At 47.9% G+C, this 72,089-nt stretch overlaps 1 protein-coding gene and 1 pseudogene across 1 annotated transcript; both read left to right on the forward strand.

Annotated features, from left to right (window-relative positions):
- Positions 1–25,455: 25,455 nt before the first annotated feature.
- LOC119395850 (lamina-associated polypeptide 2) lies at positions 25,456–46,366 on the forward strand. The gene is made up of 5 exons (XM_037662856.2): positions 25,456–25,803; positions 27,968–28,079; positions 38,190–38,382; positions 40,040–40,177; positions 45,987–46,366. The coding sequence occupies exons 1-5, from the start codon at positions 25,627–25,629 to the stop codon at positions 46,195–46,197; spliced, it is 831 nt and encodes a 276-aa protein (XP_037518784.1). The 5' UTR covers positions 25,456–25,626; the 3' UTR covers positions 46,198–46,366.
- A 7,931-nt stretch (positions 46,367–54,297) lies between these two features.
- The window catches only part of LOC119395851 (eukaryotic translation initiation factor 3 subunit M-like), an 84,328-nt pseudogene continuing 66,536 nt past the window's right edge, over positions 54,298–72,089 (forward strand).

Genomic DNA, 72,089 nt, shown 5'->3' on the forward strand with positions numbered 1-72,089 from the left:
TCGACACGGTCATACACAGCTTGCCGTTCGTGTTTGCCTACGTCAACGACTTACTGGTGGCAAGCACATCCCACGAGGAACACCTGCAACATCTCCGTCAACTTTCCGAGCACCTGTCAGCAAACAGAATCGTTGTGAACACTGCCAAAAGTGAGTTCAGGGTTCCATCTCTTCATTTTCTGGGCCATCACTTGGACAGCACTGGAATTAGCCCTCTTCCTGACAAAGTGGAAGCCATCATCGAGTTCCCAAAGCCTACATCAATACTCAAGCTGCGCCAGTTTCTAGGGCTCATAAACTTCTACCACCGATTTATTAGGGAATGTGCTACGTTGTTGCAACCCCTCGACCATTTGCTTTGTGGCAAACACTCTGAAAACTGCACTGCCACGGAACACCGCGGCGGGCAAAGCTTTCAACTCCATCAAGCACGCTTTGGTTGAAGCCACACTGCTGTCGCACCCCAACCCCAGTTACCCCTTGGCACTCATGACTGATGCATCCTGTTCTGCGTTTGGGGCCGTACTCCAGCAAAAGGTGAACGATAAGTGGAAGCCCCTTGCATTTTCTCCAAGCGCTTGACCTCCGCCCAAACAAACTAGTGTTTTCGGCCACGAGTTGCTCGCCATCTTTCTCGCCGTGCGGCATTTTCAACACCTACTTGAAGGCCGCTTTTTTACAATTTTGACTGATCACAAACCTTTCACCTATTCAATCAACCGTTCTAACTCACTGTACACACCACGCGAGGTGCGCTAGCTGGCCTTCATCTCGGAGTTCTCAACCGACGTACGCCACATCAGCGGTGTTGACAACGCTCCAGCTGATCACCTCAGTCGCGTGGACGCCATCACGCATAGTCGCTCGAAAAGCTCTACCTCAACATCATTTCCGTTCAACATTCAAGATCTGGCTGCAGCCCAATCAAACGACACCGAGCTTTGACACCTACGCAAAGCGTTCACATCACTTCAGCTCGAAGCAGTGACATTCGAAGATGTGCCAATAATTTGCGACACCTCCAAAGGCACACACACCCAGACCATTCCCAAGCCACCCTTTCCGGAAGAAAATATTCAATGCCTATCACAGCCTTTCTCACTCAGGAATTCGTGCTTCCCAAAAGCTTATTTTGTCATGCTTTGTCTGGCCAGGCACGAACGCCAACATCAGGGTTTGGGTCCATGAGTGTGCATCTTCTCAGCGGGCCAAAACCCAACAGTACCCCGTTCCCCCGTCAAAGCCTTTCTTGCAACGCCATGAACATTTCGCCGTTGTGCATATTGACATCATTGGACCGCTACCTCCGTGTCAAGGCTATCGCTATCTTCTCACTTGTGTCGATCGTTTCACCCGCTGGCCCAAAGCGACTCCTATGCCCGACATGTCTGCAGCTTCAGTTGCAGCAGTTTTTGTTTCCAGCTGGATATCCAGTCTTGGCTGTTCAACAATGACCGTATCTGACCGGGGTCGCCAGTTCGAATCTTCCCTCTTTCCGGAGCTTCTGAAACTTCTTGAGATATCACGGGCCTCCGAGTACAGATACCTGGGTGTCCAGTTTGCTGCACATGGAGGATATTTGGCAGCACATGAAAAATACTTCAGGCAGGCCTCAACACCTACGAACAGCGTCATACCATACGCAAACAAACGGCCTCGTCGAGAGATTCCATCGTCATCTCAAGGTAGCACTTACGGCGCACACTTGCCCTGACAAGTGGGTTGACCGCCTCCCGCTACTCGGAATTCGATCATCTTTCAAAGAGGACCTTTCAATGATAAAATAAAGTAATCGAAACAATAAACCAAACGGCAACGCACACAGTCCGACAAAACAAACGATGCACATCTCAAAGCGCATTAAACAATGGAGTGTCTTGGCTTTCACACCGACCGCGAGGTGACTTTGCCCATTGTTGCGAGACCAGCCCTAACTTATGCTAAATATTGTCAAAGCACTTTAAGCAATATGCTTGCGGAATGCAGATGCAAATAGAAAGAAGTTATTTAACAGAAAATACATTTAATTGCCAGTGTACTTATAAAAAGTAGATGAGTCTATATTTTTAGCCGCTAACTGAGGTTAGCGTGCCTGTGTAACTGTGGTATAACAAGGGGTATGACGGCAAGCTCTCTGCATGAAAGCAGGCTGTGGTTGAACAAACCAAATTGGTTGGCAGTCACACTGGATGTATGGCCTGTAATGAAAGAGGACACTGCTTGCTTTAAATCTCTAATCTATGTAGAAAAGCAGAAGCATGCCATTGGACTGTTGAAAGATGCATCCAAAGTGTTGTCTGTCATGAGTGAGACGGCGACACGAACATTCGCGGCTGGCCTTGTAGCCAGAAGCACTGCTAAACTCACCGTCAACGCAATACGACAATACGAGAGTAACGAAACGCTCATTGAAGAAGAAAACGCGCAAATCTACATATCCTGGTTCCCAGCGCACATGGGCCGGATACCTGGGCTCGACCACTGCAACCCCAATGAGGAGGTCAACCGCCTGGCGCGTGAACTCGCACGCCGCGCCGCGGACAACGACCCCTCCAGGGGCGTGTGCTATGAGCATCTCAGAAGCAAAGATCAAACACTTACATACCACGAAATCACTTCACATTACCGGGGACAAAGACGCACCTTCCCAGTGCCGCATCCAAAACTTAACAAAGCAGAAGCACTAACACTCAGAAGACTGCAAACACGCACATACATAACACCATCCACATTACACAGAGTCGACCCCGATGCACCTCCCACATGCTCGCTTTGCGAGCATCCCAATAGTATCTTTGAACACATGCTCTGGCTGTGCCCTACCCACAGTGCAGCACAACTCAGCACCCAAGAGGCTTGGCAGGAAGTCCTCACGAGCAACGACTATAAACAACAACTGCGGGCGGTCCAGAGGGCCCGGGACATTGCTACAAGCCTTCGGCTGCCAGCGTCATCCTGGGCGGAGCCTCCAGGCTGACTTAGGGGCCTAACGGCTCCGGGGTCGGCCACCTCAGGATATTCTGAATAAAGCCATTCTCTCTCTCTCTCTGTCATGAGTGTGCAGATTCAAATAGACTTCGTTGAATAATCAAATCCCAAGTGAATTTGCACCAAGAGAAGACATAGCCAGACAGTGCGAATTCGAAGCCGCCCATGAGCGGGCCCCCCGATTCTTACAGCAGAACATGAAGTTGCCCACTGCGCAGGCACCACAGTCCCGGCACTGGGCAACGTCCAGTGTAAATACCATATGCACCGGCACGGTAGGAAGAAAGGCTCCTCTCCTACAATTGACCCCGAAGCAAGATTTCGAAGAAGACGGCCTAGAGCTCGGGCCAGTCGAACCTTGGCTCGAGTGAAAGGAGGACGCACAGCGACTCCGTCTGGACGGAACCCACATTGGCTACGCTCCAGTCCTTGGTTTGAAGTTGTAGCCCCGGCTACGCCCCGATAATAATAATAATAATAATATCTGGGGTTTAACATCCCAAAACCACGATATGATTATGAGAGACGCCGTAGTGGAGGGCTCCGGAAATTTCGACCACCTGGGGTTCTTTAACGTGCACCTAAATCTAAGTACACGGGCCTCAAACATTTTCGCCTCCATCGAAAATGCAGCCGCCGCGGCCGGGATTCGATCCCGCGACCTTCGGGTCAGCAGTCGAGCGCCATAACCACTAGACCACCGTGGCGGGACGCCGGCTACGCCCCGAGTGCTCCAGCAAGTGTCAAGTGCAAGCCCGGACGCCAACTGCCACCAACGGAAGTAAATTTGGACTTTATTGTTTTTGTTAAATGCAGCGAAATTTGGGTGTGAATTGGACTTTAAATTAGCGACGTTGGATTGGCCATTAGAGATGTAATATTGATGAATGTACCTTTTGTGCGTATTCCTTTTTTATGTTTCTTCAAAAAGTAAATAGCAGAAGCGAAATGTGTACATGCGCATCCCTCTGGTTTCCTTCACATTACTGACGGTGACAACGTCTGCTGCCGGCAGACCAGTACGACAGCTATGCACGACCATTGAGAATAAGTGCATGAAAATGAGGTTTACAAACAACTGTCGGGCAACAAACACATATGAACCAAGGCACATCTCACCGCAATTAAATGGCGCAAAGCTGGAAATTATTTGAATCGACAGTTCCAACAAATTGGCTTCATGCAAGAGATTGCTGCCCTTAATCGAGAGAAAAGCTTACCTCCGAACAGCAAAGCCACTATGTTCCAGCATTTTCTCGACACAGAAGGGCTGCTGCTTGTCAAAGGTGGCCAGCAGTTCTCCTCAAAGCCTCATGACACAAGGCAGCTCTGTGCTCCAACCAAAACAACACGCTGTCACCATGCTTCTTGTACACGATGCTCACATTAGGACACTGCATGAGGTGTGCGAGCAACCATAACAGAATTGAGAGAATCTTGCAGGTGCTTGATATGCCAGAGGAGTGGCGCAACCTACTGCAGCGCCTTTATGCAGACGCCGAGGCAGTGGTTCAGAGGGGCAACTTGATCACTCCCCGGATTCAGGTGTCTAGGGGACTCAGGCAGGGCTGTCCGATGTCACCACTGCTCTTTACGCTGTACGTGGCCGGAATGGAGAGGAAGCTTTCAGAGTCTGGACTGGGGTTCAATTTGAACTACCTAGAGGAGGGTTTTCAGAGGGTACGAAGGCTGCCTGCCCTCTTCTACGCAGATGACATTGTCCTGCTGGCGGACAATGCTGCCGAGATGCAGGCTCTGCTTGACATCTGTGCGGGGGAGGGTACGGATCTTGGGCTGATCTTCAGAGCAAGGAAGTCTGCGGCCACGCAGTTCACACCACAGGAGGCAGTACGGGACCCGCCCCTCCTGCTGCAGGGCAAGGAAATTGAGTGGGTGGACAGTTACAAGTACCTTGGTGTAAAGGTGACGGCAATGACGAACTATATATGTGGGTATGAGAAGGAGTTGCGTGCCAAGGCTTTAAAGCGCCGGGCCTTCCTGGGCTCACGAGCTCTGTGGGTCTTCAGCAGAGGTCACCAAGGAATTGTGGAAGGGTGTTGCAGTCCCTGCTCTGACTTTCGGTAATGCTGTGGTGTGCCTCTCGTCCGCGACTAGGCAGGCGCTTGAGGTTCGCCAAAGGGAAGCTGGTCGCACAGCCTTGGGGGTGCACGCCTTCACTCCTAATGAGGCAGTACAGGGCGACCTTGGGTGGTCGTCTTTCGAGGCGAGGGAGGCAGTCGCCAAACTCTCTTACGAGAGGCGCCTCAGCGGCCTGCCAGATGGCCGTTGGGCCCGGGAGGTGTACAAGTACGTACACCTCCGGTCGGTGCGGACGAAATGGGTCGCCCGAACCCGCTCGCTATCGGAGCAATACAGGGTGGAGGCTATCCGGCTGACGGCCCCCCTCCAGCGCAACACAAGAAAAAAGGTGCGGGAATCAGTTAGCACGGTGGAGACTTAGAGATGGAGGGAGTCGGGACGAGCGAAGAGGGCCCTGGCCTTGTATCGGGAGGCAAAGACAGATATTGCCAAGGAGGCTTTGTATGACAACTCCAGGGGCAGCGGGCTACTGTGCGAGGCGCGAAGTGGTGTACTTAGGACACGCTCGCTGCGCGCCAGGTGCACTGCCGAACTTGACACGATGTGCCCCTTGTGCCAGGGCGCAGAAGAGACAATCCGGCACATTGTGCTGGAGTGTACTGGCCTGCGCCCTGCGACACATGATGCTCAGGACTCTGGCACCTCGGGACAAAGCGCGACGGGCGCGACAAACGACAACAGCGCTTTGGCAAGGGCTCTCGGTTTTCGCGGGTCCAGCGAGCCGCCAAGCTGGGAAGCGGTGGAGGCTACGAAGCGGCGGCTCGAATGCTGGTGGAGAAAACAGGTCGAGCAAACGCGCGCGCCGCGGCGGTAGCGGCGGCTATGATGTGCCGAGGGCGCATTGGATTTTACCAACCTTTTCTTTTTATTTTCTTCCCTTTCTCCTCCCACCTTTTAAAATTTTCTTCTTAACTTGACCTTCGCTTTTTCTTTTTCTTCCTTGCCCGATCTGGCATAGCCCGTTGATCTCCCGCTCCAAAAGGAAGAGGCAACAGACATCATCATCATCATCATGTTTTTGGATACAATGCTGCTGCCAGCTGGTCAAAAAGGTCATCTCAAGTTGCCGGATATGCCAATTTAAGCCGGCTACTGCACAAGAAAGAGTGAACTGCAATCAGGCCTTTGAAGCAGTCGGCATTGATTTTGCTGTCTCCCTGTACACAAAGATGAAAAACAACAGTGCAGAGAGCTATATTGCTCTCTGCACTTGTACCACCATGAGAGCACTTCACTTAGAATGGGTTTCAAGTTTATCTTCTGGCAGCTGTAGTGTTGTTGCACTCTGACACTAACACTAATAACCCACTAGCAGAGGGTGCCACTAAGTGGTTCATCATCATAGGTGCTGCATTGTTGCCGGTTTGCGACATGATTCGAGCATGTGCGTTGTGTGTGTTTTTGACACAACTTCAATCGTGTGTGAGATTTCACCGACGATTTGTGCAAAGTGCTGTGCTGTGTGTTAGGCTGTGTGCGAGGTGCGTCTCGTGACGTTCTCTCTGCTGTCCCCGTCGTTTAGTGTGCAGCATACCATGCCAGCAAGGAGGTAGGCTTAACCAACTGGCCCGGGGGTAACAGGCTACTTCCCAAAGCAGATGAGAGGTGGCGCTGGCTGCGTGACTCGGATTGTAGCAGTGTGTGGAAGCGGGATATTTGAATGCCAAAGTGACCAAAAACTGCAGCTAGCATGAGCAGAACGCCAGCCAAAACGAAGCTTGTCCACTGAAGCCAGAAACAAGAGAGACAGCTGGGTGGCGTGCAGAAGCTGCGATGGGTAAATCGACACTGAGGTCACGCCTTTTGGATCTGTAGAGGAGGCAAGCGCGGCAGCACATTATGACTGCAAGCGGTGCATCTGGCTGAACGTCCTGCGAGAGGAGTTCACGCAGTATCTGCAGCAGCATGAAGAGGAGTGTGTGTTGCAGCTAAAGAATACAGACAAGGCTGAACGACACTCTTTCTCAGCTGGGCCGGGAGACGCGCATGCACGAAGAACTCCAGGAGTGGGTTTCTCAGCTGCAGACACAGCTTGATGACCTGAAGAGTGAGACAGAAGGGCCCCAGACCGAAAAGCTAGAAGTGTCACATCATTCTGCAACGGACAATGGGACATCACATTAGCCCCAGAAGGAATGCAAAGAACCTCACGCACATGACAAAGGGCATAACCAGGCAAGTTAGGGGAGTTGCTCAAGGTCACTCGAACCAAGAAGGGAAGAGTGCAGCGAACAGGATGGAGAATGTGCTTAAGAGGTCCACGGATGGAAACCCGTTTTGAGAAAAAGAACGTAAGCAGCTAGGCATGAGCTCGAAAGAAACAGGATCCTTCAACAAGGAAGGCCCAACCAACAGGAACGCTTTAGAGAGCGGCTGAAAAAAAAAAAAGTCGGTATGCTTTCATATACGGAGACAGGAATGTCTTCAGAATGAGGCACACCCCTCCACACACCATGAAGTGGAACAGACTTGTTCAGTACCACACGTGGAAGAATGCCACCCTCCGGAAGGTGATGGCTGAAATGGATCATGCGGTGGAAATGTGGAGCGCACGAGGCAACTGTGGTTGTACATGCCGGCCTCAGCGACATCAAGGATAATGATGCTTCCCGGGTAATCCGGTACGGGAGCTCAAGGCAAGGATGCAGACGTGGTAGGAGAGAGCCAAGTTGTGGAACGAAAGGCTGAGGAAAGCCTGCGAGGAACTCGGCCAATATGTGGAGTTCGTAAGGCCTGCACACGCGCTGACAGGTGGGGTACACAACTTGCTCTAGTCCAGGGGGACGTGGGCTGGTCTAGTTTTGAAGCTCGGGAGGCCTCCAGCAAGCTAACGTACCGGGGCCGCCTACAATTCATGTGTAGAGACCGGTGGGCAAGGCGCGCATCTGAATACCTTTCGGCAACGTGCATCCGTACAACTTGGGTGAACCAGGTGTATCACTGGTACAGAAGTACGTAACCTTTACGGAACCTGTACAGGCTGAAACTGCAAGGCGTTATACCAAGGAAGTGCAAGAGCGGGTGCGTGAGAAGGAGGAGGAAATGTGGCAGTACACAATGAGTGGCAAAACCACTCCCAAACTATACCGCACCTACAAAGGCACCATCGACACAGTTCGTCTGTACGACAACGGCACTGGGAGCTCACTTTTGTTCAAGGCTCACACAGGTGCGCTCCAAACCCTCACATGCAGAAGAACGTTTTGACAACGCGGTGGTTTTGGAGTTGTGTAGCGCGTGTGGCAGTGCGGAAGAAACAATTGCGCATATTGTGCTCGAGTGCGGTCAAATAGGCCTCCCGGGTGTGGAGCCATTGCACAGAGCGCTGGACTTTACGGGCGAGGATAGTGTGGTTGATACACGAGCAGTGAAGGTGAAGATGCGGTGCCTCGAACGCTGGAGGGCAGTGGTTGTCTCGCAACGGAAAAAAGCACAAGGTGGCGCAGTGCCTTGACATAGTGCAACAGTGTTAATGAGCTCGAGCCGAGCATGACTGTGTACTTTTTCTTTTATGCCTTCCTTTCCTTTTGCTGAGCCTCGCCAGTGTGGTGTGTTTTTTTGGTCTCCTCTTTATATGCTAGGGTGCCATTACACCCTCCTGTTAAAAAGGGAACAGCATCAAATCATCATCATCATCATCACAGGGTCTGTGCTGCCGAGAACAGGGCACACGCCTGGGACACAGCTTTGAGGTTTTTTTAGGACTCCTGTCTACTGCACCTGTAACAAGATGGTCGCAGGCAAGCAAGTACTCACACCCCCTGGCACCGCTTATGACAGCTCTTGGTCAGGTGATGCTATAGATGGCAGGGAAACAGGACCAGATGAAGTGCAGGCCTGCCCATCCTTCCAGTCAGACAATGCGAAACAAGCTGGGCAAGTGAACGCCGAGCATGTAGACAAAGGCAAAGAGAGGCGGCTTACCTTTCTGGACACACACTGTGTTGACAGCCCCCCAGTATATGCACTCCCAACAGATTATGCCAACGCAGAGACAGGGGGACCTGTGTGTATCCAAACTGGTGTGACAAGCTGTAATGGTGCACGAGTGGCAACTGCTCGAGAACCGTTGTTGCGGAGATGTCAACCGACGATCTCCACAAAAAAGGGCAGCCAATGTAGTATTAATTGGGTTCCCAAATATGCACGTCACCAGGAAGCTCGCCAAGTGGAAGGAGCTCTACAGGGCGATGCATGAGGAGGGCATGGTGCCATATGGGCTGGCAGAGACACACATGCGCGACCTGGTGGAACCTCGTGCCAATTCTGAGTGGAGTTGGGCCAAGGAAAGTGAGTCCAGAAAGGGTGGTGGTGTGGGCGTCTTATAGCACAAAGGCCATTCGTGGACACAGCTAAGAGACTTAGCTGTGTCCACGAATATCGCCTGTTTAAATCGGAAATAAGAAAGAACATAAGTAACCTCGGGAAATTAGCGGAACTAAGGAACGAATCAGTGGGCTACCCAACAAGACATGGCTAACAATGGATTGTGCCGACACCTCGACTTAACCTTGGAAAAGAACGCCTGCATAAATTTTGCTGCTGGACTATTGGCCCCTCGCATTTACAGTGTACAAGTGTCATGTACAGGGTTGTTGCACAAGTCATGAAGACATGGATAGGCGGTGGACGGAGGTTAACAGGCACCTCACCAAACTCCACAACAGGTTCTGCCAAGGACGCCGACTGGAGGACAATCTTTTTGTGATTAGACAGTGCATTGAGATTGCACGCAAAGAACACCATGGGTTGGTGTGCTGCTTACTAGATGTGGCAAAGGCGTACGAAAGTGTACCCCACAGGCCACTGTTGCAGTGCCTAGAGGCAATAGGACTGTCCCCTACATTGGATGACGTTCTTCACCGCCTGTTGTGGCCAGCACATGTGGCATGAGCTCGAGCAATGCCACGGCGCAGAGGGGGCTCCGACAAGGCTGTCTACCATCCCCACTTCTGTACATGCTCTACATCACACAGGTGGAGCATCAATTTGTGCAGTCACAGCTGGAATTCGAACTGAGCTACTATAGTGAAGGCGTGAAAGGACACTGGATCCTGCCTGGCCTAGAGTATGCCGATGATATTGTTCTATTAGCGGGCACTGCTTCAGAGTTAAAAGGCTCATTACAGTGCGCACCAACAGCATGGCACCACTTCAGCTATGATTCAATGCGAATAAGTCGGATGTGATGTGCTTCTCCGATGAAGCTGATTCAACGCTGCAGCTACGCCTGCCCGACGGGGAAGAGATAGCACAGGCCTCCGATTACAGATACCTGGATGTCCAATTTGCTGCACATGGGGAATATTTGGTGGCACATGAAGAATACCTCAGGCAAGCCTCAAGACACGCTGGCAATGTATGGTGTAAAAGGTGTCTGTGGAGGTGCAGCCACTCTCTGATAGAGAACTGTGAAAGGCAGTGAACGTCCTGGTATTGACGTTCGGCAATGCCATCCTCTGCCTGACTTCGCCGACTGCCGCTTGGATGCCACGGTCGGGTTGCCAACGAGGCTGTTCATGGGCGACCTTAGGTGGTCCAGTTTTGAGGCACATGAGGCACGCAGCAAGGTCACATACGAGGGCAGACTCCGGCACACGTAGCAGCACAGATGGGCATGCAAGATATTTAACTACCTGAGCCAAAACTGCATGCACACGCAATGGGTGAGGCGCCTTCACAGCATGTGGGGCTTCCTTGCTAACCCAGTGCATGCAGAGAATGCAAAGGAATGGATTGAAATAGTGAGCGCACTTGTAAAGCAGCACGAGAGAGACGTTTCATACGCCGAGATGAGCAGGAAACCAACGCTCCAACTTTGCGTGAGTGCCAAAGCCGAAATACAGTTGGAACGACTCTATGAGAATGGTGTTCGCAGCAGCCTGCTTTTCGAGGCACGTGCGGGAGCCCTTCGAACACTCGAATACTGCAGCCGCTTCAACACTGCTGGACTGAAGTGCGACAAGTGTAGAAGAGGTACTGAAGTGCCTCTGCTCTTTCTCGTTCTTTCTCTTCATTTTTGTCGTACCTTTTTTTCTCTATGGCTTTTTTTTTCTCACTATCTTTAGCCTGGAGTCAATTGACATTAGCCCTTTGCAAAGGGCTCATGCCAATTAGGGCTAATGTCAAATGATGATGCCACAGCATCATCAGGTGTGTGTGTGTGTGTGTGTGTGTGTGTGTGTGTGTGTGTGTGTGTGTGTGTGTGTGTGTGTGTGTTGGATCAATAAACAGTGCCGGGCACTTCGTCACTGGCCTAGCCGAACGTCGCATCGTCCTTCCGTTACTCTCGACATGGTGTCAGAAGTGGGGCCTGCATCAAAGCAAAAATGCCTCTGGGCGAGAAGAACACCAAAGACAGAGAGCTACTTGCAGCAGCCGGCGGGAAAGCCATGGTAGACACTGGGCCCAACTTGCAACCGCCACTCCAGTTCGACTTCGAGAATCCAGAGGCTTGGAAAAGGTGGCATCAACTGTTCGACGACTACAGTTTTGCAAAGGGTCTTCATGCTGCGAGTGACAAAATTCGCATCAGAGCGCTGCTGGACTGCATGAGAACCAGGTCACAGGACATTCTGTGTTCACTGCAAGTACAGGACGAAGACGATGCAAAGTACAGTGTTATCGTTGGTAAGCTCGACGGATACTTCATACACCCCACCAATGTGCTGTACGAGAGCACAAGGTTCCACCGACGTGTTCGAGAGGCAGGCGAGACGGCTGGCACGTTCTTCACAACACTAGGAATGATGGTGCAACGCTGCAATCGCTGTGTGCGGGAAACAGCGGAGCGACTGGTTTGGGACTGTTTTATTGTTGGCCTTCGTGATACGAAGTTATCAGATAAGCTCTGCTGCAATCCAAAGCTTTTGTTAGGTGGAGTGCTTGTTGGCGTCCGTCAGGTGGAAGACGCCCCTCAGAAAAGGAAAGAGCAAATCTTTCAGCACGTGCGCCAATAGCGCTGGCGTATCCCGAAGCGATAAACGTGGATGTGGCAAAAGTCATGCAGAACCGCCTACGATCACTCCAGGCAAAATCGGCAGACACCCCAGCGGACACTACGTAGAGCATCGGATGGAGAGGAAATGGAAAGTGAAGAATGTATCCCATCACTGGAGGAATGAATGCAGTCCTCAGAGCAGCAGGGTGATCTGGGAAAGGTGTCAGATGACTAAGACGGCCCGTAAACCCTGCTTGTGAATGACTAAAAAGCAGGCTTCAACTGACCTAAGGATGGCACCAACAGCAAGGCTGTTGCAAGGCAAACCTCAGTTTCCTTAAACTGAGGTTTGCTGCTACGATTCTAAAAGAAAAAGAAATATCTAAGAGCGTCTGATTCTCCATTGTAGACACTTGCAGCGCGTTGCTCAAGCACAAAGACGTAACAACTGTGACAGTTGTTAGTTCACGCTTGCCCTGTGCATGCCTGTGCATTCTTTCCGGGCGTCCTTCTTTGTGCTTCAGCGGCGCGCTGCAAGTATCGAGCTGCTTCTCGCTCTGCGTGTGACATTTCAATTTCTTGCTTTCGCATTCATTGCTTCGCCCTTGCGGCAAAACTGTGACATTTTTTTTCTTAAGGAGGCACGCTCTTGACATTACATGAGTGCTTGGCAGGCTGGTGTAACGCATAAATTTCGCCAGGAGAATGTGCTTGCTGCATCACAACCTAACTGATATTGCTGCACACTCATCGTTTCATTCTCTCCCACACGCGGGGCCCAGATTCAAAACATGCGCTCTCATGTCACCAAAACTGGGACGCACATGATCTTATGGTGCTTCACTGCGGTGTGGCACTAGTTCTTACGATATCTTAAGAGCTATACAGCGCTCCTAATGCTAAAGCGTTCTCTCTATGCAGTTGCAGAAACGTACCTCCGCAATCTGGAGCCCCCCCCCCTGTGCATCCTTGGTGGCATTGGGCAGGCAAAAATCGAAATGGAGATTACCGTAAGGAAGGTGGCATTGCACTATTTTGGCATCGGGATATGTGGATCATCTGTGGGCTCTACGAGATGTCCTACGAAGGTCTACCGCTGTCTATGTAGTGTATATGGCAGTGGATAGCAAGCAACACGCTGCAAATACTCTGTTAGCGGAATGCATCTACAGGGATGCAGAAAAAGCTGGCGTCGGAGAGACAGATTATAACTGTGGGAGACTTTAATGGACACGTAGACGAACTTGATGGTTTCACAGATTGGAACAAGCAGCTCATGCTACAAATGAGGGATGAGATGGAGCTCGTTGCTGCAAATCTGGAATCAATGTAGTGGCCAGGTAACCTAGCACTGGTTCAAGGAAAGATTGCTAAACATAATGTCCGCTTAATGTCCTCTCTGAAAGAAGAAGGCTAATCTGCATCACAGAAGTTCTGGTGATATGTACAGTAAAGAGAGACACCCTGTTCAGCTACAAAATGCTGGGACTGAAGAATAAGTTTTGGAGCTCAAAAAGCATCTCACCTGTCACCTCCATTTATATGGACAGACAGAGGGAAACGAGGACGAGGTTCGAGGAGAGGGTGCTTGTACACGAGCCCATGCCCCTTCCGGGGGAGGTGCCAGACGAAATTGCAACCCACCAGTGCACAATCACGACGATGACGAGGAGGAAGAACACACACCACTAATCTCATCCTCGTCGTGATTGTGCGCTGGTGGGTTGCAATGTTACACCAACAAGCCCAAGTTTTCAATATTTTGTCACACAAAGCTTGCTGTGACAAGTCGGCAGAGGTGAAACTGACCGTGCAGTGAAGAATATCAGTGCCCGCACAGCATCTGGTCTTCACGGCCTGCCAGCCGGAATACTCAAAGGCTTTGGCAAGGAGAGGAAGGAACAGCTTGCTAGGCTGTTCACCGAGATCACTGAAGGTGCACCAATCCCAAGGGAGTGGTGCCTTGGCTAAGAAAGGAGACCAAGCTGACCTCATCAAAGATTACCTGTATCGGCTTTTTGCAGGAATTTTAAAGCAGTGGACGAGTGGGTGGGCAGAGGCATAACATTTGCTTACAGAGATGCACAATGGCTTCCGTCCAGGTCGAAGAAGGCTGGAAGACAATTAGCTCGCACCGAGTGTGTGTCGATTGCCAAATTAGAGCAGTGGCCTCTCCAGCGCAGCTTTTTAGATGTGGAAAAGGCATATGACAATGTTCCACATCCTGCACGTTTTAAAAGCCTGTCTATCGAATTTCCAGCTCCTCTGCTATCTATGGTGCAGTGCCTGTATGAAAACAACACTGCCACTGCTCACTTTGGGGGTGTGCAATCCTCACCTATCAAGGTTACGAGGGGGCGACGACAGGGATGCCCCACTATCCCCACTGCTGTACATTCTGTATGTGGCCAACCTGCGGCGGAAGCTTTCGAGTTGTGGTCTTGGTTTTCACCTGAAGTACAGTACAGTGGGAGTTGACGAGAGGTGCACACTAGAGCACTACACGGGCCTGGGCCAGGTAAGAATTGTCAGATCGGGCCCGGGCTGGGCTCGGGCTCAGGCCCGAGTCGAAGCCGTATTAGGCCCGGGCCTCATACATGTTGCTAACGGCATGTGTATGCTAATGTTTGGCTTTGTTGGTTTATGGGGTTTAACATCCTGAAGCGACTCGGGCTATGCGAGACGCCATAGCGGAGAGTTTTCCGAGTAATTTAGACCACCTTGGGTTTATGCGCGTGCACTGAAATCGCACAGTACGAGACGTCTAGTATTCTGCCTCAATCGGTATGCTACATGTAACTTTAAGAAACAGCCTAATATAAGTTCCTAGCATCAAACTGAGTGAAAGACGCTCATGGTACCTTGTCACAAAAAAGAGGGTAGTCAGGCAAGAGCACAGCAGCGGTACACTGCCCAGATTAATGTATATAAGATGTGCCCGTTTGTATCTTGGGAAACATTTTGAGTATGCAGCTACGCTTGCATGCCCGCCTTGCTGACTCTGTAGACTGGTCAACACATCTTGCGAGTCATTAATACCTCAGGAGCTGCTTTTCGTGCAGTTTAAGTGCAAGAAGCAGAGAGAGCCTTGTCGCAGGCGTGTCAATCTATGCAAATATTGCCAATTTTTTGTGCTAGCAAGGCAGTTGTAAATATTTAAGATTTGGCAATTAGCAAATAAGAATTAGCAGTTAGCTTGGATACCCATCGTACAGAGCAGATTTTTGCTGATTTTCACGGCCACCTTCGTCTTTGTCACAATTCAACAGTAATTCAGGTGTTCTCATGATGCTCACAAATGTGGAAGCGCTCCCGAGGCACAAGTGAGCAAGCACCTAAGGAAGGTGATGACCATGAAGATGATTTGCTGCTGTACCCTTTTTTAACAGGCGGGTGTATTGGCACCCTACACTGCATAAATCTCTAACAGCTCTAGCGACCCCCCGTGTTGACGAACTTTTCATCCTTTCAAGCTTTATCTTCCCCCAAACATCTGCCCCCTTTTTCTTTTTTGACGGAAAAGTAACACACATCACAACTGAAGACATGAGCCCCTCCATTTGTAACAGATTTAACCGACAGGTTGTATGCGCTTAACTCATCTCTCCTTGGTGTCTGCAGAAGTCCAACCTGCTTGTGTCGCATAGTTTCGCAAGCTACATAGTTGCTGCATTGGGAATGTGAAGGGACCACATGCACTGGGTACATGTTTGTTAAAAATTCCAACTCCTATCGCTCGGCTCATCGGAGTGTCTCTGGTGAACACTTGGCTCCTTCAGCGGGCGGTCATGCAATGGCACCTGGTCGACTTGGGCACTTCACCAGCCGGGAGGGTGGTTTGGTTTGGGACGCCTGTGAAAGGTATCTGTCATTGGGAAAAGCAGGGTGCCACACTCGCACTTCCATTTTGGCGAATGGGTGCCAGCAAGAAAGAGGGGGAAACGGTGGCCTCCTTTATTGGGGGGGGGGGGGAGATTCCGTTACTCAGAGAGGATTGAACACCAGAAGAAGCACTATTTGCGAGCTTTAGTATTTCTGGGATTCTGTAAATGGACTTCTTGTTACATAAAGAAACCTCAGCATCATCCAGCGTTATTGACGTTGATCACACTGTTCAACTGACACCACTGGCACTTCCAACTGGGCTTGATTTTATTGCCTCATGAGGTGCTAGTGCTACTTCATCAACCGATGCCATTCCTGAAATTGAATCTGAGGTGAGTCAGCAGTTTTCAAGCTTTCTTCACTCTATTAGTCACAAGATGTTACGGAGGCGGATGTATTGTGCGAAAGGAAAGTTCAGGACATTCATTGTTTGTGGACAGATTGTCGTGACGTTTCGTCCGAACACTAATTTCCTCATTTCGGTTCAACATGTCCACCTGAATTATTGCTATCAGAATGGGTATTGGTTTTGCGCCTTGTGTACTTTTTCTTTCCTTTTGTATTTTTGCTTTGTTTACCAGCCGTCTTATAGAGCATTTTTTTTGTCATGTGCAGCGCTAAGGTGCCATATATTGCCACGATATGGCAAGATATGGCGTAAGTGCGAAAGATTTGCTTCTGCACCCAACAACAGTATCTCACAGGTCGCAGAAGTGGTGGGCACTCTACGAGAAGAAATGAAGCCTGCTATCACAGCTGCAGTGAAGGAAGCTTGCTGTGCAATGACCATTGACATGTGGACAGACAGACGATTACAAAAAAGTGTCTTATTTGACTGCACTGCTCACTACGTTGATGACAGCTGGGATCTACATAGTGTCGTCCTGTTCACGAGCGATTTTCCAACAGCCGAGAAAAAGACTGGCGAAAACATCAAGAGAGAATTGCTGCGAAAAATCTCGAAGATGGGACTTGATGAAAGCATCGTCAAAAAACGTAGTCTTTGTGACCGATCAAGGTGCTAATATTATCAATGCACTTCGTTCTGTAAAAGAATCAACTGCAATGAACACATGCTGAACACTGTTCTCCGGCACATGCTTGGTGAAGCGTACCTTTCAGAACCCCGGCCTGATCTCCACAGCCACCTTTAGAAAGTAAAGACTGTTGTCGGCCTCATGGCATATGCCAAGAAGTAAGCACACGATGGGATTCCAAACCTAAGCTGAAGTCGGTGTACACACACTTAGAAGAAATAGAAGATATCATTGAAGAAAGGGGGAGTTCATTAATGGCCAACATAAGTAAAGTCTTCAAAGACATCAATGACCTGCTGGAGCCCTTCAAAGAGGCCACGGAGAGGTTAGAACAGGACAGACAGCAGACGTCGCCTCTGGTGCTTTTGTACAACACAAAAGTTACAAAAACACCTTGCTGCTACACTGACAGACTCGCCCACAGTTGTTGCACTGAAACGGAGAGCAACAAAATACTTGAAAAGTAAGCTGCACCTTGACGAAGCGCACACAGCTGCAACACTCCTCTGTCCGCCATTCGATTGTCTGCGTGCACTGGACGAAACAGAGTGGTGTGCAGCGTAGGCTGTTGTATTTGTCGAATGTTGGGAAGCAGCCCCCCACTTCGGAGCAGCTTTAATTGGAAGACCTCGCGGCGAAAAGGAGGAAGAAGGGCAACTCAGGGGGACGCGTTTTCGGGGTTGCAACCGCAGCGGCCCGCAATTTGGAGGCAACGACGAGTACGGGAAGAGGGGAGAACGTCCTTGACATCATCGTTTTACGACCTACGTGCCCGCCCCGCGAAAGAACACTGAAAGCCACAGGGACCGTCAACCAACACAGGGAAAGCATTTTCTCCCTCTGTTCTTCAAGTCTGTTGCACGTGCGGAGTGCAGAGACAACTCTTTTGACTGTGTTTGTTTTTCTGTATTTCTATTTTCCTTTTCATTATCCCTCTCTACGAGAGCACTGTAAATAGTGAACAAATAAAGCAGTCTTCGTGATGCGTTCAAACTGAGTGGACGTGTTGATCCTCTGTCGTCGTCCAACCTACTAAAGAAACTTTTGCCTCCCTGCTATTCCACCACAATATTTTTTGGTGCCTAAACCCGGAAATAGGGACCCAAAGATGGACATTGACAGGATCAAGCGCAAAAGGGCCGTGGTGCAGATGTCAACGACAAAGCTTCTCAACGACGTAGCCACCATGAAGGACGACGCATCACTCGGTGAGCTCGAAGAGCTAGATCGGCAAATTGAGAGCAGCGTAGAAGATGATGCATTAGAAGAGGAAATTGTATGCTATGAGACCTACCAAAGAAAGAATCAGCGTAGCAAAAACCAAAGTACAGCGCATGCTACGTGAGCTTAGCTGCACTAACACCTCATCAGTGACCGCTTCGCTAGATCGCACCTCAAGCTCCTCAGAACAAAGAGAATCTAACAATAACATACCGCAAGTAACCCCCACAGTAAAGCTGCCAAAACCAGAAATAGCAAAGTTCAACGGTGAGCTTCGACAGTGGCACGGCTTTTGGAGCCAGTTCGACTCAACTATAACCGTTAACCACGACCTGTTAAACGTGGACAAATTAAAATACCTGAACAGTTACCTCACAGGAAAAGCAGCGGCTGCTGTTGCAAGGCTTTATTTGTCTGAAGGAAACTACGAAGTTGCTCTCTCGCTGTTAAAGGAAAGGTTCGGCCGAAAAGAAGTCATTATCGAGGACCACATGTCCAGATTGCTCGATATCAGGTCAGTGCGTGACTCGCGGAACCTCAGCCAACTTCGAGGCCTTGTTAACGAAGTAGAGAGGGGTGTATGAAGCCTCACTTCTCTAGGCGTAGGTGTCAGCACGTAAGGAGCTTTGGTACTGATGGTTGTAAAGAAAGCGGTGCCTGCGGACCTTCATCTCGAATACTGCCGAAGAAAGAACGCTGCGACAGGAGGCAGTGAATTGGAGGCATTTCCCAGACAACACTCGACGTCCCGAGGTCATCCTCAAATGGTACAATCGTCTTCACACATTTCTCGATGTCCTTGGTAATTATTGATTACGACACGAGCTGGTTTGACCCGGAAACGTCTTTGCGAGTGCTTTCCGAAGACAACAAGTTGTCCTGAAAAGGTTCTCCCAGGTACCTTTTGGGGATGACAAATGCAATGCATGCACTGAGCGCTTACATATGATTCCTCGCGTCCTTTTCACATTAAGTAGATGCACATGATATGTGAAAATTTTCTCCACAGATTTGTTTCACACAGTCATTGCATATTTTGGCCTCGTTGCTTCTCTTTTGGTTGAAAAGCTTCAAATTACGTGTTTCACTTTCTGAAACACAAGTAATTAATCATCTTGGGTATGGAAGATTATATTGCAACATGTTCATTCAAAATAATATGTTCTTAAAAGTGGCAGCCATATATTAGTGAACATCTGCCGCTGTGGCAGTGTAATAACAAACTAGCCGCTAACAACCATTGACCATGCGTTGCCGTTCTGGATAGTTAAGTAGCCAAACCAGCCAAGCCATTCCAAGTCAACTGACTGTCAAGACGGGATCTTGCAATGAAGGTTAGTGCAAACCGCATCTTTGTTGTTTGTGTGTACAGTACAGTGTAGTGTACAGTTAACAAAAGTGAGATGTCTGAAAGTGCAGATCATAGACGTCGACGGGAGGTCAATCGCCGTGTTGATGGGTGCTTCACGTTACTCAATGCTCTGACTGATGCTCCAATGAGTGGATCGGCACCAGTCGAACAAATCGCACTCGACATGATGCCCGCGTCGAGTGCACTGGTAAGCTGTCAGAGCGGAGCCTCTAACACTAATGAGTGCACTGGGCACGATACACGTGGTGACGAGGGCATTGTGCCAGACTTCCGAGGAAGTTTACAAACATGGGCCATTGAGTCGCAGTCGTCGCAGGCTGCGGTGACATCACATGAGACTGTCATGAAATGTAGCATTGTTCTACACGGGACAGCATCTGGTTCCTTTTGCATGTATCAATCCTTTCATTAAAATCGTAACTGCCTTTATTTGACGTCCTTTTTTTTTTTTGCAGGAATAGCCCGGTACAGTAAAACATCTTTCCAAATTTGTGTTGAATGCCTTAATATTGCTTTTAAAGACGATAGTCTTTCTTGGGGAACTTAGACGCAGAAATTTTGGTCTGTCTGTCTGTCTGTTGGTCTGTCTGTCACCCGATTCAGCCACCCAGTCAAAGTCTAACCACTTTCTGAACGGCCAGCCATCTTGCACTGGTATCGCCGTTCATACTTATGAACATTGTAGATCAAAAAGCAAATGTTACGCATACCTGTGGCGCAACATCAATACGTAAGTATTAGGTGGTGTGTTCCTTCACTAGAAAATACATAGATACGTAATTCTAAAGACCCTAGTGTTTCTTGCACTGCGCTGGAAATGCTAGTGTTTTTTGGGCTGCGCTGCAAATGCGACGCTAGGAACCAGATGCTGCGATTTAACATAGAGGAGGAGGACTCATGTAGTATGGCCGGCAGAAGACTATCATCTTTCGACGACATTTGCAGCGAAGCACGCAGATATGCAGCCATTTTTTTTTTTTCAAACACTGCCTCTGACTACTCGGACTCGCATGCCTGACAAAGCGGTCCTCATAACCAGTCGGGACTAATTACTGTTTAAATAAATGAATTTCAGTCAACAAGCTTTGTTTTTTTTTGTTTTTCTGTCATAGTCAAGCACACATTGTCACCTCTCCGTTTCTTGATGCAGTATACATACACAAGACCTCACAGAGATGTTCTTCATTTAATGTATGTAAATACCTTGAAAAGAAATAAATCATATGTAGTAATACAAAATATCACAGCCGACGGTACTGAACCGGCTGCACAATGGTTGTTCTGAAAACATACTAAGAAAGTCCTGAAGTGCTGTTTTGAGGACGCCCTGAGGTTGTTATGAGTACGGACAACAGGACTGGATTAGTGCCATTCTAGTACCATAACAGGACGTTCTGAGGGCATCATAATGTCCTCTTGGTGGCATACTGAGGATGTCCTGAGGTTGTCATTGTGTTGTCTGGGTTGTGCAGTTTTTGAGAAACGAGGTTGAAGCACGGGAGATCATACAGCGGGCCGAAGCACGAAGAGCCATGAGTGTAGAATCGTCGATAGAAAATCGCAAGAGCACCTTTAAAGCGGCGAGAACGTCTTCGGCTGCGGCATTATATACAATGACCAAGGAAAGAACAGGGTGTTTGTTTTGTTCGTCAGAGTGCCACGAAACCGGTAACTGCGACGCAGAGATGTCGGCAGCTGATAAAAGAGAAATGCTGAAGCGTGAGAACAGATGTTTCCATTGCACAATAAAGGGGCACACGTCAAGAGAGTGCCGTAAGGCGAAATGGCTCAGGTGTGCCAACTGTGGCGGAAGGCACGTCACGGTACTGATGAACAGAATGCGTCCTCTCGACCAGTGACTGAACAAGTCACTGCGCTAAAATCTTCTCTAGGCTCAGAAGAGATTTTCATGTGCACGGAGGGGCATCAGTTTCTTCTTCAAACAGCACAAGCTTGGACAGAGGGACCGCACAAAGGTACACTTGTCAGGCATCTCCTAGATGGCAGCAGTCAAAGGACATTCATCCATCACAACTTATCTGAAAGACTGCAGTCAAAGGTGCTTGGGGAAAAGGAGCTTAGAATAAGTTCATCATGACATCAAGGCTGAGCCAGGACCCACTTGAAAAACTTTTTCGGCATTGGAAGGCGGGCTGTAAGGCTGTAACACACATCCAACTACACAGCAGTTTTTGATAACAGTTTCTTGCCTGAGTTTTTATAGTCTCACCAAGTCTGCCTCAAATGGTAATGCTGAGCAAGGTGTTTTGACTGCTCTGCTTGGGGCTGACGCCACAGTTGGGGAGGAGCGCACCAAACAGTTTGTGCTAGACCTGCTGATTGCTAATGGCAAACTGTAGTGTTGCTCGCAGTTAAATTGGAAAAAGGTGCACCTGATCACAATGCCTACATGTCTGCAAAAAGCGGCCAATGCTTTATTTTTTATGTCGCTGGATGTGCGGCACGGAAGTTCTCAACCAAAACCAGCTGTGACACATGTAGGAAGGTCCTACTTGCAGAGGAAGAAAAGACGCCAAAAACCTTCATGCTGCTCAATTTACACAGCTGAAGGATAATGGCGGCCTGTTGTACCCGTCCGGATCCCTTTTGAGGTTCATACAAAACCTGGAGATCTTTTCACAGGTTGCTTCAGTGCACAAGAACATCATGAAAGGATCATGGATGTAATTTCGCTTATCAAATCCCAACCACGGGACAGTGTGCAGAACATGCTGAAGTGCTTACTGCTGAGATGGTGGCATTTTTTGTTACCACTCGGCTGCACTTTTTAAATGCGGAGCATTTCTTAGTCACACCTGCGGCATCGGCAGCGCCGTCCACACCCCCACTACACATGCTCGGCTCGTCTCGTGCCGGCAGCAAGCCTCTCCTCTCCCTCCCTCCTCTCCCTCAAATGCGGGCGGTGTGTATATAACCGCGGGCGGTGTGCATATAAGCGGCGGAGCGCGCGTTCGGAATCCAGTCAAGGGCGTCTTTACTTGGCTTTCGCATGACTTGACGCTTTGCTTGACTCGAGTAGATGCGATGGAAACAACAGTACCTTCAATCAGCATCCCATCACTTGTTGAAGGCAGCATTACCCCACCCTCACCGTCGTCGGCGTCAACAACAGCCAGCAACGCAGAAGACAAGGCTGCGAAGAGACGAGCATACGACGCTGAACGCAAGCGTTTGAAGCAAGCTGCAAACCCGGAACTTCGTGCACGCTGGAGCCGTTCAAGTCTTACTTGGTGTGCGCATCGTGTAACAATTAAGCATTCCCAAACCATACCCAATTACGCAACATTCACACGATACCCCCACCACTCTGCGACGCATTTACTCAAGTTCCCCCCATGGGAAGATGCGGGCGACTTTCTTCTTTTTTGTTAATAGCTCAATCGAGCCAGAGTGCGAAAGCATGAAACAGCAAAATACTTACAGCTCAGCCACTATGTAAACTGCTCTCACCGCCAATTTGGGTGTTATGTTTGCAGGAAGACCACATTTGTTTCTTCAATATGAGAAAGCTATCGCAAGGAGGCTAGTCTTTACACCATTTCTGCATTTGCGTATTCATTCCTGCGGTTGTCTTGACAGTGTCTGAGAATTCAGTGCTTATGTAAAATTTGTCGCAAATATATTCATGTTAAATTATTTTTTAAATGTTCCTGGCTTCTTTAATGCAATACATGGGAAGTAGCCTGCCTTTTGATGTATTGTACTAGTAATAAGTACTTTTGCTTCCTTTAGAAACAGCGTTAAAAGACGGGAGAAAGAAAGGACACAAACCACGGCGCTGGTTTGTGTCCTTTCTTTGTCCCGTCTTTTAGCGCTGTTTCTAAAGTTAATCATGAACCAACCAGCCCAAATGCGTACGTTTTTGCTTCCTAGAAAGAGATCTCTGTTCGACATTTTCTTTCATTTGTTCACATGCATCACTGACTTCAGGTTTCATAGGAAAAAATGAACCCTGATATTCACTTTGGCAAGCTAAATAAATTTTATGAAGTGTTATAAGAAAAAATTATTTGATTTGTCATATCACCACATACTTTGTGACCATTTGCAACAGCATGTCCTTTCATCAGTACTATTTTCTTCCTTAAAATAAAGTGCGTAATTTGTAAATGCTTTTCTTGCACAAGTAATGGCACAAAAAAGCATGTGCAAATTTTGCTTTCATGTTGAAAAGTGAACCACAACAGTCCGGTAAGTTACTCACGTAGTTCCCCTTTGCTCGAAATAACAAAATAAAAAGCCTTCGGTGAAATGACCACCACGCAGCTCTGTGGTTTTAATGTACAATGCATCACCAGAAAAAAGGAAAAAGTTTGCGGAGATGCACCGTACTATACCCATTTCCCCTCCGCAGCACCTCGGGCTAGCTACGCCAGGAAGTGCCTCGCTTTGGCACTACAAAAGTATTCTAGTTCACTATAGCTTAGTATGACTGAGAAGTCTACGCTGATTGTCTACTGGTGTCGCAAGAACAATGCTGGTATGGTGCACATGTACGACAGCTCCCTTAGGAGTAGCCTACTCCTTTGAGACGAGAGCTGGTGCACTCTGTACCCTTGTGCACCTAACGAACATAAACAATGATGTGAGTGATGTGCGGTGTCGGGTGTGTGGAAGGCAGACGGAACTATTGAGCATGTGGCACTGCGGTGCAAAGGAAATGGTATTCCTCTGGAGACTGCTCTTGGCTTCAAGCAGGCTAGTGGAGCCAACAGTCTGTGTGATGTAGACAGAGCCGCAGTCGCAGAGACGACTCGAATGCTGTCGAGTGTCAGCTGCAGCAGGACACTCCTAAATGTTGCTTAAGTCAACCGCACTTCCCTCTCTTTATTTTTTTTTCAGTTGTTCCTGCCTTTTATATTATTGTATGTGGTAGGAATTAGAGCGTCCTGTCGGCTCGGCCATGGTTTCCACACCCACCCGACACAAAGGGATGGCTGCATCATCACCATCATGACTAGGCAGGCGTTTTGAGGAATCTTGAAAGACGCCAAAATTGACCATAATCAATTACGCTAGCACTATAATTACACGATACGTTAGGGCATTTACGATTCAATTTCAGGATCATCAGGTAGGAAGCTATAAATTAAAGCTTAAAAGCCACAAACAAATATTGTGCTGTCCTTACTCCTTGACCGGTTAAAATTTCCAAAGTCTCTAAGTTGATAATAGACGCACAGGCACAGGCGGCAAGATAGACACACAGACATGGTCTTTGTTTCGTTCGCAAGGAATTGCTTCGCATTTAACAACTAGCCCAAACCATATTACTCTTCTATGCTCGCAGTGGCAAGTCGAACTCGCACCACACGGTGAAAATCCATGACGCACTGTGTAACAACTCTCTCACTAACGGCCCCCGGAGGCAGCACGCTTGTTGACGTTGGTGCTCGCGCGATTTTTCCCAAGAACAAAAGCCTCACCATTCCGCCGGCTCATTTCCGCACGACCCGAGGGGAGGGAGGGGGCTGCATGGCACGGACATCGTGGAATTTGGAGCCTATTCCACCAACACCACCACCGCACTGATTGAACAACTTTTCAAACCACGCACAACGCGCACATGGCCGGCGCCTGCAGCGCCTTGCCGCACTATTTGACACTGAAGTGCTATTAGTAACGCACTCAAGCTTTCGCACTCAAAAATAACCAAATATTTCGATCACTTTTAAATTACAAAGATTGTTGCAACATCTAGTGGCGTTTGAGCAAACTAATTTTGCGCACATTTTAAGAAAGAACTAACATTAATGAAATTATTTTATTTTTTGTGGTGGCGCAGCATTATTTTATACGCAATTTTTATTCTTCGTGTACGCGTTACGTTTTACATGTAAAGTTTCGCCGCTGGCACGCCGGGCTATAAATAGCAAACAACAAAAAGTGACGTTCCCCACTCAAGCACGCACGAGCGACCGGCGTGCGAGTGTAGAGAGGCCGTGCAGCCAGCCGACTGTTGTGTCGTAGTCGTAGTCGTCGTTTAGTGGTGGTGTCTCCCACTGTTCGTGTTCGTTTACTAGAAAAGCGTGGGCCGCACTCGGGAAGGCAAGGAGACAAAAATGGCTACGCTTACGAAGACTAGTCTCCGTGAGGCATTGCAACAGAAAGGAGTCCCGGTGCCGCCCGGCTCCCCGAAGGACACTCTGGTGCGACTCTACCGCGAGCACTTTCCCGGATCGGACACCGCGCGCGAAAGTCTCCTGGACTTCTCGAGCGACGAAGAAGCGGACACGAAGGCGAGTACGACCTGTCAGCTTCGGCCTCTTTGACGGCCGCTTTGACGGCCAGCCATTGGCGGCCCGTTCGAAAATGGTGCGCAGCCCGCTGCGCGAGTTTTCCGTTGTAAGCATCGTCCCACTGCCTCGATCCCCGCGTTGCGAGCGTTGGAAGTGAGTGGAATGGCGATGGCACGCTGCCAACTCGCACAGTTTGCCGTTTTATCCTGTCGTTGAGCTCGGTTTGATGGGGTCATTCCTCTCTGCTGACTCCACGTCGTTGCATTGGTCACAGCTGCTACTGGCTTCCAGTTGATCCCGCGGTTCGCGTTATCTGTCGCAATACATGTACTGCTCCTGTGCTTTCAATCAATCCTTGCGCTGGTTTTACTCGGGACTGGCGATAACGATAATCGGAGAACAGCGGTGCTTTTCATGAAGAATGCAGTCGCTAGTCTGATCCGCTGGTCGAGCCAATGTACCATGAAAAACCGGCTAAAATGAACTTTGGGCACGTTGACAAAAGATAACTAGATGTTTCGTCGCTACTACTGTAGTTTGTCACATGCATTTGGTGTAGCTGTTGGTACCTGCGCACATTGTGAAGACACCTTTTGTTTTCCCCAGAATTTAATGGCTCCTAGCCAGCTTTCCACATTTCGTTGTACCATGAGGAACTGGCAAATCAGCACAATTTTGGTTGGTAAAAGTTCTGAGGCACGCTGTTTAGCTTGCCATTGTGCTAGAATTCCTTTTTCAAGTTCTCTAGGTTTAGCCCAGGACAACCATGTCAACACGACACCAACAAGTTGCTGCGAGGAAATCGAAATTAAGCTAGCTTTGCAGCAAAGTAGTGGCAAGTGATGGCACATATGCATTTGTAGCCATTGTAGTGCCGTGTGCAAGACAGCAGCCGTGCTCATAGCCATTGAGTGCGAGCGTGATCAATTGGCTCCCTTATGTTTGCTTTAACAAAATTGCCTGTACCACAATTAGGGAATTAATGGAGGATGTAACATTGATCGATTATGATCAGTTGGGGACTGAAATGATTGAAATGTTGTTCCCTTGAGCCAGTGGAACTTATTGGATCAACGCTTCAGAAGGTGTTCCACAATAAAATGACATCACTGCCATAATATTATTATGCAGCTCTTTTGGAGTTCCTCCAGAGGTGCACATGTTGGAGGTTTCCTGCCTGCAGAACATGTTGTTGTTTCCCCTGGACTGGCAGTGCAGGGGCAGAAAGGGTTGGCCCAGTGGCAGACTGGTAACAACATTGTAGCACACATGAACAGGGACACATGCAAGCGACACAAAGACAGTGCTTTGTGTTTGTGTATAGTGTCTGTGTGCCTTGCTGGTGTCCCTGTAAATGCGCACAACAAAATTATTAGGAGATACCATACCAGCTTGCGTTTGTTGCAACACCATGGCAAAGCCATATTTTGCCACGTGCCTGCTAAATGCCCTGCCCCTTTTTGCCTCTGTATTATGCTTGATTTCTTCTTGAAGTGTAAAGATTGGGTGGAGTGCATTTGACAAGCATTTGCAGATCATGAATGGTAGTTTACCAGTATCCCTGAAGAGTAAGATATACAACAGCTGCATCTTGCCGGTACTTACCTAAGGGGCAGAAACCTGGAGGCTTACAAGGAGGTCTCAGCTTAAATTCAGGGCTATACAGTGAGCCATGGAAAGCAAAATTATAAGCATAACCTTAAGGGACAAAACGAGAGCAGAGCAAGTCTGGAAACAAATGCGTGTTAAGCTCATCGTAATTGAAAATCAAGAAGGATAATGGGCATGAGCAGGACATGTAGCTTGAAGGCTAGATAACCACTGGTCATTAAGAGCAACAGACTGGATTCCAAGATGAGCCAAGTGCACGAGGAGGAGGCCGAAAGTTAGGAGGGCAGATGAGGTTAAGAAGCATGTGAGGATGGAGTGGCCGCAGCAAGCACACTTTAAAAGCGATGCCACTGTTCAGCAGTGACATCGCTTTTAAAGCTACCAGGTGTTTTGAGAGTGGAGTAGGCTTTTTTGGAAAGGCTTTACGGGTTCTCAAATTGCAAGAGCTGCAAACTACGTTAAGATACACTTGAGCCACTACATGACCTCACCCTTGCTGCCTTTGTATACTTTTGACTTGGATACTCACCTCGTGTAATGCCTCCCTCTGCAGGGTCATGACACCAGCTTACCTGTCGAGGTCTCCCAAGGGGTACGTTCCCTGACCAACGACGAGCTTTACACCAAGCTCAAGGAGTTTGGCGATCCAGTCGGCCCCATTGTTGGTGAGTGCTTGTTCGTAACCGAGGTGACAAAACTGCTGTGGCATAAGTGCCAAGTGAAGCCAATTTGGCCCACATAGTATGCTCTGACATTCCTAAGCCATAGCAAAGCTGCCGTCCATGCATGGAGGAAGGAGAACTAAGGGGAGGCCCTATCATATCCCAATGCATTGCGGAAACTGTGGCAGAAGTGATGTCGGATTTTTGAGGCAAAACAGCAGACACCCGTCGGTGTACTCTCCACATTGGTTCGCTTCTCTGCAGATTTGTAGTCACGGTGTAAGCTCAACACACTTTCTGCAGTTTGCATGCAGTGAAATGGTGTAAGCGCACCTTTAGCTGGCTGTTTGTGCATGGCAGGCTGAAGTGCTGTGTGCTGAAATTCAAGAAGCATTTTTGTACAAGAGTCCAGAAAGCACCAGTATGTGCCATAATCGAAAACATTTAGTGCCAGCGGCATCGTATTTGAACTAGTGTGGCGGTGATTTATGCATTTTTTACGTCGTGTAATCTAGAGGATAAGCATAAGTTGTTTAAAAGATTGCCAGGCATTGGGCCTTTCTTTTCCTTTCTCTCCGCCCATTTCCCGATCGAGTGGTCGATTAGCTGTTCTCTGCACTTACATAAGGAGTGTGCGTGGCTTTGCACGATTTTAAGAGCTTATTTATTAGCTATGCAGCACAATGCTAACCTGCACGTACTTGAGCCAACTTTACAATGAAAAGAGGACACCACTGTAATGTACAGTAAAACCTCGTTAATTCGAAGGCCTTGGGACCGAGAAAAATATCCCAATTAAGCGGGATTCCCAATTATCCGAAACAACGCGAAATCAAAGAAATCAGCCAGAAAACGTGATGTACGGAAGTCACACCTTTACTGTGACAAGTCAGCCTACTTGGAGAAAAATTCCTCCATGCGTGACTGACGCGTTCGGTAGTTCCCAGCACTGAAAGTCATATTTTCCAGCCTGTCAATGAGGCGCAGCATCTCAGCCTCGCCGCCGTTGCACTCGACGAAGCTGCGCACAACACTCAAGGCATCGATGACATCCGCCAAAGGGGGTGCTCGGGAGGGCTCGTCATCGCTGTCAACATTAGAGGCCGAATCGGTCGATCTCGCAGCTATCTCGCTGTCGATGTCGGCGTAACACGTCTGCACTGTGCACTCGACATTTGCGTACTCGGAGAATCCGATTGGAGTGCACTCCTTGTCCGCGTGCAAAGCCTCATATCGAGCGCAGAGAGTCTCCCCTTCTTCATCAAACGGGCAAGTGACAGCGGTGACAGCAAACTCAGCGGAGGTTGCCTCTTCTTTCACAAAACCGGCGTGCTCAAAACACCGTCGAATAACGGTGGCCTCCATCTGCCTCCATGCGTGAACAATGAGGCGAATACCACCGAGGAGGTCAATGTTATACTCCTTTCCGTTGTCATAGCAAAGGAGCATTCGCTTCAACAGATTGTAGCGATATATTTTCCTGGTATGGTGTATGACGCCCTGGTCCATCGGCTGCGATAGCGACGTCGTGTTCGGGGGTAGAAAGACCAGCCTGATTGCCTGCAGGTTCTGAATGTCGCCGTGAGCTGGGCAGTTATCGACGACGAACAAAACGCTGCGCCCTGCGGCCGCAAACTTGCGGTCAAGGTGCCGCACGTATTCTTCAAAGAGTGCAGCCGTCATCCAAGCTTTCTTGTTGTTTTAACACGAAAGTGTTTTATGCCGGGGTCCACCAAGTACATCCGTCACGGATATGACGTTGATAAAATGGACGCTAACGGGTGAGAAAGAAAAAAGCCAAGAAAAAGATACACCCGCTGGGAATCGAACCCACGACGTTGCGGCCACGACGGCAAGCGCCTGACGCGCTACCGACTAAGCTAACTCGAGAGATGGTAGACACGGCGCGAACGCGCCTTATATCTTTCACACATTCTCTTTCGCGGCGGGCGGAGCGGGACGGTGCCGCCGTCTGTGAGATGTGAAAAGAAGTAATGCTTCACGATCGACACTTACTAGCGCTTACTCCGAGATTGCATGCGATATCGGAGGTCATGGTTAAAGCGTCTCGATACCAGAGAGCTAGACTGACCGCGCTGGCGTCGCCGAGGCACCTTTGACGCAGTTACGTTCTTTGCCTTTGGCTTCGTGTTAGCGTGCGTCGGCTCATCGGAGTAGTGCAGCTTTCACGTGCACCATCGGGATTTCTCCGCCGCCGACTGCTTCAATTGCGAGAGCACCGACTAACAAAACTGCTACAATATGCGTCGCAGAAAGGACGCGATTTCGACGGGCGAATGTCGTGCCTTGGTGGAGTGAGAGCAGCGCCTGCGAGACAGAGGCCAGCGGGACGCACGCGTTTGCGGCTCAGGCTACGAACCTCTACCTCCCGTGTTGCTGAAGCGCAGTGTGTGTTATGTATGCATGAGCACAGGCGTACGCTACCCATTACTAGAAAGCGCACGCCATGCCGTTTCTCTCCTTAATTGACGACGCTTTGAAGAAGTGCATACCGGGTACCAGTGTTGATTATGAGCTTGTTAATATCATCCTTACGCGGGGTTCACGATTCGCTGTGTCCAAATATATGTTCACACCGTCAGCTACCACAACGGTTTAATCACGATCATGGGCGTTAGTCGTCGCGATAGAGAAATGCTGTCAACATGGGTGCATCCACATCAAACGGTGCTATAGCTGTCAAACACGAATAGACATTGTACAAGCTCTCATATATCACTACACAATAAGCACTACTTCTGTGAAGACACGTTTCACTTTCGTGTTATACCGATTCCTATGTCGGAGGGATCAGCCATGTTTTTTTATAGATCAGGTCATCCTTGGATGGCAGTCGTGCATTTTTGAAACAACGAGGCTTTTCTGTCTTCCCAATAACAAGCAGTGGCAGCTTGTGCTCACCGCACATGCTTGCACCAAACAAAACAGTGATTCTATCTTTGTTCTGTTTCCGCCCCTTAATGTCTGCCTCCTTCAAAGCGAACGTCTTCGTAGGCAACATTTTGTAGAACAGAGCAGCTTCATCAAGGTTGTAAACATCTGCTGCTTCGTACTTGGCGAGTAGTGGAGCCAACGTGTGCTGCTTCCAGCCGTCGACAACAGACTTGTAGCGAGAGGGAGACGTGAAGGCGGCCGACGTGGCCGTGCCGAAGTCTCGCCACTTTATTAGAAGGCCATGGAAGAAGCAGAGCGGCAGCGGTTGCCGGCTTCCAGCCCCCAGGAGCGTGAGCACGTTCTTCTGCTCGCGCCTCGAGCTCTGAGCATTAGCTGCGCGAGAGGCGCGGCGCGTAAGTGGTAAAATGGTGATGATGATCGTGAGCGGTGATGAAGATGCCGCTACAGATTACTCCCCCCCGCAGAAATGAAGCCGAAATGAAAAACTATGGGGGCGTATATACAAGGCTGGTGACGCGAGACAATGTCCGTGGGCAGTCCAGGTCGTCAACGGTGAAGGACTATCGGGAACCCTTGGGTCTCTGGCGGGCGGCTCTGGGAGAAGCGTAGAGGGCGGGGAACTAGGCGAAAGTACGCTGGTGTCGTGCCCAGGCGGATCCCACGACGACATGAAGGGGCCTTTCGGTAGCGGACCGGTTGGCGCAAGTGAGCGCGGCTGGCAGATGGAGTTGAGGGCGGGTGCACAAGGGCCGGTGCGGGCGATGTGCGCGAAACAATGCGAAATGGCGCAGTGAAGCCACGACGAGCAACCATCGGCGAGTAGCTGCTGCAAGGGGTCGTTCCTGTGCGGGCACAGCGCTGACGCGGATGTCGGCACAGCGCGCCTGCACAGTGGCCACATGTCAGGCTCGGATGATGCACCTGTGCGCGTTGAAGCACCCTCTGCAGGTGGCACAGGAGGGCTCGTGCGCTGATCAGGATGCTGGAAGCCGGTCGACGTGGCAGGCGTCACATGTGCGGCTTGCTCTGCCATTGGCGAACCAGCAGGCATGTCGTCCTCAGGCGCTTCCGTCATAGTAGCAGCGTCGCGCAAGTGCGGCCGAAGTTGGTAAGGGGCACGAACTTCTGCTGCGGTAGACGTCGAAGGCGACGCTGGTCGCTGCTGGCAAGAGGCGCAGAGCTTGGAAGTCGGTAAAAGGACGTGCTCGGATACCGTCGACGGCGCGAGCGAGGGGCGGACAGCGGGCGAGATGTTGTCCATGTCAGCTTCCAGGTCGTGCGGCAAGGTAGCCAGCGTGGAAGCTGAGGTCAGGGACATGTCGTGAGCCGGCGAGGACAGGGACGACGGGCGGATGGCTGGCATGCCTGATGGACCGTCGGCCAAGGGCGTCGAAGAAACGCGGCTTGTGGCGGTCTGGTCGGTGGCAGCAGCAACGTCGTCAGGCGCGGAAATCTCGGGCGTGGGATCCTGAACATCGTCGGGCGGGTCGTCCGGCGCGGGAACCACTGCGCTGGTGGCCGGACGAGAGGTGGATAGAGACGTAGCCGGGGAAGGTAGGTCGCGGTCATGGGAGGGCTGCGGGCCGGGTGGTACCGCTCGCGTTGGCGGAGGGGAAACCCAGAGCTCACGGGTCCCCGGTAGCGGGCGGTACGTCTCGCCATAGCGAGCCAGCACCGCAGCGCAGAGGTCATCGTACGGCTGCGGGCTGGATGACGACGCGGCGGACAGATGACGCAGCTCAGCTGGGAGGGCGTCAAGCAGGATATCGTGCATCAGTGGCTGTGTGGTGACGCCGTTTACCGCGAGGCAGGCGTCGAGCTGCCAGAACCACGCTCGTGGGTAGGCCGGGTGAAACGGCTGAATTGGAGGGCAGAGTCGCGGTAGCATGGCACGGGGCCGCTCGGCGAAGGGCGTGTTCTCCGGGTCACCAATTGTAGCGAGAGGGAGACGTGAAGGCGGCCGACGTGGCCGTGCCGAAGTCTCGCCACTTTATTAGAAGGCCATGGAAGAAGCAGAGCGGCAGCGGTTGCCGGCTTCCAGCCCCCAGGAGCGTGAGCACGTTCTTCTGCTCGCGCCTCGAGCTCTGAGCATTAGCTGCGCGAGAGGCGCGGCGCGTAAGTGGTAAAATGGTGATGATGATCGTGAGCAGTGATGAAGATGCCGCTACAGACTGATCCGCGCTGCCACTCTCGCCACAGTCACGAATGTCAGGTTGTTGCGCTCCTTAAATCGGCAAAACCATCCATTGCTGCATTTAAACTCGGAATGTCCAAGTTGCAGCGCCAGCTGGTTGGCCTTCTCATGCAATATGGTCCCATTCACAGGAAGGTGTGCTGCGTTGGCTTTCTGCAGCCAGTCGATCAGAGCTGCTTCAACGTCGGCGTACGTAGGCGGGCGTACTCGTGTACGCTTTGACGAGTGCGTCTTGCTGTAAGCATCGAGAATTTTCTCCTTATTCTTGATGATGTTGCACAGCGTTGACAGAGGCACGTGGTGCTTTTCGGCAAGAGCCGTTTTCGACGCCGTCGACTTGCTGGCCTCTTCAATTAAGCACACCTTTTCGTGCAGGGACAAGCTCTTGTACTTCGGCATCTTCCTTCCAAGCACACCTCAATCAACTAATTCACAGGGAAGACACTCAAGCGGAGACAGGAGACAAATGGAGCAGTCGCACCGAATCGCACAATGCTCGCCAGCCGACATCCAAATGGCACAAAGACTCCACAAAACATTCACTTCGCTAGAGTGGCTAACATCGCTGTTGAGATGATGATGATCATGATCGCAACCGCACGCATCGCCGCCTGGCAATTGCTAAAACATGGCGTCTACGACGTATTTCCAGTAAAAAAAAAAACATGGCCTTCGAGATCCGTACATCAAAAAAAAAAAATGCATGTTTTCCGAGATTCGCAACACCCTTTGCATATCTTGGAAGTCGCGGCCAAGTGTGCCAATTAACCGGGAAGTCGCAGACTGGCCGCACCAATTGTCCGGTTAAATTTACATGTAAAAATTTGGGACCGCGCAAATAATACAAATTATCCGGGATTCCCAATTAACCGAGTACAAATTACCGAGGTTTTACTGTATTCGCATTCATGAATGTATAGTTTGCCATTTCCGTGCACACACAGCAACAAGCCTGCAATTCACGCACAGTGCACAATACATTTGCACCGCGTAGTCCGATAACAACAAAAGTTTATTGCCCTTCAGTGTATAAATGATGCAGCCTAGAAAAACACAATACGATACCTTTGGCGCATGTCGTGTACAGCGCATCGTACACTAATAACAAAAGTTTGTAGGTGTCTAGAGCTGGCACAATAAGTAAGAACCAGTAGAGTGCACGTCGGGTAGTTCCACAGGCAAATGCCATGCAGGATTCATGCTTCACCTGTGAAGCTAATGTGCGTACGCATGAAAAGTGACGTCTGATACTTTCCGCAGTGCACGCAATTTGCTCCGCGTATATGCATCAGCAGGGCGTGGCATAGTTTTCCTGCAAAACACACAGAAGGTGCCTAGCATGCTTGTGTTGCGTGCACAGCTTGCACATTGAAAAAAAAAGACTACAAAAGATTTGTGAGTTTCGCTTGATGTGCGCATGTGCTTGAAAATGATGCGTCGGAAATAGCTGCCTGTTTAGCGGCTCCTTCGCTAGGAGGAGATGCGGATGCTTGCAGCGGGGAGGCTTCAGGAATGTGACGTCAGGGCCTCTCCTTAGCTCTTCTTCCTCCATGCATTCACTTTAACGGGCCCCTAAACCACCCAGAGGTGCAAACTTTAGTTGCGGTGTTGCAGTTGTGCATGAGAAATGTTAGTTTTACACGAAAGCGCTGTTAGTGTTTTTAAAGGAGCACTGACATCAAATTTACGCATGCCAAGATATTTGCATCCACGTGTAGTTATCTACCCCCTAGTAGCGATTCGCGACCGAAAATGCAACTGAGGGATGAATAGCTATCTGTTTTATTTATTTATATCGCCGGTATCTAGCCCGATTCAAAACGGCCTGCAAGCCCGCCATTTTTTAGCGCTGGCAGCGCTCCCTCGCGGTCAACTCCAGACCGCGCCCCAGTTTACCGCTTGTCCACAGAAAGGAGTGACGTGACGATCAGCTGCTCAGCTAACATTTCGTCTGCTAGGCGCGCACGTTCAGTCATGCCTTGTCACCAGCGTCGCCGTCAAAAGTATCGACTTGTGTTGAAGACGACATACTGGAACTTAGAATCACCGCAATACGCGACGTCGCGAATCATTTTCGCTTCGACTCTTTCGAAACAGTGATTCAGAAATTGACGCCGTTCCAAGCAGCAACGAGGAGGTGCCCTGGGACGCACGTTTGGGCCATACTCGCTGGTGTGTCTCAATTAGCTATATCAGAGAATTTTAGTGTGCACGGCATAGCGAATTCACACCAGCGGAGAAATAGAATACGATAGGTTTCTACAATAACAATTCTGTGCTTGCCAGGTTCTTCTTTGCACCGCCAGATGGCCCCATCTATCCGGCCTCTCACGGTTACGGCTGCAGTAACCCGGTATCACGTCAGCGCAAGGAAGTCCACGTACGAACTAACATTCATTATTAACGCTACATGCATGTTACTTGTTAGCGATGTTATTTATCTATAGGCTACTCCACTTTGATAGCTTGTGGTCGTGTTGCCGTGTACCGTATGTGTAATGAAAGGCCACGCACTTTCCGCTTTTTCCGTGCCTCGACGAGTAGGTCCGCACTACGCAGCGGTTTCCTGACATGCTGGCACGTAGTCGCTCCGATTGATCGCACTCGCGCTGTGGAGCACACGACAAATTAGTCGATGCGACACGATGAATCGCAAGCACCGATCGGGACTGCAAGGAGAGCCACTGGCTGGGAGTGAGAGCGTCGCCTGGCTTCGGCGCCACAATAAATACACTCAGATCGGTGACGTCACTGTTACTAGCGTATCGTCACTCAGGATGGTATTTGCGGAATGTATCACACCTTACACGTAGCACTAGTGTCGATGTCGCAGCGTGATCAATCTTCCGTTGAGCTTTTGTACGCTGTTTGCCCTCGAAATAAGGTTACTTCCACGCGACGGACGCCATTCAAATTTGGCCAAGAAGACCTATGCATATCGAACAATCGAATGAATGGCACATCTCAACTTTAAAATTTGATGTCAGTGCTCCTTTAAGGACTACACACCTGAACGAAACATGATGAATTACTTGCTTATTTGTTTGTTTGTCATCGTGGTATATACCGTAGTCATCACCCAACACCTGGAGTAGCAAGCCAAGCGATAAACCAAGCTAAGGTCTTCGTGGTTATCATTAAAAATAGCAATCGATGACAAACATGTGGCCACGAGAGTTTTTCGAAACCGTGCCATAATAATGGAGTTGCAAGGGTTTTATGATCGAAACTTGGTGCTCAATCTTTTCACTCTTTCCTTCACTCTGCTGCATTTGTTGGCTAATCTCGACTCCTCACTTTGCGTTGAACAGCACTGCTCGGAAAAGCAGGGTGCCTGCTAGCTGACACAGGTTCTTGTTCGACCAGTCAGCAGCGTTTGCTCCTGGTGATGTCGTGACTAGTACTATTAGGGATACTGGAAAGGCCTAAGGAGGAGCACGATTCTTCTCTTGATTTCGTGATGCGCCCATGGCACTTAGTGCTGCCACATGTGGCATTGTTTATTGCGACGGGATTCTGAATTCGACGCGCTTATTTCCTTGAAATGTTACAAAAATATCGGGGGTGGTTTAGGGCTCCTTTAAACCCTTATCGGAATTACATAAACAAAGAAAGGCATCAACCGTGACGGATTGCTTCGTTGCACATCAGCTCTCTTACAGTGACAGTAGCTATGGGCTCACTCGCACAACTAAAGAAAGTATTGAAAGTGCCAAGCTTTCGAATAAATTTACATTCAGTAGCAACAGCCCTTTATATCGGTTCACAAATGATGTGCACGACGTCAAAAGTGCGGACAAACTATCTTGGCAAAGTATCTAAAAAAGAGAGAAGGAATGCTACCAGCAAGCATTGCCCGTCTTTATGCAGTAAGCTTTGATCAATTTTCAGGCCAGTGCTTCCCTGCTTCTTCCTGTCATGTGTGTTTGTGCTCTTTGCGTCTTTTCCATTTCCTTGAAGGGACCCTCGAACACTCTTGAAGCACCTATATGTTATTTGTGGGTTGCATAGACAGATGCCTTAGGCTGCTATGCATCGATATCAATAAATTTAATGTTTAATCGCGCAGTGAAGTCACTACGTTTGCCAACCACATCAACGCAGTGGCGCTCGCCAGAACCATTTCTGATGGAAATGATGGCAACAAGCGCTGGCATGTGATTGGATAAATATAATGTTAGGGATAAATGTAACATCGCATCAAAAAAAGAATGTAGCACCCTTGGATTGTGCTGGCTTGGTAGCAGTGTTATTGGGTTTTCTGTTTATTTAGTGTGCTTTTTCATTGAATGCTAAATATACGCAGTTGTAATAAAAAGTGCGACTGCAAAACTGCACCAGCTCTATCTGGCGCCATATCCGGTCTTCTCTTGTTTTTTCTTCCTTGTCTCAGTTGTGCCACAAATATTTCGATCGGTTTGATTGTTGCCTCGCCCTGTCATTGTAAGGAATGGTGCGCAAAGCCTGACTTCAAAGCAGAACTGAGTGCCTCATTTCATACAACAGCCTTCCCTGTTCAGTAGTGTAAATAAAAATGTATGGTTGGGCACCATGTTGTTTGTTACCATGGCAATGGCACCATCAGTACACTGGATAGAACAGGCAGTCGTCGTGTGCAAGCCTTTCATTTACCTACACTGTGGCGTTTCAAGCTCCTTCCATTGGCAAAGCTTTGCGATGTCACTGGTGAGAGAAAAATGTGGTCATGTGACCCTGCAAACAAGTTGAGGATGCGCTTTTTTTTTTTTCTTGTTTTCGAATCTTCTAGGCTGGATAACTTCGGACTGTGTGCCCTTATCACTGCCGTTGCTGTTGCATTAAACTGTCCATCCTTCAGTTTGTGCAACCCTCAAATACAAAAATAGGGGCTTGAATAATGTTAGTGGGCCCCTTCAAAGCTTTTCATTGCCCCACAGTACCTCGAATATCAATGCACCAACTCACCCGACAACGTATATCCTGCTTGCTGGTCTAATTGTGGGAGACCCAATTGGTGATTGCAGACACGACAAGAAGCCTGTACGAGAAGCGCCTTCAGAGGTACCTCAACAGAGGTGCCACTCCCGAGCCTGTTGCCAGTCACGTGGGCAACAACACAGCCGAGTTCTCGGCCACAGAGGAGGAAGCCGAGAATGACGAGGACGACTACGAGGGCACTCCGCTGCAGGACGTCCCCCCGTCGCGACTTGGGCTCAGGTACGCTCCCTGGTCTTTATTTGTTGAGTGTTTGTTAATGTGTACTTGTATAGCATTTATTTAGCTACCTTCATGCTGTTTGGATGGAGCAGCCAGATATACAGTGTTTTACATAGCAAGAAGCAAGGATTTTAAAAAGTGTGGTCAATCACAACTAAATGAAACCGACAACATACGGTATTCAGTCGGGTGGTGCTTGTTAGGGTATTTTTTGTATTGTGCTTAATTTTTTAATTAACTGAGATTTATTGTGCCATATTCTTAATATTCATTTTAGGGCCAAGCGCGTTTTGTCATTTCGTAGAGGGCAATCCTAAATGCCTAGTCCAATTTTTTGTGGCAACGTACATGCTGCGTGGTGGTTTTTTCCGGCATTTAAAGAAAGCTAGCGAAATGAGCAGTAAAACCACATGTCTGCGCTCATGCACTACCGTATTGCAGCGCTTTCAACTGTGCTTCAAGCGAATGAGCCATGCACAGAGGCCGTGGTGAAACGAATGGCCGTGGCTCTAGACATCGGCTTCACGGCAGGTCTGCGTTTTCGATGGTGGCACACGGCAAGGAAGCATCATCATCCCTGATAAGCAATAGGTTGATGGTCCACGGTTGCATAGAACAACCACATGCTTAAATTTGAATGCGCCTTAAAGAACCTCAGGTGGTCAAAATTCATTCGGAAACCCCCATCACAGTGTGCCTCATAATCGTATGCTATGGTTCTGGCACATGAAACCTTGGAAATTGTTATTTGTATCGTCTCTCTCTCTTTTCTTTAGTGCATGCTTGAACGCGATGTCTCTTGGTCGTGTGCGGGCGTTTCACAAAGAGCCATGAGTAAACATTAAGTGAGCTTTTATTATGTAACCATCAGCACAGCCTAGGAGGGACAAATCAGCCAATTGCTGCATTTTGCAATCTCGTGAGGTTGTACAAGACGCGCAGAGGTTTCATATAAACTTGGAAGTAGGCGTACATATCTATTTTGAATTATCAACATAATCTGACTATTTCACAATCTCCTTTCAGATCGGCATATGCAGGGAACTGTCCGTAAAGTAATGAGACTGGGTCTGATAAAAAGAATTTATTGATCCAATGTGTGCATGTCATTTTAATTTCTTCAAAACACTTTCCTTGGGCATCAACACATCGATGACAACGCCATTCCCACAAATGAAAGGCTCCCTGAAAATCGGCTGCCGTGACCTCTCTCAAAGACTCTCCGACAGCCCGCTTGACAGCATGAACACTGTCGAAACGGTGACATTTCTGGCTTCTCTTGAGCTTTGGAAAGTGGAAGAAGTCTACCAGGCGCACATCAGGGCTGATGCAGTTGTGAAACAGCCCTGATGTGAGCCCGGCAGGCTTTGTTCTGTTCTCAAATCCCAAGAGAAGCCTAAAAGATCACAGTTTCGACAGTGTTCATGCCGTCAAGCGGGCTGTCGGAGAGTCTTTGAGAGTGGTCACGGCAGCCGATTTTCAGGGAGCCTTTCATTCGTGGGAATGGCGTTGTTATCGATGTGTTGATGCCCAAGGAAAGTGTTATGAAGAACTTCAGAACACATACCAATCAGATCAATAGATTGTTTTTACCAGTCTATAGAGTTTCACCGTGTAGTTTTTGGCAGCTCTGTTCAGTGCCTGCTTATAATTTCAGCGCCAGTGGCTCTCATCATGGATACGGCGGAGTGTTTGGCACGTCAGATTCTTTGGAGGGCCCCCTGACAAGCCGGACAAGCGCGTCCTTCACAGGGGCCAGCCCACCACTGCAGATGTCACTACGCAACAGGGCTCAGTGAGTGTTGATTCTTTCTTTGCGTGTTATTCCTGGCCTGCTTGGTATGCGTAGCTCTCAAAAATGTGCATCTACCATATTGTCACGTGTTTGTGACGGTGAAGAAGGCTGCAGCAAGACTGGGAAATACGGTACTCTTTATTTGGGCGAACTTGTGCCCGGAAAATGAAAGGTGAAACTACAAGCAATTCAAGCTGCACACTGATAGCAGCTAGAACAGCATCGGCGTCCAGTAATCTGTCTGTCCATCAGTAGAGCGTGTCATTTGTACATGTCATCAAACCTTCCAGCGTTATCACTGGTGCTTGCATGAGCTCTCAAATAAACGTGACTGTTTGCGTCCTGTGCGTAATTCAACAGAATGATCTCAAACAATCACGAAGCACGGTCTGCGCCGAGCATTGCTAAACGTCTTTGCGTGTGAAACACGAATACATCAAAATAAAGCAATAAACATGCGTGGCAATATCAGTCCTTATGTCTCAAATAATACAGTCGAACCTGTTTATAACGAACTCGAAAGTGCTCATTATATCAGTAGTTCATTGTATATGGACTCACCCTTAAAAACATGCACTTTGCGACCAAGGCTCCTTTTTTTTTTTTTTTTTTTCCTGCGCATTTTTGTTAAAAAGTACTACAGTCGAAACCCGTGATCACGAAATCCCGAGGGAACGAAATTCTCGCCGCAACAAAATATTTTCGGAGCACCGGCGAACGCCCAAAGGAGTCAATGCATTTCTTAACTCGCGACTACGAAAGATATTCATACCGCAGTCCCTCATTAACGAGATTATTGAAACAGGAGTGCGCAGATAATCTACTCTCGCAACATTAACTACATTCGAAAACTGCTGAAATGCATTCATGCTACACTTAAATTGTGCAAAACTATCGCTCTAGCGCACTTGAGAAGCAGCCGTCATCATTGTTTACAAAAAAACAAAGCTGGCAACAATGATGATGATGATGGCTTGCCGAAACACCTGCTCGTTATCGCGGACTACGTAGCCAAATCCACATGCCTCATGGAGTTTCGTTCGTTGGCTTGGCTCTGTGCTTGGCTTTGTCGGCTTTTCGCGCACATGGTCGCATGTGTGAAGCCATTTGTGGAGCGTTTGCTTGGTCGCTTGGTGCAACGTGAACTGTGTGTTGCGATTGCTTCGTCCGATTTCGCTGTCTGGGAAGATGCCGCCTCCAACGAAAAAGCGGAAGTTCATTACGCTGGAAGATAAGGCTGCAATCATCAGTGAGGTGGAAAAGGGCAGGAAAAAAATGGACATCGCCGAAGAATTCGGCGTTGCGTGCAGCTCGCTGTCCACGATTCTGCGCTGGTCCCCGCTGATCCAGTGGAGCCGGAAGAAGGTTCGCCTGTAGGCGCACTTGATGACTGTACTGGTGACAGCGCAGTGCCGCCGTCACTGACCAGTGCATGGGGCGAACTTTGTGCCGTGGCCAACGAGATTCCCGATCGAGAGGCATGAAATTGCTGCATGGTGAGGCCCGCAAAAGACAAACTTACTGACTTTTGGAAATGAAATGGTTTTTGTAAATTCCATGTTTTTCTGCCGCATTCTCGCGCCAACGAAATTCCCGCAAGAGCGAAATTCTGTGCTTTCCCCGCTGATTTCGTTATTGCGGGTTTCAACTGTAACAACCCCTCCGGTGACAAGTTAGGCCTTTTCGTGGGTTAAGCTACACTCGCTTCGTGCTCACGAGCGAATTAAACCACCTTTGCAATGAACTGATGCCGTTTCACTGAAGCGCGGTACCGCCAGGTGGAACCGATCATCCCTGGCTAATTGCCTGCAGCACGTCGCCTACTCGGCTCATGCCATCACTGCCGGGCCGCTTGCTGTCTACTGTATGTACGCGGTTGTGCGCTCGTCGTGCACGCTTCACTTCCAGACTGTGCATAGGTGCGGCGAGTAGCCTGTTTGTTCAGCACGACAAATACAAGCATTTTGCAAGCAACGCACAAGCGATCTCGCACGATGCGATGGCAGCGAACTTACGAACCCGCAGCATGGCGTGCTTGTACAGCCGTCACTCTGCTCGGTTTATGCCACACACGCAGCTGAGCCTAGAGCTGCAGATGACTGTGACAAGGTTGCCGGCGATTAGTCATAATGGCATGTTCGTCAACAGCCACCACCTCGCCTGCGCTCTTTTCTGGTGCTTATCCGTGAAGGCATCGCCGCAATCGCACGGAAGTCGTAATTGCGGATCTACCGGTCTCTGCCATTACCAAAGAGACGGACGACCTCTTGTGGCACGTTGGGGTGTCGGCGATTCGACGCCCACAGTGAACTTTAGTGCGACAAGAAGTTATCGCTTCTTGCATTTATGGCTTCTTGCACTCCAAGACATTTATCGTAGGCGGTCGTAGATGCAGAGAATGGCGTTAGAAAAGGTTGCTGTGCGAAAGCTGACCACAAGTCTTCATGCTGCCTCCCATTTCCTTTCTTCTTTTTTTTTTCCTCACTGCCGTTCTGCCACTGAAGAAATGTCTGGAGAGTGCGTGACCTCACTCGCAGCGTCAGAAATCTGCATGCGGTGGTCACCGCGATAGATGATATCTTCGTCGCAAGTAAACTGCAGCAGGGCAGGCGCTAGAGTGTGCCTCTCTCATGCTTTGAAGGCCTGTTTTAACTTTCTTTTCGCGTTGTATGAGCCATGTTTTTACCGCAGCTGTGTCGGAAGTGTTCGTTGTAAAAGTAGGAGGCTTTGAAAATGTTTGCTATTGTGGCCGCAGTTTCAATGGGTAGCATTGGTATACCATATTTTGGTAGTTGCACCAAAATATGCTCGTTATAACCGATAGATCGTTATATCTGGGATCGTTATAAGTGGGTTTGACTGTACTTTGGACACCCCCCAGTTACGAGGGGATCTGTCATTCGAAGAGATGGAAGTTGTTAGGACAGGAAACGGACTGCTTTAGGTCCAACAGGTTCAGATAAGGCAACAGTGCATTGCCGCGTATGAGTTCATGGTATCGTAATTAGCAAATCCATTGTAGGACTCACTATGCTTTATATTCATTTTCTTATAGTACTGCCGCAAAACTATGGAACACTTTACATTATACAGTAGACTCCTGTTAAACGAAAGCTGAAGGGACCAGGAAAATATGTTTCATTTAACAGGAGTTTCGTTTACTGAGAGGTGAAAAGGGTTGCAGAATTCAAGCTCAAAACCAATCATGTTAGAGGCAGTTGTTCCATTTAAGCAGCAATTTCATTTAAGAGAGTTTCATTTATTGAGAGTCTACTGTAGGTCACATCGTCCACATCGTTTTATTTATACAAGCAACTTGTCTTGCGTTCACCTACATACAGTAAAACCTCATTAATCTATAGTCATTGGGGCTGTGAAAAAATTTCGTGTCAAATGTGTTTTCGGATTAATGAAACATACAAAATGCGGAATGCAAGGAACTTTGAATTACTGAAACTAATCGGAGGTGGTCGTTTCCTGTGTCCACTAGCTTGCAGCTCCAAGGGTTATGTTTTACAGCAATACCTGTTCCCACTTTTGCCGCGAACCCGGGGAAACTGCTGCCCTTTAAAGCAATGCTATGTAACGTTGCTGATGATTCGTAGGTGGAGACCTCAGCCTCGTTGCTGCCAGCGCAAAAAAGAAAAAAAAAAACGGTCTTGTGATAAGCTGAAGTGCACACCTGCAGAAAAGAAAACGTGCTTCACTGCAGTGCAGTGGTGACATGCAGGCAGCAGGTCAAGTTCTTCGCAGCGTCAGCGCTGCATAATACAACCATTTGCCCATTCTTTCTGGGAGAATAAAGAAAGTGGTAATGGCAAGTCTGGCGGAATGTGATGTGTTCTGTTCTGGCTTGAAAACATGATCATTGAAGTTTTCTAACAGAGTTTCCCAAGTAGGGGTGTTGCAAGCAAGAACTCCGCCAGCGGTGAAGTGCACAAATTGCTGGAGCAACCGCCAATTGGAGTTTTGCATACACCACGAATTTCGTCAGACCATCCTTTATCATATTTCCTTTATTTCCCAGAAAGAATGGCTGAATCATGATGCGTTAACATTGCAAGAAGCCGCTGCGTGTCGCCGTTAACATTGCATGTCGCCGCTGTTTTGCAGTGAAACACGTCTTCTTTTTCGCTGGCGGCAGTGAGGCTGGGGTGCTTCGCATATCATTCATTAGCATTACTACAGTGCATTGCCTTGTGGCTTCTAAAAGGCCATCAATTCTATGGATTTGCGGTGAAATCGGGATTGAGAATTTCCACATAGCTCCCAAAGATTTCTAATTAGCCGGGCTGGTGCTGACCACTGCTTCAAATTAGCCACTCAAATTTACATTACAAAACATGGGACCACAGAAATTCTTTGAATTAAACGGAATTTAAAATAACCAAGTTCGAATTGTTTATGTTTAACTGTAACTTACGACACTTACCAGGATAATGGGAAAAAATGGTTTCGTACACATTTGTAAGAAAGCTGTTGTAACATTTGTATTTCTTTGCCTCGTAGTCGAATTGAAACGGACCGCCTGCCACAGCTGGGTATTTCCGTAGCCTAAAGACCACATCAGTGGAACTCGCGGTTGCCATCACATGCGGGAGTATCGTGTGACCTGGGCAGAAACGTCACGTGCGACATCGTTGGTAGGGTGGCGTGCTGCTGGCGAAATAGTAGGTCGGTTCATTTCACCTGCACCGATCAGCACCAGTTCACGGCTGTGCTGCACAAGAAGTTCAGAAATTGTGCAGTGCGAGTTCAATAGTGCAGTCCTTATTTTTGTTCGCTTAATTTATGCCGTGCAGCTAACAATGACAGGTGGCAGACTGCACATGTAGACATTCTGAGGCGCAAACACCCTGGCAAAACACTCCACGTTAGTAGACGTGGGTACGGCGCCTACACCTGAATGCTGCGTCGTCTGCTCAGCTGCTAGTGTGCACGTGCACGACTGCACCAAGCATCGGCATAGGGGGTGCACGAAAATCGTGAACCAGCGCTGCAGCTCGTGAACTGGTTCAGGTGGTGCAGGCGAATCAAACAGATCAAGTGAGAACTGTGGAACGGCGCGACACAGGTTACTTACTGGCTCCCCAGAGACAAGGGCCAACCACTGGCACTGGCAGAATAGCGATGCTTAGGCAAATAATCCCTACTGTGATTACAGTGGCAGCATGGAGACAGTGGAGTACATATTACTTGAATGCCCAGCGTATCGCAAGGGCGAGAGACAATTGTTTGAGCGACAAAAGGGCACGATTTGCCACAATCCATTAACGTTGCGGAGCATATTAGGTCTAATGCCTCGCCCTTCAAAACAGCGACTGGTTTTAGAGTCGCTGTTTAATTACCTGTCAGAAATTAGCCTAATTGGAAACCTTTAATGATTGATTCTTTCATATAGAAAAGCCTAAACTTGCCTTACATCCTAGTTGTAAATATTCGTATTAGGTACACTTGCGCATTTCATATTTGTTTATATTCTTTCTTTTTATTATTATTTTCTTCTCTCTCTTCTGGCATCTTCTAACCCCATTCCTCTGCAGAGTAGCGTGCCAGCGTTATATACATGCTGGCAAAAATTGTTTTTCCAGTAAAGAGCCTTTCTTTCTCTCTCTCTTATACAATGCCTGGCAGAACCTTGCCCTCTCATTCAGACTTTGCCGATAATACGGCGTCGTACGTGATGGCGATCGGAAGTTCCACTGCTGCGCCACAACCCTTGAAAGGATTCTAGGGTCGTTCCTGTATGAAAGCAACCTGTCGTTATATGTATTGTCGACTGATTAATTGACGTCGCATTGTTGTGCAGGGTTGCAGCTGCAAGGAAAGAAGAGGCAAGCAGCAGTGCTAACCACGTGAAGGCAAAGGCCGGGCAACAACAACAGCAACAGAGGAAGGGCTTGTCCCTGCTTCTCAAGGTGGCCCTCGCAGTTGCCTTCGTCGGCATCAACGTGCTCATCTATGCCAACCTGGAGTACTTCAAGTCCGACGTACCCGTGCCTTCGGTACTGAACAAATGAGGACCACACCCCTCCTCTCCAGCCACCACAAACGAGCGCCAGCTTTAGTCATCTCGTTTTAACATTCTTTTTTTTTTTCGACTAATGCATTTTAATATTATCATGTTTTGATATTTGTTTTTCTGGCATGTCTAATAAAATGTTTAAGTAAATGGTGCTTGCAAACATTGTCGCACTGCGTGTGCAGTTCTTGCGATCTCGGTCTACGTTGCTCTGAAGAAACTGCATGTTTACGCGTGCACGTAGCGTTGGTGTAAAAAATGGTATGGTGGAACCCCATTGTTACGTTTTTATAGGTGGCCACAGGAAATTATTACACGATGTGAGGAAGCGTGATGTTCGATAATGATGTCCTTGCGGGGGAAAAGTCTGCGCGCACAACTGTGAGGAAAAAAAGGCAACGTGACGCAGCATGCACTATAAAGACCATTTGGTTTACTGGTGAGGTGGCAGGAATGGAAGTGGGGCTACTACATAACGAATGTTGAATGGTGGACGAACTTTTCTGTTTAGGAAGCTATTAGCCCTGTCACACAGGCCAACTTAAGTGCACTTTGCCACTAGTGTCATTTGCACACTGTCAAACGGGAATGCTTAGTACAGCTCGCCGAGAAGCGCACTTGCCGGCAAGTGCATTCGCCAAACTCTTTTTGCTACGTCGGAGTGTCTAGCCTCGGTAGCATTCACTCGAAAATAAGTTATTAAACTATTGTTTTCATTGTTAAGGGTATTGTTGTGCACTAAAGCACACTATACCACAAAAAAACTTGTTCGCTACTCTGGATCTCGGAAAGTTTATGGCCAGGGCCACGTGTTGCACACCATGCAATGGCCGCATCTGCCGCGTTTGTACCTAAAGTTTATTCTGAGAGCTGCTTATAGCTATGACACACTATTGCTTAAACAATATTGCCTGGAATAACAAATATCTATAAGTGCTACTTAAGTACCCATCACCATCATTCCCAAAGTACGCTTCTCTCTCTTTGTGTAGCAGCATACCGCCAAAGTGACATTCCGGGGCCGTAAGCGCACTCTCCCAAAATTGCACTGAATCTGCCAGTGTGACGGTTACTATAACATGCACAACTGTAGGTTCACATCGGACAGTAGGGCAGCTGGATTAGCACCAGTAAGACGTGATTGGCAATTTTGCTGCTCCCTTGTGAAGATGAGGTTTGCTGCGGGAGCTGTGACCCTTCTTTAGCAGAGACATGTACTAGCTGTTGCAGTTTTTGAACATAACAGCCGGGAAGGGAAACTGTAGGCTTCATGGCAATTACTAAACTGCGCCTGTTCTTTTGGAGTGTGCAAAACCGGGCAAGACGTAGCGAACTGTAATGTGTAAACAAGGTTCTTTAGTGCACAAACTGCACTTTCTGAAATTAGAGGGGTTTACGGCATGTGTTTTGAAATAATAGGAAGAAAAGAGTTGTATAGTAAATTGATGCAGACCTGTGTGATCCGAGTAGTACTGCTTCAGTAACCTAGTGCACTTTTTCAGTAAATTAATACGTACACCAGTTTTTTTTTTCTGTCGTGTCTTCCAGAGCTTGCAGGCTTAGTTTATGTTTGGCCGTACATAGGCTTCAGACACCACACGTGCACGGACCCTAGGGGGAGGTGTCCAGCTGCTACTCCAGGCTCCTCAAATCTTTGTGCCAAACACAGATACTATGTTACCAGGGCAAACAAAGGAAACTTGCAAAGCGTTGCACTGCATTCGTTGCACACAGGGCACTCTTGTTTGCCAGGCACAACTAACACACCACGAAAGCCTCCTCATTGTAGAGTACATGGAAGGAAGAATTGGGGAAAAAGCACAGTGGAACACCTTCAAAGCCAGAAAATGCTTATCAGCCCTTCATGTGATCTCATTGTCAGGGTGCACATGCTCTGCAGGCAAAGCCACGGCAATCCAGCAGAAGAATGTTCTTGACCAATGCCGTGATGGAAAATGAAGCCCATGGAGTGGCTTCACAGAGAATTTGCTTGCCAAAACTGGCTGCGTGGCACAATGCTTTCTCCAACAGTCTATTTCTCGGTCAATGACAGAGGACCCCACGTCCTGCCGGACTCAAGGTGACCACCCCCAACGGCTAGCTCACTTTTTTTGAGAAACTGCATTCTCCCACCGACTCCCCTCTGAGTTTGCGCCCAACTTGAACACTGCATGGCCGACTCGGGCAGCTAGCCTACATGGTCAACCAAACAATGCCGAAGTGTGCTGTTGGCAACACCCTCAGCTTAAGCTCTTTTGCCTGACTTAAGGGGGGACACGGGTCTTTGAGACCGAAAATCAGAAAAAAAATCGAATTTTTGAAAATGTTTTATTTGGATTCTGCCGCTACTGATGCATAACCTCGCCAATTTTCATGCGTCTTAGATCAGTATTTTAGCCGTGACAGCATTTTATGTGCCATCAGCGAGCTAAATTTTTAGCGATGAACGCGTAAAAAACGGGCTTATTCAGCGCCGCGCTGTTGCCGTTCTACGTTCCCTACGGCAGCCATCTTGGTCGCATTCGAAAGAGCCGCGCTTTTTCTTGAATATTCCGCCGCCCTTGTTTCCGTCCACTCAAAATTCACGTAGAAAATCCGCGCCAAAAAAAGGTCCCTCCGCGTGAGCCTATTGGCACAGTGAGCCCACGTGACCAAATAACGCCTTCCGATTCGTCGGGCCTCCCGCGCTGTCGGCTGCAGCGCACGCAAAGCGGCAAGTTGATGTCGCCGTAGTATACTGTGTTGTTCTCATCGATTTACGTCCGTAAAGGTCTAACCCGCGCAAGCTGGCAAGAAATTGGAGCAGACGTTTTTGATCATCCTCAACAAAGACTGCACGTTGCGGCGGCTTACTGGCACGGCGCCATGCGAGCTAGACGAAGTGCGCCGCAGCCGCCGGGAGTGAATTAGGCCTACGCTCTCGGCCGCGTTTTGGAACTTTGATCGTGGCGAAGCCGAATCGAAAGTTGCGCAGCGCTCATAAATGAAAAAAAAAAAGCGGGATCACGGCTCGGGTGCATCAGAAGCGCATCCAGCGAAAGACGGCGTGGCGGCGGAACGCGATTCATCGGTCGAAATGCCGACTTCACCTGTGTCGGCGGCCGCCTCGACGACGTCAGTGATAGGCAGCGTGGTAGAAGGATCGACACGACGTTCTTGTCTAGTGCCGATCGTGCACAACAGCAGATACAGACTGAAGATAAGATCTCCAGCTTATCGGCAACTTCCGCTAGCGAGCGCAAGCTGCGGACGCTCGCAACAGCGTGCGAGGGCTCTGACCCGACGGCGGCTAACTACGGGATCGTCGACTTCTCCGCAATCAACAAACTGCTTGAAAGCACATGCAATGGGGCCGTTTCGATTGGAAAATGTGATAAACTACTCTCCTGGTGTCTTATAAGGCATTTATTTGCAAAGTAAAGCATTTTTACTTGTGTAGCGCTCTTTGAAGATACCGAGTTTTGTTTTTTGCTTTTTTCTCAGTTTCAATTTTTTGGCCACCTTTCATTCTTCTGCCGAGCGTTTCTCAGCTTTGGTACACTCTCTTTTGATCATTTTTGTATTACTGAAAAGCTGGATGTTTAGTGAGTGCAACAAAGTGTCATATGTTACTATAGAAAAGCGTAAATGTTTACCAGAGAGAAAATAACAAAAATGTATTTTCTCGGTAGTCGAATGGCGAACTTTGAAGCTTCATAACTTATGTTGTAGGAAAGCTAGAACCATAAAATATGCTTTTTGCACTCTTTGATAACTGTAGAATGCAATGACATTTAATTCAGCAGGATCCGAGTAGCCAATTTATTAAAAAGGTGATCAAACGAAATTTTAATTAATGATTAATTAAAAAAATAGTCGTAAGGGCTACATAAAAACTGAGTTCATATTTGATATTTACATATGTAAATACATGATCACTGAAGTTTTCATCATCCTAACTTAAATAAAAAGATGCTTTATGTCAAAGTGCCTCCTCCCCCCTTAATGCACTGACCAAAAACGTAAGCGTTCTTTCTTACTCGTTCTCTCTGAGAAGATATTCGGACCACCCAGTGTTCACAAAGCTACTTGGCTTGGAACACTTCTAGCCGTGAAATATGTTTGAGTGGATTTACCAGCATGTGCGAGGTTTAGCCGGTATGATATGTTACAAAATAGTATGTGTACAAATTGTGCGTGTTACCACAATGCAAATGGAGTGCTAAAAAAAACGCTGCTCTTCAGAGGACCTGTAGTTTTCCATTTTTCCTAGGTGGTGCAAGCCAAAGTAGCTGTGCATTGATTGAGGGATGCCAAATAAATTATTGTGATCAAGCTTTGAAGCTTATTTCGACGTCAGCATTTTCAGCCCATGCTATGTTAGGTGAATTTTGTGCCCTGTCACTAACAAACGCCTTACTGTTTCAGCACTTGAAATATCATTGGAATGGTAAATTATGGCAAACACGAACAACTGAAGTTGCAATCACTAGGCCACGTTGTCAAATTCCATGTCTAAATTTTTATTAACAAAGCTGGTTACGCACTTTCCCCTGATTGTTCCTTCTGTGGAATGCAGGAGCCAATAGCTCATTTCCTCATTCATTGTAAAATATATTCTAGTTCGCACAAAATTAATTTGAATGCAACCTTCCGCATGCTTAGGTTAGACCTAAGAGCGCCAGTTTTATTTTCTTTGGGGGCTTCGTCCCTTGGACACGGCGATGGGAAGGAAGGAAGGAACACAAAAGGGCAATGGGGAGGTTTCTGCCCCAAAGGACCTTCTGAAATGTTCAAAGAGATTTAAGCTGTAGAATTAATCTTTACTCCCGATTTTCCTTTCTTCCAAATTGCTTTATTTTATTTTTTTTTTGCTATTTCTTCATTTCATAATTTACATTTCCGTTTTGCGTATTCACCTTGTTTAATTTTTACTTAGTTCTTTTCTCTTAAGTGAGCAAAGATAATTGATATTTTATGTTACAGATTTCCATTAAAGCTACCTGGCTTTTAGCCAATAGGCTTCCGTTGTGGATGTGTGCCAAAAGTTTAAAGATATATATATCTACTTTACGCTACGACTGTGTTCACTGAAGGGAAGCAGATGATTTTTCAAGGGCTCGTTTATCTTTGTTGGACACAATATTAATGAGAACTAACAGACAATAACGCCAAGGAAAGTACAGGGGGTGTTATCTGTAGTATTTAGAATATAAATGTGAAGAAAGTAAAGTGGACGAAAAGATGACTTGCCGCCGGCAGGGACCGAACCTGCGACCTTCGAATAACGCGTCCGATGCTCTACCACTGAGCTACGGCGGCGGTCATCCTCCCGTCCACTTTATGGGGTATATATGTTGATTTAAACCTAGGAGTGTTAGTCAGCGCCAATCGCAGCCATGGCGGCGAGTGTGGAACACTTTTTTTGCCTGTTGGCGTCACATAGCACGTGATCTTTATACGAGTTGGCAGCTGACCAATAATCCCTCGCATGCACTTAGTGGTTGAAGTGCGCACCAGGGGCCGGATTTTTTTTCCCGTTAACAGCCTTGATGTTCCATTTCAAGAATTTCCTTCCCGGTGGGGGCGGGGGGGGGGGGGGTTGAACCTTCTCCCGCCTTTCCCCGGCTACGCCACCATGCCGCAGTGACTGTGTTCACTGCGGCATGAGCCTATCCCAGTCCAAAAGGACATGGTGCTGGGATGGTCAGTTCATATTACACAGTGGACCATAAAAAATTATGGTTGTTAAACGTGAACAAGAGAAGTAGTGAAGGGGAGTGCCAAGTCTCAACAGTTCATTCAATTTTTGTGGTATCGAAATACATACATGGTGACATGCGTGACATATGAAACAGCTTCGAATGTGCAACACCCCAATCACAGCCAGCTGTCGAAAAACCTCCTTGCTGCTCAGGAGAGTAAGTAAGCATCATGAACCTCAAGCTTTAATGTGAAGTGCCTCTCCCAGTGATCTATCTTGTGCAAGCTAGTTCTGTTTTACGCCTGCGAACTTGGTAAAGGTTTATTCCAGAAGCACTTGGAGAAGGCTTTTGGCTGGGAAGAGTCCCTTCGGAAAGGGCATGCAGTCGAGGCAAGCGTCTCTCTTCCTGCAACTCACATCTCTGCCTATTCAGCAACTGAATTCACGAAGAAACTAATACGCTTTGACATGTGATCTTAATATGAAGTCTTGAACAGTGTGGAGACATGGACAGCACCGATGCCACTGGCCAGTTGGATGAGGTTTGCCGCATCTTCTCCCACTGCCAGGGTGCTCTCATGGATGTGCATCACATCAGCATGAGTAAGGCCAACAGAGAAATAGCCATCAAATAGTGCTTTCATTGCATCATTACACTGGAGCAAGTGCAAGGCAGCAGCACTCTGTTGCGTGGTTGTGCCGTAGGTGCAACTTCATTACAGCACAAAGTTGAGGATCTTGGTGAAGGGATGCATCATTCTTTCTGGTCCTATAATTCGCTCTCTTCACCTAAATGTCAATGCTTCCCATGTACTTCATGGTGTTTCCCTTCTTTAACAACTTTGTTGTGGTCATGGAGATGACACTGCCAGACCTAGCACCAGACCATCCTGCAAGGATGCCAAACATTTGACACAACATGCCATCTTTACCTACAAAGTCAAGATGCGCTGTTTAGGAAGTGCTCGTGCTCAGTTTGAGCATGAACACTTTTCAAATACATCGCCCACATTGTGTGAGTTTAAGATTTAGCTCCAGGTGGCTGCACACAGCTTGGAAGGCTGCAGTGGTCTGGAAACGATCACAGAAGCTTGTGGCAATAACACACTCCAAGAAGTAAGCCTGTAAGTCTTCGTTTACCCAGTAGTTTCAACACCTCAAATGTGTTTTTGTTCTTCATTCTTCTTCTCTCCTCCTATCTCCCTGTCCTCTATCTCTCCCTTCCTCGCGCAAAAGAGTAGGCAGGCATCGTGCCATTTTAGGTGGCAGTTGTCAGCCTGCTCTCTCCCTAGTTCCTCTGTGTCCTTGTGCAGGCATATCAAATAATGACAAACACTAAGAATGTTTCCGTCAGACAAGTTTAGGCGATGAGAATTGGGAGCAGGAAAGAAGATTTCTTAAATGAGAGGTTAATTAACTGTCATCAGCCTGTGCAGCATCCAGGCACTTAGCCTGTATCCTTCTTGCCGGGCAATGCTTTAATCTAACAATAATCTAAAAACGCTAATGCCGGGCGCACTTCGCAGGCTGCGCAGTGGTGCTCACGCAGTATGAGTTGCACATCACATTTTTTGGGATATTTTCATAATTTTGCCATTTATTTTATATGTACATCAGAATCAAATCGTTGCGACCAAAACGGGTATTTCATTTAGCGCCTAAGTTTTTCGTATCATAACTGAAACGACCAGCTAACAAATTGTTTTTTCGCCTAAACTACCTAAAATGTGCATATTTTGTGAATGCTTAGACGGCGAGGCCTGCATTATCGGGAGCTGCATGTAGTTGCAGCTGTCAACGTGTCAAGCGGCCAAACTGCAGACCGGATCAGGGAACACCCGACCGAACGTGTACAGCGCATACTGGTGTCACACAGTGCACTGCTGATCGCGACTAGGCTCGATCGTAATCGAATTTCACAGCAGTGATTGGCTCCCTTCTGCAGCTAGTGTTCAGAGGAGCTGTGCAACCGCAATCGAAAAATTCGATCCATTTCAGGCCCAGTCACGATCAAAAGTGACCGTGTGACGCCGGTGTTGTTTCACGGTAGATATTCTCTGGCTACTTTCTTCTGCAATCGCCACAAATTTATTCCAGTTAATAATGTTAATATGGTAATTATAACAATTATAACCAACCCTATTTCTACGGCAATTCTAGCAATTCATACTTCCCGCTATTCGACAAGGGCGTCGCTCCTTGAGCACATTAATTACTAAGCAGTGACCAAATATTTCACATATTTGATTATACATAATCCGAACAAAACGTCTAAATAATATTAATGTTAGGATAGTGTTCAAGACGTCGATGTTTGTTTTTTGTGGTATTTCGGCCGTGGTCAGTGGTTCGAGCGGAGCGGTCTCACAACACTGTCTCTTTCCCGTCCGCGTGCGCGCTCGTTGCGTCCATATTGCGGCCTCTCCGCCGGTCTTTCCAACCTATTTATTTACCCCCATAGCGGAGCTGGCCCGTTAAAGTGTAAAAACGAGGATCGCCATGAGTACACCGACATTCATCGATGTGGGCGTGGACGAGCAGTGCCTCGACCTGCGCGCCTACTTCAAGAGCCTGGGCGCAGACATTTTCGGAAGAGCAGCCTCCCGCCAGCTTGGCTCTCAACCTGGCCGAGATCATCAACGTGTGCGACGTGTGCTTCCGCGAGGCACCGATTCGGACATCGGGCCGTGCTCAACAGCATCGTCTCCCTCCTCGTGGACGTGGTGCCCGCCGAGGGCGAGCCCCTGGTGAACGCGTTCTGCGCCAAGCTGGGCACAGGCCCCTTCCAACAGGCTCGGCGTGATGGCCGTGCGCGTGCTTCAGAACCTCTTCGAGGCGTCAGCGTGGACAGCCCCCTGCGCTACGACGTCTACTACAACTTGGTCAAAGCGGCCGCCAAGACGGACATGATAATGTCGGTGTTTCAGCGACCTCCCAAAGGTAACGTTGACAGCGCGACAGCCCCCCTCTCTCTGTTGTCGTGGCCGTCAGCGTCGGGCTTCTACGTACGATTCCATGGCTTAAAAATGTCTCGATCCCTTTACAATGCCATTTGATGCATCATTCCTTACGCAGTCACTTGATTAGCTCAAATCTAAATTGTAGGTCTTATCAACATTTCGCGCATCTGCAGCGGCACTAGCAGCGGCAGCATGAGCATGTCACCTTAATGTCATCAAGTATTAACGAACTTTAATGTTGAGCTAAAGTGGGAAAAGCGAGGGCTTTAACGAGCTTTGAGTAGCACATACAGTAAGGTTCAAAAATGCCTGGACAAATACTCTTATCGTAACAAGGAAGACGCAAAACGCAACATTGTTATCTGCGGAGTGGCGTACGTATACGGACCATAATAATTAGGTTAAAACCAGGTTTTACGCTGAGAGGCCTGATTATGTGTATCCTCTCTGGCGAACACAGTTGTCAAGTGTTATAAATGAGCTGTCAGGATATCCACAATTGTCACCTATGTGGAAGGGCTTCATGAGCTTTTAAAAGCAAATGTGTGCACAAACTGACAAATGACAGTAGGCTAGAATTTAGGAGGTACTTGCAGGCTAGTTGCTAGCACTAGACTTGGGAAACAGCAGCGCAATTTAGGAGGCAAGCACAAACAAAGTGGCCTGCACATGGCAGAGGTGCTGAACTGCTACCAAGATTTTACTGCTCTGCAAGACATATCGGTAAGTGGAGCATATGACGAGCCATGAATGTGTGGAAACGAGGAATGCACAAGGAAGATAAGGCACGGCGTATGTGTGATACAGGTTCTTTTTCTGTCTACGACAGCTCTCTAAGACTGAGCGACGGAGAGCATGAATGAGGACAAAGCCGTTGGTTTCAACACACACAAAACATTTATAAACCACTAGAGCGAAACAAAATCTGCATAACACTGAACACTGAACAAAAGGTTCACTGCACCCGGTAGCACACTTCTAACAAACAAAACTCTGTTCGAAGACCTAAAGTAGACAGTCTGGTTCGGACGCAGCTGGGCGGCGAAGCGGGGAATAATAGAGTTCGGTCTCACCACATCGCGGAGACTTGACAGGTGGAGTTGACGGGTCTGGCTGCTGCGACGTGGAAAAGTGGCTACTGGGCGACCCCTTGAGATGCCCGGAGGAGCAGGCCCAGGCACTGGGGTGCACAGCTCGGGCCCGTAGCCCAACTGCTGCTGCTTGCCTGTCGGACTCGAACTCCGCAGGCCTTGAGGTAGTGTTCGAGTACCATGGTTAAGGTCTCGTCGCACAGGAGCGAGGCGGCAGGATGCTCCGGCCGGTTGAAGCCCTGGAGGCTCGGGTCCGCAACCCGACTGCCTGTCTTCAGCGCCCGGTCGGGACAACCTCCTCTTCGCCACGTATCCTCGAGCTCCCCCCAGAACCCTCTGAGGCCAGGCTTTTTCTGCCCTCGGGTACACTTGTCCACTCCTCATTGGAGACTACTGGATCTCGGTGTTGGCAAGGGATTGGCCCCTGAGATTACCCGTGTTGTTTCCTTATTGGGCCACTTGTCTGTCGAACCCTTGCGCCTCGCGCCCTCGTGCTGGATGTTTCGACGTCGTCATCTTTTTTGGCCACCGTTTGTACGCGCTAGTCTTCTCATGTTGCGCACTTTTGAAAGGCGCACACTTCAAACGCGCACCACACATCACAGTATGGAACATCATACCATACGGAAAGGCCAAGAATCTCCTGGCTAAGCACTAAGAATGCCTACAAAAACAAAACACAAAAAAGTTCTGTGGATAGCAGATTAGGAATTGATCTTTGGGTTATCATATGCATAAAGAATGTCTCCATTTGTCTGAACGAGCAAATGAAGGGCAACTAACGCACATGTTTTCAATTTCACTATTTTGGTCGCTTCCCATATTTCTACAACTAATTTCCTCTTTTCTGCATTCCACCTTGGTTTAGTGCAGTTCGGCTGAGCAGCTGGAGTCTTGCACTGAAATGGCAGATGTCTGGTATTTTTTTCTTTTTACTATTTTTGTTTCCCTAATGATACCGCTACTCTGTAAGCCTTTTGTTAAAGGGGTGCTGACCCAAAATTTCGCGGCCGAGATAGCCTGCTGGATCGATTCCCGTGTACGTGCGTGTACCATCTGCAAAATATCGGCAACGAATAAAGCTTGGAAGGTATTTTATATGAATTTTGAAGTTCGCGAGCGCGATCCAGCATTATAGGCCGCACCTAGTGCATTGACACCCTCGGAGGTGACCCGAGGTGAGCCCCCTACGTAACCGTTGCAGCCGGTAGAAGTTATAATGACGTCATAGCCGCCATTTCTGTTTTGACGCGCTTCCCGACGAATCACTCCTCGCCAGCGGGTCAAACATGAAGTGATTCGCCACGTCGAAAATTCTTTCGATCCTTGCCGCAAGAAAATCGTCGCCATCAGATGACGATGAGCCCGACGACGACAGACCACGCGGAAATGCGTCACTGCTCTGTGTGCTCACGTGACTGAGCGTTTCACTCGCTAGGTGGTGATGTTGCACCCGGCGGCTTGTCGTTTTTGGAGCTCTGTCAAACCGAAACTGAGGCTGTGTCGGTAATGAGGAGCTTGTAATTAATTATCTGTCGCACGCTGCAGCAAACGATGTGCCGTGTTATGACTAACAGGCCCCAGCAACACATTGCAGCAAAAGAACGCGGGCGAAAATTTTTGTGTCAGGACTCCTTTAAAGGGTACTGACACAAAAAATTTCAGTTGTCTTTTTTTTTTTTTTTTTTGCGTCAAATGAAATGCCAAGCCCTCAGGAGGCTAGAAAAGGTATTGGTAACCGCGAGTGCAACCTGTATGTTTTTAAAAGCTAGTTTCAGTTTCTACTGTACCCTGACCTCACAAAACGGTATGAGCTTCTCGTCACGTGCTCGCAATGTATAGTGACGTTTCTACGGCCGCTCTGCACCGTGGCTCCGTTGGTGATGCACAAGCGGCCATCTTGGAAGTTTTGGTACCTAACGTCATCACAACTAGCCAGATTGCTGCATGAAGTCACCAGAATTTCTACTGTAGCCGATGTCGATGTCAGTGGGTGCACCATGGAAAAATTGATTTTAATATCAAAATAAAATATCAGCATATCAAATATCAGCACGAGCCCTTGAAATTAACACTTCTTTCCTTCAGCATTTGCTGAGTTTCACACTTGCTCAGAGCCGTCTCTGCATACATGAGATTTGTAATGCAGAGTAAAGTCGCCTTCGAAAAAAGGTGTGAGTACCCCTTTAAGGCAGTTCCTGTTTGGCCTGTGAATACTGTCGGGCAGGTCAACAGGATAGCATAGACCATATGCTCGATGCATTTGACAAAGGTCTCCTGTACTTAATTGCAGTCTTTCTCTTGAGGCTTGCCTGCATTTACCTGCCTGCACTGCACAGACATCCGCCACAGTGCCGAGATTACGTCCACTCAAGCCTTTTGACCTATTTTACGCAGATTATGCTAAATCTAGTGCAGATAATGGATGACTACGCAGGCCCGATTGGCTTGTGCATTACCATCACATACTATGAGATCGTGTTCGCTCAAATTTTTTTAAGTGGCTCCTGCTACTGAAGCAAGGTGTGCAGGCGAATACACCAACTGACCAAAGAGGCATATTCGGGAGAAAAGCTCTAGATCGAGCGCTTATTGTAGGGCAAATTCTGCTCTAATCCTGCGCTAATGTCGTTCTTGTGTAGGCCCTGGTGTAGTTCTGAATCCCACACTAAACCCTGCACTAATGGGACCTTGTGTAGGTCTTGGTGTAGTGTTAAATCCTGCACTTAATGCAGCTGCACTACTGTGAAAGCTAAAGATGTGCGTAGCATGGGCAACCTAGTGATCCCCTTGACAATCATGTGCTTGCCACTGCCAGTCGTGTGCTTGCATCGGCACTTGCCGAGGCAGTGGCACCTTCTCTTGCGTGGCGCAGGTATCAGCCGGATGTTTCAAAGGCATTTGTCATGATTTTGGGCACACTTTTGCAATTAATTCATGGTTAATGCTATAGTTTATATATTTTAGAACTTGTTAGTTTAACTGGTTTTGAGCATTGTTAGCCTTTTTTGAGGCCTGTATTGACCACTGCGTGACCATGAGGCTGTGGCTGGATAACAAGCCAGGCCCCTAAAGTGCTACGCACTTAAAAGGCACATTAATTCTTCCTAAATCTGCACGGCTATTTGTTCTATTGCACTCTAGTTGTTTTAGTAATTAAGTTCACTGAGTACATGAGATGACAAATTGCAATCAAAGCAACTGATTGGCTAGTCATTGCAGCACAGGTGAAGCACGCAAGATGACGGGAAGAGACGGCGCTGGGCTTTCGATACTTGAGTTAGTTTAACTGTACGGCTTAAAAATATTAGTAAATGTTGCTGAAAAGATTGCGCGCTAATATGCAGTGTTATTACTCAGTAAGCCACATGACAATAATGCAACATAAACGAACAAAGTAATGGTATGTGTAATGTCTTTGTTCACTGTTGTTGGTGTGTGTACTTTCAAAGGGTCATGTAACTAGGAAAATTAAGACAATGTAGCAAATGAGGGGCTGTCCTCTTGAACCATTTTTCTTAGCTGCTATGCACTCCGTGATTACGCAGCTTCCCATTTATGTCAGTTTGGAGATGTCTGTGTTGGTCCCATATCCTCTTCATCTTCTGTCCATTAAAATTGCATGGTATCTCTTTCTTTCAAAACAGTGAGTTTATCTATGGCTGTATTGTTGCTAATTCCAAAGACTATGCTTGTCAGTGGTAAGAAGGGGTAACAGCACACCATAGGGCTAATTGTTGCCACCCTGTTACGTGGCTGTTGCAATTACTGGTCTTCCTGACGCTCTTGCTTTCACTTGTCCGTTGTGCAGCTGAAGTCGTGGATGACTGCGCTGCGAGTGCCCGTGCCGCGGGTGCAGCGGCTTCTTCGGGCGCTGCACGAGGCCCTGCTGGAGTGCCGCCAGGGTGGAGAGCTGGCCTCGCGCGTCATGGTCGAGCTGCTGTCCACCTACACGGAGGACAATGCGTCGCAGGCGCGTGACGACGCACACCGCTGCATCGTCTCGTGCCTGGCCGACCCAACCACTTTCCTGCTCGACCACCTGCTGCCCCTCAAGCCCGTGCGCTTCCTCGAGGGCGAGCTCGTGCACGACCTGCTCCCATCTTTGTGGCCGACAAGCTGTCCGCCTACCTCGCCTTCTATCAGGTACGAAGTGCACCGGCGGTTGCGGCATTTGGTACCTCAGGTGCACTACAGTGAACTAGTGAGCTCTTCAGTGTCATTTGTACTTACAAATATCTTCAAAGATTTAGAAACACTACCACACAATATTCGCGCATAAAAGAATTCCGCAGATCCCACGCATTGTGGGAATCAAAGTCATGCAAAAGTTGTCAATGAGGAGCTGACTGTGCCACATTGTTTGGCTTGAAGCTGAGCGTTACGGGGCAAATTGAGGAGTTTTATGCATAATCTGGGCTCGCCAAATGCATAGACTGCACTGTGATGCATGAAGCACATTTATGTCTTGATATAATCTCAGCAGTGTTAGAGCACAGATGTCAGTTTTATCAAAAACAAATGCACGCTACGCTGTGATGACATGCATGTCGCTACAGTACGCTAACACGCCAATGCGGAAGCGTTCATTGGTGTATTCCTGCATCCTCGAGCAACGCTAGACTGTAGCTTGCCGTTACATAGTTGTACATCTGTTTACTGCATTGTTATAAGAGTGAATAGCCAACACTGCAACCACAAACAACTGCGTTAGGCAAGCACCGCCATGATATCTGATGTTTGATTTGACCCTCTCCTTGCTATGCTCATCTTTCATGATTTTTCTCTTCCACACCGTCAGGCCAACAAGGACTTTGTGTCCTCCCTGGGTCTGTCGCACGAACAGAGCCTGCACAAGATGCGGCTGCTGACGCTGATGCAGCTGGCCGAGTCCCGGCGCGAGCTGCCCTTCGAGCTGCTCCAGCAGGAACTGCAGCTGCAGGACGTCGAAGGGTTCGTGGTGGAGGCCCTGCGGACGCGCATGCTCACCGCCAAGATCGACCAGACGGGCCGCAAGGTCATCGTGGGCACCACGGTGCACCGCACCTTCGGCCGACACCAGTGGGTCCAGCTCAAGGAGAGCCTCGTCCAGTGGCACGAGCGGCTGCGGCACGTCGAGAGCAGCATGGACCGAGTGACGCGCGCCCACTTCGAGCCCCTAACGGCCCCCACGGCCTGATGACAAAAGAAAGAGAATCGCTCCACTGATTATATAGAAGATAAAAGAAAACTCTTTCAGTATTGTGCGCTCATCTGTGAAACAGCTGCTGCGGCTGCATAGCGCGATTTGGCGAGCTACAATCTGACAGCGCTTGTTTTTTAAAAATTTATACGAAAATAAAACACAATAGTCTGTCGCCACATAAAAGCAGTGGCTTATGTGCATCTCGGCAGTGGGACAGTTGACGGACACCAGTGAGGAATGGCAGCAGGCACAGTTAACTTGTCAGCACAGTTGAACCACTGTACTTAAAAGAGACGATAAAAAAAGTCTACGGAGATGACTGTTTTCTAAATGGTTTTACTTTTCAGTGAACTAACATCAGAAGCACACCAGAGTACATTACCATGAAATTCCAGAGGTGTGTTGAAGTACTTCGCACTACACTACTGTAGCTGACATATGCTAGACTAGCACATATACTTCGTCATATACTTTCATTTCTGTCGTCGTCCTCTGCTGCGTTGCTGTTTCACTAGGAACTGTGGCCGCTATTTTGCAGTGATGCCTTCTGCTTGACTCTAAGTCTTGCCACTGCCAGTGGCCAGCTGCCTCTGCTGATAACATTAGGGAGACTGTCGCTGTGACCACTGAGAAAGAGCAGAAAGACATTAGCATTGGAAAAAGGCATCCCTACAAAATAGCGGGCGCGGAGAGAAATTTGAGTGATGCCAAGTACTGACTTAAATGACCCTTGTGTGCACATGGATCATATAGGCAGCTAAGACAGGCCCTAGTAAACAGTCCTAAAGCCATGTAGGAAGGGATCCACAAGCTTTTGACCACTCTTCGTGCAGCCATCTTCTGTGTTTTTTCACAATGTTGCTGGCAGGCGTACGTTCCATATATGAAGTCTGATGATGCTGTAACCTTGCAGTCGGCCTTTGCCCCCAGTGCTGGTAGCAGTGGTGGCCCTATGCTCACTTATGGTAACCATCCGCAGGCATTCTTTTTGTTGCTGTTGGACAGTGCTGATCGCACTTGGCAAGCAGCCGAATGACCGCATTTCATTGCATTTGCCTAAACGTCAGTCTCGTCTCAAAGAAGCACGCATTGTGCATTGTGAGTAGAATTCTAAATTTCTAAAAACAACGAAGTTGAGGTGGTTTGTAATGATTCGTCATGAAACAAGGTACACTGAAACCTCATTATAACAGTCGCATCCGACTCAAAAATAAGTTCGTTATATCCGAAAATTCGTTATAAATGTACATTTGTAACACTATGACAAGACTTTTCTTCATTTACTTTGTTATAACTGATAATTCGTGGTTGGCCGCGAGATCGAGCGGAGTCGCCACCTGGCGGCTTCTGGCTGAACCGTGCCTAGTGTGGATTGCTCCATGCTTCGTCTGCTAGCCATGGTGTGTTGCATGTGCGCGTACGTTATGCAGGTCCTCAAAAGGCGCTTTGTTTCGTTACGTTAGTGCAACTTTAACCGCTCATAGGTATACCTAACACGATGTAAAGAAGCATGCCTTGATCAGCTGTATATGTACTGTAATAAGATCGGTGAGTGCACTTGTCGAGAGTGCTGTGTGTGTTCGTCGTACCGTCCGTTCACGAGAGTCATGTCAGTGTAGGTGCTGCTCTGTGGTCCAAGCGCGTTGCAAAGTGCACTTGGCGTTGTCCTAAAGCTGAGAAGTATTAAATCTCATGTGAATAGCCTTTTAGCGGCTCGGTGGTTAAAAAAGAAGGCTCTCGTGCACTTGCGCGTTGTAGTTAGGTGTAAACTTCAGGACTGTCATTCGTAGGTTATGCGACGAGTTTTAGTTGTGTACGGTCTTGGTCCCACTGCAGAGAAATATTTCTGTCAAGTCACGTCCAACACTTCGGTACTTAAATTGTCCCCTAAACAGAATAGAAAATGGAATGACCTGGAAATCGCAAAACTGAGTTGCCTTGCGCAAATATAACTTGTGGCAAAATGTATACAAAGACACCCGTTTACTTAGATTAAGGTACGCGTTAAAGAGCCCTGATGGTCAAAATTAATCCAAACGGCATACTTTTCATTAATGTGGTAATTTCACACGAAGCCACATCTTTTTTTCTTTACATTATCTTGATCGTTGTGTTGCGTTGTTATAGTAGACTGATGGAAGGCAGCAGACATTATTCGCATGAAAAACGTACTTAGGTCCCGTGAAATAACCGGGCCAAAGTTCCATTATTGTCATGCAAGTAATCAATCGGAGAAAGTTCCGTGCTGTACAGTTACCTTTGTGTACTGTTACTGGAATAAAAACAAATGTGTGCGCGTTAAACGTCTCCATAGCGTTAAAGCGCTGTCAGGCTTTCCTCAGTAAACCTATCAACTGTCCTACATTTCATGGAGAACTGAATAAGAAATGTGCATGAATATTTGATCACGCAGTGCACATAGTACTATTTGAACTCATCGCGCAGGAATACGGGCTTTCTTTTGTTGGGGGTATCCAGATGAACAAGAAGTAAATACTTAATTCAGTCGCACTACAGCAGTGCGTAGTAGGTGGAACACAAGCTAAACATGTACAATAAAACAACAAGAAAACATCATCCATTGCGAAAACGCCGACTGTTGCCGAAGGTGAGCAACCCGTTCGTTGGAAGAATGCGCTTCTCTCACAAGTAATATAGTAACGTTCGGCGCGCTTCGTGCAATAATTCGGGAATGAAGAGCGCACACATTACCAGAAAGCTGCAGTCAACGCATTTTGTTTGCCGCAAGTCCGGTCAAATCGCTCACAACGAAGCGCTGTTGTGCGTGTTTGTATAACGCGCTGACAACCGCCTGTCCACACTAGCGTGGCGACGGTGCTGCCACCTGTAGCCAGATCTCGCGGCGAATAGCTGTGTTCGTTATACATATCGAGGTTTGAATGTAATGCTTGCGAACATGGATATAGGACCAGTGTCGTCTGTTTTGTTTCTCTTCTACCATGTCAGTACGTCTTACTTTCTTTCTAAATTTCTTTATTACCACGAGTTCTTGCCCTGCTGCCTTCTTGCCTTATTCATATATGTACAGTACTCACGGATTCAAACGAGACATCAAATTTTAAATTAGAACGACTGGTATGCGCAATTGTTCAAGATAACTACGTCATGTCTCGACGAATCTGGTCCCTAAAGATAATGTAGGCTGTGATCCACGCAATTGATGTCGAAATACGTCCGATATGGACCCGAACTCAAGACAGTGCAAACAAAGTATGTGTTGTTACGTAGCCCTAAAATTGTCCTATTTCAATCCGTGAGTTACTGTACACCGTGTTGGCAGACATGCTACATATCGGCTGACAATAAGCACTGAAACGGTCGCTTCAGGAGAACCAGGGACATTTAAACTGTGCTCTGGTATGCTGTTTGGTTTTAACACATTACTAATCCTGCATGCATAATGAAGCTTGTTTGCTAGCATGTGCATACAACACCCAGTGAGAATAGATGTATCGTATGATTTCTATCAACATATGCCTCTGCCTTTCAACATGAAAGCATTTCTTGGCTAGGTTGCAAACGCATGCACCCAGCTGGCATCTGCAAAAGCCGTGTCCGGAAAGCGTGTGACCTCTCCCACCAGAATCGGTGTTGGCACCAACTGTTGCAGCAACCAGGAGGGGATTCCCCACTGCAGTAGGGGAAGTCCCAACTCTGAGGGCAAAAGGAAAGTGCAGTCAGCACACTTCATACACACACTGATGTCTGCAACACATGGCCACCAATGTCACATCTTGTCCCCTGTATCAGTTGGTCTTCAATGCAACTCGGCAACGCCGCTTTGCAGCACCCCTTCCCGACAGCAACCTAGAAAAAACAATTCCTTGTGCATTCTTATCCCGCAAGAATATGCTGAGGGGTCCGGTGTAGTTTTCTTTTTTTTTTCTATAAGCCAAGTCAATGCCCATGTTTAACAGTAAGCAATGTCTGTTTTCACAGACATGTTGCAGAGCATGCAAAATATATGTGTTAAAGAACAAGTCATTACAGTCAGGTATTACCATGGGGTAACTTCATCTTCATTAATGGCAGCAGCTCTTGTCCACAGGGAAGAATCAACTTTATTTATACATAGAGGGTGCGATCCTCAGGGTGGCTCCACGTGGGCAGCGACCCTTTCGGCCCAGGCAGCAATAGCCAGCTGATTTTGCTTAATGGGAGTTTTAATAAGCTCCTCCCACGCTGACCGTGAGCTAGCTGGCACGAGCGTTTTGGGGGAAGGAAGGCCTTTACAGATCCGCAACATGTGATTCTGTGTGGCCAATCCCTGTGCTCTACAGTTTTGTCAGATTGGGTTAACCGATCGGCATGTAATAAGTGCCAGCCAGTGAGGGCTAGGGAAAGCGTAAGTTTCAGAGTAATCTTTGATGACGCACTTGGGATAGGTGCGGCACTGAAGGCCTGCTTCAACCACAAAAGACCGGTTTGTTCGCTATGGGCATATTTTTGTCTCGCATTGCATGCCGATGCAAGTGAAAATGCAACTCAGCATTGCTTCAATGTAAGAGGAAATAAGCTAGCGTGATGACCTTCTTATTGCCAATGTTTGTGCTTCACGGCTAAAAGAACGTTTAGAACTGCGTGTGTCTGAAGCTGTTGTGGGGATGTGCACACATGTGTTTAGGTTGGTCATACACTGTAAGTGGATGGTCAAACGGACATGTTGAGAACTTAACTATGTCAAATAACTCTCACAGATACTGCGACGACTAAAAACATGCTTTGACGAAAATTATGCTTCGCACATCCCGATGGCTGTTTCTGGTACCTTGGAACATATGGCTTCTAGGAGAAAAGCTGCCATTAGAACAAAGATACAAGTCCATTCTCTAGAGCACAGCTTTTATACGCCTGCTCGTGCGTGGGTTTTTCGTCGTTCTAGTGCGCCACCAAGCGAACAGTTAGCACGGGGGAGGATCAAAGACAATGAGTACAGAGTGCTGCGATTGCCTTTGTACTGAACTTGGAGCAGCTGCTAAAAATCATTGCTTTCTGCTGCAAAATCTGCTTCAAAATGCTCTTGGCCGTTCCCATTACAAACACTGTTATAAGCCGGCATGTTGCTCTAACGTAAATGTGAAATCGGCTGTGGACACAGTAGCAGAAAGGAACTTTCAAGACTACTGTGCCTTCTGGTTGAAGCCTACACAGTGCAGTTTATTATAAGGAATGCTATTTAGCACATCCGACTGTTGTAGCCAAAAAATATTTTTTCCAAATAAAAAAAAAAGGAGGAGGGCACCTACTCTGTGAGTAGAGGAGCATATGCAAGGCATGTTGTGTTGAAGGTTGCTGAATGCGAGGAATGCATCGTAGCAGAGTTCTTTGATACCTTTTTTTTTTGTAAATGGTTTCAAAGGATGCTGATGGTACACACAAAATTTCAAGGGTTGAGGGAAGGCACATAACCAGCGTGAACACCTCCTTTCCCCTGGTTACAACTACTACACCCCTCTCGAGACTCCCTTTGGGGTATAACTGCTTTAACCCTTTCAGCTCTGAATATTTTTGCCATGCAGAAAAAATGTTTCCCTTTGGCTAAGTGGTTGTAAAGAGCAATATAGAGCAATTCGAACTGTCACTTCTCTTTTAGTTCACTGGACACTTTAAGTGTTGTCAGCTATCATGATAGCATGGCAAATAAAATTCAGTAGTAATATGACATCAGTTAGTACTTGGGAAAGAATTCTTTCCGCTCATGATACACTGCTATTCATTGCACTTGAGTGCCCTCTGTCTACATTGAAGGAAAGAAGATGGCTTTTAAGGGCTCGTTTTTTATTGTTAGACACAATATTTAATGAGAACAGACAATAATGCCAAGGAAAGTATTCCGATTTAACATGTTGTAGATTGTAGTCTCCTCTACTATGCTGAAATTATTACAATCAGTACTTCATTGTCATCCCTCGTGCACCATTAGTCTCCTGTGGCAAACCTATTTGGGTGCACCGTACACAAATATCTCGCTATAGCAGCTTCATTATCACTTTGTAAAGCAAATTAAGGCCAATTTCCTGCTCCTCAAATAAGAACCAACTGTGATGAAAGTGCATGCTATTGAAATTGCACAGCTTTGAATACCATTCCGCATCCCCTCAAGAATAACTGAAAAATAATCTGCAGAATAGTGGAATGGATTAGGCCACTGGGCAAGGGTGAGAGTGTGGGTAAAACAGGTTTTTTCAAAGCTGTCTTCGGCCCCGTCATGGTTGCTCTAGTGGTTAGGGCACTCGACTGCTGACCCGAAGGTCACGGGTGCGGCGGCTGCATTTGCATTTTCGATGGAGGCGAAAAGGCCTGTGTACTTAGATTTAGGTGCGTGTTAAGGACCCCAGGTAATAAAATTTCCGGAGCCCACCACTACGGCATCCCTCGTAACGTTATCGTGGGTTTGGGACGTTAAACCCCAGATATTATTAAAGCCATCTTTGGCGACAGCAAGGAGGCATGGCAAGGGTCCCTGACGGGGAACATCAAGAAAACTAAAATAGTTGTCGAGTTAAAACTCGCACTGACAAGTCTCGTTTTGCATGTGCCCAACGTCCCACAGATCAATTTAGGCCGTATCCAGTATCTATATTTTTTCTTCCTCTAGTCATAGTCTGCATTCTCATTGTGTTGGCTCTTATGCTTAAAGGACCCCTGACACCAAAATTGAAACCTCGAGATGTTTTTGTTGTTTGACTTTCCTGTATACGGGGACCACATCTGACTGATTATTAGTGACGAACGTTGCCTTTAAGATATCTTAATTTGTTTTAAAGTAAGTGTGAGTGCTCATTTGAGTTGGCTGCACCTCGCGACATCCTGGTATGACGTAGATAGAGGGCCCCGTGTGACGTTCCACGAGTAAAGCAAGTATTGTGGACGTCAGGAAGGTTTTGCGGGGTGCACTGTGCACAATACGACGAACTGGCACCCGGCGAGGGCCTATTGTTACGCACCCTCTCGCTTTGTTTATCGGGCTGCTCTCGAGGTAGTTTTCAACAGGTTTAACCCATACCGAGGCACCACATACTTTCAATCTCTACCGCGCACGGGCCCCCCGATTTGAAACACCGCGCTTCAACGTCACCACAGCTTGAGTGCACGTGGTCTCTGACGCTCCCCCGCATGGGGCGCTAGTTTCTTGTGGTTTTTAGGCGGGCGTTTTTGAAGTGACGCTAAAATGGTCACAATTAACTACGCTAGAATTAGTTATACGATACGCTAGAGCATTTACGATTTAACTTAGGGATTACCAGACACAAAGCTACAAATTACAGTAAAAAAGGTCACCAACAAAAATTTTGTTGCTGTCAGGGGCCCTTAAATCCGAGTCCACGCCACCTTTAGCAACTGCGACATCACATAGTGCTTTTTAATACTCAACTCCACTTATTGAGCCTATTGTTTGAAAATTCCTGTCACATTTCATTCCTTGACTACGGCAGATACAGCAACTTGATTGATGGGTTGTACCTTTTTCGCTGCTTTTGTATCAACACAGCAGTATGCAGGGAGTACCCAGCCACTTCTTAACCACTGCAGATGCACATTCCCTGCAGGATGCACTCTACAGCATTTGGGATCGTAAATAAAAAGCTCCCCTCCCCTGTGACTATCAGTGATGTGTGTGGTGTGAGGAAACCAAGAAAACCAGCCTCGTTGCTTGAGGTTGTGTAATGCACTTTATCAAGCCAAAGAAGACCAAAAAAAAGTAAGCATGTTTTGTACCAAACACATGACTCTAAGCGCAACAACAACCAATTGTTCAAACATCTAGATCAATAAATACATACAAAGAAAAAATATACACCAATTTCAACAGAAATAATAAATTAGTTTTATATGAGGGCAGCCTGCTTTTTTCCCAACTGTTCAGTGTGCCAGGAAGCATCATGTGGCATTGTCCAACTGCCTCAGTGCAAGACACTGCGCAAATAACGATGAGCGTTCCATGCATCCAACAAACAGTAATGTGCCAAGGGTCTTGGAATGCAGCCCACAAGCAAGCAAGCAGCCTAAACCTACTCTAGCTTGACGGACATCTTGGCATGCCCTGTGGAAGAGCTGCCAAAGTTACAGTACACTCCACTGGATTCAACTCTGCTCCAACTAAGTTGTAGCAATGCAGGGTCCTCTTGAGAACAGTCAACCAAAGCCAATTGGTGAACTGCTATCGGAGCGATCAAAGAAGCCATGAAATTGTAATTCTTTCGGATCCTGGACGTGCTCCTGGTTCAATAGATGCGAGCACTTCTGAGAAATCCGAGCTTGCAGCAGCTTTCTAAATGAAGCCAGCAAATGTGCCATGAAGAGTATAGCCGGGGAAAACTTTAGAAGGCAGCGCATTCCTCCTAAGAGGAGGAGGACTTATGATCCTGCACCAACGGGTTGCACTTCTATACTGATGTCACGAGTTGGATGGCCAAAGGCCATGTGGCACCATGTGGCACATGAGCAGAACTATTTCTTTAGTTATGGAGGCAATGGGCGGTCGCGCTTCAGTCAGTTGTGCAAGGCTTCTGGCTTTTTCAGTTGTATCCCAACAAGAGATTTCACCAGCCGAGTCTACCATTCAACTTGAGAGAGACACTACTGCGGAATATACTAATAAAACAGTGCACTTTCAAAGCACACTGCATTTTTTTTATACCAAAGCCTTATTTGACGACTTCGTGGCAGAGAAAATAATGACCATTCATGATGTTAATGCGAGGAACTTTACAGTAATTCTGCCCGTCCGGTTTCATGTGCAAGAAAGGTGGAGTTCTTGTACATTTTTGCACGCAATATAACGCTCTTGCCATAATGAAGAACCACTCAGCGTCAGCCAGAACCCATTTTGTCACCGGGAGCTCGGATGAGACATATAAGTGGCATCACCTTCCAATATTTTATAGTACTCTGCGTGTTTTCTAGCATTCCAAGCATGCACTAACAGTTACACTGCCACTGCTAACTGTAAATTTAGGTAGTACAACGTTTCTCATACCGCCCTTTTTAACTATCACAAGAATACCATTAGGAAATCGTTACACACAACACTTAGACTCACAGGAAGCTTCTTGCCCCTCATAAGGTCATTCTTTCAAATCAACATGCACAATAAATATACACCATACTTGCAACGAGAACAAGCAAAAGGTGTTAAGCTACACTGCTATCATGTCATAAATACACAGCTTGCTCATCAGCTCTCATATGTTGCACTATTCTTCGAAACAACACTCCATTCATACCATGCGACCATTGCTGCAATGTAAGTGGCTCATCAAAACCCATAACAATATACGTTGCCCAACAACAACTATGTGTCCCATGGACCTGAAGTTAAAAAAATAATAATAAAGAATGAGCGATGCCAAATCTTACAACTGCAGCAATTATCAAGGTTCAGCTTAATCTTCAGACCAAAGACACCCCCCAGTGTAAACACAAATAAATTCGCAGATCCAGCTGTGTCACATCCCAGGATGCAATTTCCAACCAAACAAATTTGTTCAGTCAAATGACAAGGAGCTGGGGTCTGGGATGCAAGCCAGTTGGACAGAGAGACCTTTCTTTGAACATGATGGGGTCTGAGCATCCACATTTGCCTACGGGTGAGATTAAGCTTAGTCATAACTATCATCAGAGCTTCACACGGCCAACTCGGCTACAAGCGGGCAACATTTTGTGGCAGCAGAAGCGAGAGTTTGCTAGGCTCTGTATCACATGCAAGGAAACACGTTGCATAAATGCTGGTGCGGCACACGACAAACGCAAACCGAACAACGACGACAACATGGCAGGAGCATTCCAGATGCCGAGATTTCACTGCGTGGGACACGACACTCAAGGGAGTTCCACTGGCGCCAAGTCCTTGCGTGGATGGCAAACGGGGGACACTGGTGGGCGTCAAACGAAGTCCTGCAGTTGTGAAGTGCCCGGCCCGCACCAACACTGTGGGTATTCTGCGTACATTCACATCCCCGTTCACAATGCAACAAGCTAGTTCCATCAGGGGACCACGACCATGTAAGGCGTACTATCATCACTGTTCACTAACAGCTATAACCAGCGTTGGTACTATGGAATGACAAAGAATACCAAAAATAAGCAAGACAATTTTCAGGGCTGTTCACATCAACGGGGCCCCTGCAACGCCTTTCTTAGTTACCGTACAGTGACCTTGCTACCGGACTCTGTTAGCAGTGGCTACCTCGAACCTCCTGCCACAAAGTTTTCTAACTTCTCAGTATAAGCAGTTACTGCACAAAACATGCGCTCTCTCTACATCCATCACCAGAAACTGCACAGGGGAGGATGGCAAGGGAGCAATGCACCGTGCTAAGGTTATGTCGCCACGCATCATGGCCTTCAGCATTTTCATCTTCTTCTGTGACCGTATTGACTGTTACTATTAGTGCAAATGTGCATGGCGCTGACAGGTGGCAGCATCATGCAGCATGTGACCAGAAGATTGTTCGCCGCAGTGCTGTTCGTGGAAATCGGCCACTGTCCTTCATACCCACTACTGTGTCTTTGTCTGCATGGATGTTTTACATACCCAGTTTGGCTTAAGTTTGTGCGTTTCTGAAGTGCCTTAGCTTTTGCACACATTGGGAAATGTGTATAGCTGGGACATCATTGTGAAGGAGAGGGCGGCTGATTTTTTTTTTTTTTGGCCGTTTTTGAGATGGAATTGTAAATTCCCTACTGCACGCAATAATACTTGGCTCACATGCTCACGGCACCCTTGACTACAGGTCTACAACATTATGTGCGTGCATTCATAAAGTATTGCAGCGCCCCTTTAAAAAAAAGGTAAAGCAGCGACATGGGTGATGGCACAATGGGCTTTTAATCCCACTAAACGGCCAATATACTCATAGTGTCCGAAACGGCATAGCAGAACATACTAGTACTGAAGCTGCTCTGATGCTCAGTTGCGAAAGCTAGCAAGTGTCACAACTCATGCAA

The sequence above is a fragment of the Rhipicephalus sanguineus genome, chromosome 6 (genome assembly GCF_013339695.2).
Source record: "Rhipicephalus sanguineus isolate Rsan-2018 chromosome 6, BIME_Rsan_1.4, whole genome shotgun sequence".
Classification (NCBI taxonomy): domain Eukaryota; kingdom Metazoa; phylum Arthropoda; class Arachnida; order Ixodida; family Ixodidae; genus Rhipicephalus; species Rhipicephalus sanguineus.

What these genes read in the sequence shown, in the direction of transcription:
- LOC119395850 (XM_037662856.2), top strand. Translation starts at nt 25,627, where the DNA reads ATGGCTACGCTTACGAAGACTAGTCTCCGTGAGGCATTGCAACAGAAA. An exon ending in ACGAAGAAGCGGACACGAAG is followed by an intron (nt 25,804 to 27,967) that starts GCGAGTACGACC and finishes CTCCCTCTGCAG; the next exon opens with GGTCATGACACCAGCTTACC. An exon ending in TCCAGTCGGCCCCATTGTTG is followed by an intron (nt 28,080 to 38,189) that starts GTGAGTGCTTGT and finishes TGGTGATTGCAG; the next exon opens with ACACGACAAGAAGCCTGTAC.